The sequence below is a fragment of the Podarcis gaigeae genome (genome assembly GCF_964106915.1).
Source record: "Podarcis gaigeae genome assembly, chromosome: 10".
NCBI lineage: Eukaryota > Metazoa > Chordata > Lepidosauria > Squamata > Lacertidae > Podarcis > Podarcis gaigeae.
This window is the reverse complement of record NC_139686.1, coordinates 14,388,571-14,459,952: the sequence shown is the minus strand read 5'-3', so window position 1 is coordinate 14,459,952 and position 71,382 is coordinate 14,388,571. Positions and strand designations below refer to the sequence as shown.

The window sequence follows — 71,382 nt, the reverse complement described above, 5'->3', positions numbered from 1 at the left end:
AGATTGACTTGCTGGATTGCCACCATCCATCAAGTGCATGTTTTCCATAATGCCCACTGGGCTTCTGCATATTGTATATATGAGAACATCAACACCACCCTCTCACCCCCCTGGATCCTTGGCCAAATACACAGGGATATGAATGCCTTACCAAAAAGTGCAGCTGATTCATGATGAAATATGAAACTAGTCTTTAAATAGCACAGCACCTATCTCTTCCCCGCCTCCTCTCCCCAGTCACATTTATCTGCAGCATCATTGATAGGCAGTAGACAAAAACCAACTTGCCTAACAAAATAGAGTGCTTTCACTGCATCAGTGCAACCTCATTCTGTGAATCCAAGATGAGAGTTTGTTCAGCATTATTGTAGTTAGTTCTAGTTCCATAAGGCTATTGGCGAGTTTTTTTTACATGGTGCTCTTTGAATAGAGGCAGTGGTATTTTATGGAATTTATCACAGTGCAATGTATTCTGTGGATGGAAATCTTTAACATGGATTAAAAATTATAGATTCACATTCTGTGTAGTTAACCTTGTTGCTTCAAATCATGCCAGTTTCTGTGTATTGGGATTAGCATGGTATATCCCATTGCAACAGCAGAGTAAAGGTGTCCCTCAAACATTGCTTCATTTTTTAGAAGTGCTTTATTTTACCATACATTTCTTTCCTTTCAAGGAAAGGCCAAGAAGTGCAGTAGAGCAGCTATGCCTGGCAGAAAGTGCTCGTCCCCGGATGACAGTGGAAGAGCAGATGGAAAGAATAAAGAGACACCAGCAGGCTTGTCTAAGAGAGAAGAAGAAAGGACTGAATATTATTGGTGTCTCAGATCTGTCCCCATCACAAAGCCCATCCCTTGTCAGAGAGAATCCTTTTAAGTTGTCTCAGGTATGCCACACGTTCATCCCCCCACAACCCTCTCCTTGACAGACAGCAGCTCTTAGAGCCTCAGTTTATGGCTGAGGACTGACTTCGGTGCTGCCTCAAGAATCTGGATAAGGATGTGGAAACAGATATTGTGAAGGAAGTTCTTTTGTCCAGTCAGGTGGAGCTTTTGTTCCTGTTGTGAGGGTAAGGAAAATGTTGGCCTGGAGTGGAAACAGATAGTGTAATGCCAAAATATTTGTGTTTATATTAAGCCCCACTAATCTCAGAGGAATGAGGGACATTGGAGACTCCTCATGGTCTTAGAGCAATCTTTCTCCCCAAGAAGATTAGCAGCTTCCTTCCTGCTTTTTGGAATGGACAGTAGCATCACTAAAAGATAGAGGGGTCTACTCTTTGGTTTTAAAAAAGTGTTTTGAGCAATGTTAGTCCATTTGGACATGTTTGGTGCACAGGAAAGGTACAGGCAATTGCAAGGTCCTATGCTGCAGGTGTTTACTGACTACCCATTATATCGGTACCTATGTGTCGTGTACAGAAGGAGTCTCATGTAAGATGTTTTCTACAAGGAAGTTAACAATCTGTGGCTCCCTCCAGACTGACGTTATATTGCGGGCATATTCTGCAATATGTTTTTGACACAATAATGGTGCTTTAATAGTAGATGTGTTTGGCGATGCCACCACATGCTACCACATTACTGCTGTCTGGAGTGGGACAAAAATAACCAGAACATTTTTGGTATAAAAAGTTACAGTATTTCAGCAGGAAGTTACTGAGTGCAAGCAAAGGAGTGTGACCACTCCAAAACCTTTGAAGGCACAAACAGTATTGAAGGCACCCAGACAGCATCTTGAGCACAAATCTTAGGAATGTGCTTTAAAAATGATGTCCAGGGGGCCCCTGTTGTATCTTGTTTCCTAACTAACCAGTGTCTGTCTTTATCATTGTACTGCCAATTAGTTGCCTTGTTTGTTCACAATAAATCAAATATTCTCTGCAGAACCAAAGGAAGGATGATTTTGTATGCATTACCAAGGAATTAGAGTATGCCATTAGAGGGAGTGATGCAGGCCAGAGCCATCAAAATTGTGCAGAAGACTCCCCTTGGATTAAAGATAATGATCGTCCAGAGGATAAGAGCAATGATCATCCAAGTGAACATCATGCTGGTTTTATTACACAGGTACTGCTTTTTCCTGATCACAGAAATTTATTGGCATACAATCAGAAAATAAGGAACTGGAGTCAGAAAATATAGAACCAAAACCTTCCCCACAAAGGCACCTCTAGAACTTGCTTAATTAGTTAGCCTGGAGCTCTTATCTACATTTTTACCACTTTTCTATTCTTTCTCTTTTGCAGAGCATGCTTTCAAACTGAAATTATAGTTTGGGTTACTACAAATCACTGAGCAAATGTTGGGTAAACAATGCAGAGTTCAGATAGTCTACAATTAACTGCGAGAAAGAGGGATGTGAAATCTCAAGGGTACACAAAAATAAAGACATTGTTGGCCAAACATATTTCAAAATATATCTCTTCCTTAGAGGCACTTAGAAAGCACATCTCTGTGTTCTCTGCTCATGACACAGAGAACACAATGGCGTGCTTCTTAAATGCTCCTGAACAAAAGTGTTTTTAGCGTGTGTACCTTTGAAACTTTACCTCCCCATTTTTCTTTCCTTGGTGCCTCCTGGTTGTCCCAAGCATAACTCTGCTTGTTCATTAGATACAGCTTTAAAAAGTGCACCAACCTAAATGCAGGAGATTGAGTAACTGAAATTAAAAACAGAAAATAAAACTCTTCTATCTACACACCTCTTCAGCTTAGGTACTTCAAATATCTAACATTTATTATTCACTTTTATTTTTTACCCTCAGTTACCAAAAAATGAAGGTCAGCTGTCACCAGATGTCTTAGAGCCAAAGGAGGGGACTCCCTATGAGGCTTCTGAAAAGCTAAAAAAAGTAGAAGAGGCACAAGATGCTGACTTCAGGTAAAGCAAATCTAACTTACTAGTAACAGCAGCTGTGTGGGGCTTTGCAGTAAAACCAGAAGTCATTGCAGTGATTCCATATCTGCAAATTTAGGGGGTGACTTTACCCCCGCATTCTATTTCTTTTCACTTCATAGGAGGGGATTGACAAACTAACAGTTACCCCCTCCACATCAGCACTTGCTTTACCACTTCGGGTAGTTTTTTCTGGGACCTGAAAATAAAGTACTGAGTGCTAATTGGTTGAAGTTCCTGTCTTCCAAAGGCTCTGAAATAGATTTCCCCATTTTGAAAACGTTAGCATGATAAAGTGGGACGCGGTTGGCGCTGTGGGTTAAAACACAGAGCCTAGGACTTGCTGATCAGAAGGTCAGCAGTTTGAATCCCCGCGACGGGGTGAGCTCCTGTTGCTCGGTCCCTGCTCCTGCCAATTTAGCAGTTCGAAAGCACCTCAATGTGCAAGTAGATAAATAGCTGTGGTGAGAAGGTAAACGGCGTTTCCGTGCGCTGCTCTGGTTCGCCAGAAGCGGCTTAGTCATGCTGGCCACATGACCCGGAAGCTGTACGCCGGCTTCCTCTGCCAATAAAGTGAGATGAGCGCCGCAACCCCAGAGTTGGCCACGACTGCACCTAATGGTCAGGGGTCCCTTTAGCTTCACCTTTTAGCATTATAAAGGTGTCAAAATTCATTCCAAATTCATTCTACTTCCAGTTGGAAAACTACAAGGCTGGGATCGAAAGAAGCCCGTGCCTACTTGCAAAGCACTTTGGTGTATACCTAGGAGGCAGCCGCTCTTGGCACATTGCAATCCTTTCCACGAGAGCCCTGACCTTCAGAAATTATTTTGGGGTAGGAGGAGGGGATGCAAAGGGCTGAGTCAGGAAAGGAAAGCTTGAGAACCTTAGTGAGCCTTCAGTCTTTTGGATCCCTGTCCAAGTCTTTAATGACCCAAAACCAGAAACAGTATAGTCACTCACCATTCAGAAGGTGTGACTAGCAAGTTGATTTGGTTTAGGGGTTGCCTAGTCCCGTGAATCTGTGCTTTAAGATCATCTACAGAAGCTCCTCTAGGTGTCTTCACTGCAAAAATAAGTTTGCTGTGTTCGGGAAGACATAGCCCTCGTAGTGATCATACCCAAATTGTGAAATGCTCTTCTGAAGGACACCCATCAGGCACTCAGGATAAATAAAATGAAAAAATACGTAATCTGATTTCTTAGGTCTTATTTAAAAAATGCTATGTGTGCGTGAAGTAGAATGCAGTACTGATGTTTCCCCCCTACTCTTCTAGAAAAGCATAGATTCCGAGATTGGGTTACGTGATCTCATAATCCTATATACACCACAACTAGTATTTTTGTATTTTAGGCTTTTATTGAAGTGGTGTACAATATCAGTTAACCCAATTAGAAGTTAGAGGAAACTCTAAACTTAGATCATTCTCCCCCCCCCCCAGCCTGAAGAACGAGGCCCCAGTTGCAAACCACAAACCTGAAAGCAGCACAGAAGAGAGTGAAGAAACCAGCATTCATGAGCAGGAGGATACTATTTCTTCGTTTGAGATGCCAGCACAGACTTCAAGAGGAAACTCAACAGCAGCAGGTTTGATTTAGGATATGTAGATTGCCAAAATGTATTATAACAACATGCACTATAGTTTTGCTTCTATTTTTTAAAAAAAAAAATCAAAAGAAAACTTTGAAATAAAGCAAACATCTTAGATGTTTCTGTGGCCAGGCCAGAGATATCATAAGCATGCACTGGCAGAGGTTTCTAAGAGCTGCTGCAGTGTTACAGCAGGCATCTAAAACACCAGTTAAGGGTTGGTCTTGGTAAATAATTTGGAATGTCCAAATACTAACCTTGGGGATAACGCTGGAAGCTGCCTTTTGCCAATGCAAAGTATTTGTGTGTCAGGCTCAGTACAGTCTGTTCTGTCTGGCAGTGGCTTTCTCTCCAGGGTCTCTCCCATCATCTGCCACCTCGTCTCTCGAAGTGGAGATGATGGGGATAGAACTTGGGATCTCTGAAAAGCATGTCCTCTGCCACAGAGTGGAGTGCTCTTGAGTTTTATGCCTTTGTTCTCAGAATACAAGAAATGGCACCTTTCTGACCCAAACACAAGGCTTCCTACCACCTCTTAGAAAATAATGTCCAGGAATCATGTCTGTGTGGTTAGCATCAAACTCTTTCTCTCCTGTGCCCTCAAGCCCCCCCCCCATGTGCTGTCAAAATCAGTGTCTGTGTGTTGAGTGACACACACCCCAGATAATATTTTGCGGGTGCTAAAACCCAGTGAAAACTGATAGGCAGTTGATTCGGGACAGAGCCTAACTTTTAAAGAAAATTAGGGATTCATGGAGGATAATTCTGTCAATGGCAGACCATCAGGAAAGAAGATGGCTGAGCTAGATGGGGCTTTGATCTGATCCAGCTACAGGGTTGCTCTTCCATTAGGATTACTTCAGATTATGGATAATCACATTTTACAGAAGGTGGTCCCCATTATCTCTGTCCAGGTTCAAACAGAAAACCCCACATACTTCTCTTTCAGTGGCTTGTTTGCAATAAACCTCACTCAGCTTTTTTTTCCAGCTCTTCCAGCTTCTGCTGAAACGATTCACGGCTAACAAAGCAGACCTATGGAAAGAAGATACTGTACAGTCAATTTTATTAAATCTATGAAATTCATAGTTCTGATGCTTTTGGCCACAGAGCATCATTTTTTATCACTTCATGGAAAATGTTTATTCCAAGAGAGCTTTAAATGCCTCCCACGGTACCCTCAACAGTTTGGAGATTGTTCTTCTGACACCAGCCTGCTGCTACTATGACTTCCATCCACATCATTAAGGCTTCTTTTGCAAAATGTGCGGCCTACAATCGGAACCTTCACAAGTGGTTTTTCCCTGGTGTAAGGTTTTTTTATTTTAAAAAAGAATTGAATTTAATTAAGTTTGCTTCCTTTTTAGCCTTTTTCATGGGTTGCTTTTACAGATCACCACTTAAACCTCAGTTATGCTTATAAAAATGAATCATGTATTGGCTTTCACTTTTTGATTTGTAAATGTTTTATGCCCTATTTAAAATGTGCCATTTTTTATTATTATTATTGCCGAGTTAAGATGTGTTCTATTTCTGATCTGTAATTATTTCTCGGTCAAGTTGCAATGTCAGTTTCTCCCATACTGTCCTCAACATAGACATGAATGTTAGTGTTTACTTCTCTCTCTCTCTCTCTCTCTCTCTCTCTCTCTCTCTCTCTCTCTCTCTCTCTTACTTTAAACAAAAATGAAGGGTTAGGAATCTTGAGGTACTGGGCTCTTCCTCTTTTGGAATAGGGTATGTACAGCAATAAGCAGGTATTCAGTTCCCAGTTAAGTTTGTGTACAAATGTAATTATGTTCATTGTGTATATATTATACAATGAGCACAACCAATGTAAGTATAAGAAGCCACTTAACTATTGTTCAAATAAAAATGTTCATATCTCATTTCTTTTATATCATGTTATAAATAAATGTTCTTAAGTAATTGTGTGGATGTTATCTTCATCTGCAAGGAAACTTTTAACTAGAAGAAAGAGCTTCTGCCTCTTAGAGATGTGGGCGATCAGTTTCATGAAGTCCAAATGAAGAACACATGATATGGGGCAATTCCAGTCCACATTAGACTGAGAATAGAATCAGGATTACTTTGGAATTATTAAGAAGTGTGACAAGGCTCCATAACATGGTTTCCATGTCTAAAAGCAGAAGAGTAGCATTTATGGTATGGTTAAGCTCTATAGATTTAGAGATTTTGTGCATGACACTTAAATGGCTCAGTTAATCTTGATAAGGCCTTCGTTTACAGGTTGTATTATCACGGTCCCTCTCCCTCAAATTAATACATCCACAGTAAACATGACATTAATTATTTTGTTCTCACATTCTCATGTGGACTAAATCAAACTTTTATATTTTTTAATTATATTAAACAGTGGAAGTGTTTTATAAATCAGTACTGTATCTGCCACAGATATTCCCAGAACTAATAATTTCAGAATAGTTAGCCCTCTGTAGTGTTCTCGAAGCTACCAGCATGAGTTTGACCAAACTGCGGGAGGCAGTGGAAGACAGGAGTGCCTGGCATGCTCTGGTCCATGGGGTCACGAAGAGTCGAACACGACTAAATGACTAAACAACAACAACAAACATTGTAATGGGGAGTTTTATATGCTTCACTCTTCCCTTTAGTTTCCACTAATAGAGCACCATAAGTGCCAATCTTTTTGTTGAAAGTGGCAGCAATGGAAGTTTCTTTCCTAACATGACTTGTTGTGCCGAGACAGTTTTCGCCTGAATCTTGTTTGGGGCACAAAGGGTTTCTTCCCCCCTGTGTGCTGGGGTCCCAGTGAAAATCAGGACCACTTCCTCCACCAGTTGAGGACTACATTTTAAAAAGTTTGCTAATTGCACAATAAAAGTAACAGCTTTGGATTGGCCTTCAGTGTTAGTTCCGGTGGATATTTTATTGTCTCCTTTAATGTGTGACATTGTACCTTTATCAAGGACAGGAGGATGTCTTTCCAGAAGCATTTTTAAAAAATGTGTTTTATTTATAAGACACCAACTGAACTTTTTAAATAAAAATTGGTGGTGTGTAATAAGATAATTAAAGCATTATCAAATCATTAAATACAGAGCAAATGACCAGTACTGAATCAAACTAATTTTCTAAAAAAAATCGCAAAACCAAAACATTTTCAGCAGTTTGTGGGCAGAGCAAGAACACAGTCAAAAGGGTAAAATCAGTCTAGCTTTGAAAGTATAGTTTTCCATGAATATTTTTGGGACATTGGAAACAAAAGCATATGTCAAATTGACGCAATAGATATCAAGGCTGTAGTGAAAGGCAATAAATAAGCTGATTCATCAAATATAAATGCTTGATAAAGAGAACAGGAATTGCAGGTGTTGGACTTTATCCAGATGCTGGAGATACACACACACACACACACACACACACACACACAAACAACAAAAAAACCCTTTAAAACTCAAGGCCATTTCAGCCTGTGGTTTAAGCACATCTACAGTAAGTATGCACTGAATTGAAATCAATGGAATTTTCACTAGATTGTGCCCCTGATAAGTATACTGTTGCAATAAATACAAAAACAGGAATAATTAAGAGATTCTATTAAGCCTCCTATTAAAGAGCTGTTGGCTTCTCTCCCAGAACTGTCTTCGTTGGAGCATTTTTACCCGGCAGCACTAGAGGGCGAAGTGAAACAGCAAGGCTTCTGCCATTGGCTCAGCTGCCACAAACTGCCACCGGGAACTTCCAGTATCAGCTCCCTCTGGGACCTTCCCACCTAGCAAGAATTAGTATCTGAATTTGCTTATCTTCCTGTTCCCTCTCCATTCTTTCTTTTTAAAAATCATGTCTATTAAATTAGAAGTCTGCAGGCAGGGCCCCTCCATTTCTATTTTTGTATTATAATTTTAGGTATGTGCTTATAAACAAATAATGTAGTCTCTGGTGGCTAGTAATACTGTGTCATCCAAAGTGCTTCACTTATTATGTGAATTTTAACAGCCACCCTGTAATCCTTTTCCCATACAGTGGTACCTTGGGTTACAGACGCTTCAGGTTATAGTAGGGTTACCAGATGTTCCTGGTTCTCAGGGACACTCCCCGGATTTGCAAATCTGTCCCTGGACAAATTCCGTCCCCGGAATGTCCCCAGATTTACAAATCTGTCCCCGGGAAACGTGGCAGTGGCAGCCTCAGCAGCCCGGAGCCAGCCTGGTAGTGCAGTTGGCTCTGGCTGGCTTCAGGAGCTGCTTGCTGCCATGGCACCCGCCATTTTTCCTCGCCGGAAGTCCCCAAACGATGTATCTTGTGCGCAACACTGAGGGTGGTGAGGCTTGAAGAGAGAAGGCCATGAACAGAGATAGATCTTGATACAAAAGTAGAGAGATAGAGAACAGCTCAGGTGTTGCATAACTATTATATTGCATAACCTCCTGGGCAACGGCTGCCCGCCTGCGACTCCTGAGCCTCCCCCGATCTGTCAAAACAAAGGGGGAAGGGGGCAGGAGATATGGGAAGGCTTGGGAGTCACGGGCGGGCGGCATGCCATTGCCCAGGAGGGGTGCAAGGCACGTGGTTTCTCTGCCGGGCAAGGTGCAAAGCCCTTCTTTTGCACCCTGTGAAACAAAAATGCGCAGAGTTTTTTAAAAAACTGGGCAACTGTGGCTCCCGAGGCCCCCCCATCTCCTGCCCCTTTCCCCCTTTGTTTTGACTGTTTGGGGGGGGCTTGGGAGTCGCAGGGTGGGCGTTGCTCAGTTTTTTAAAAAACTGCGCATATATGTTTCACAGAGTGCGAAACATAAAGGTATTGCACCTTTATACAATATGCATATGTGCTTGGGCCCAGGGTCTTTTGGCTCACCATCCCCACTACTGACTCCCTGTTGCTACTCTGCTTCAAAAAAAAAAATGTGTATCCAGATTCATTGAAAAAAATCTGGTAAACATAAGTTACAGACTCCGCTAACCCAGAAATAGTTCCTCTGGTTAAGAACTTCAGGATGAGAACAGAAATTGTGCGGTGGCGGCGCTGCAGCAGTGGGAGGCCCCATTAGCTAAAGTGGTGCTTCAGGTTAAGAACAGCTTCAGGTTAAGAACAGACCTCCAGAATGAATTAAGTTCTTAACCCGAGGTACCACTGTATTTCAGAGGCTTGGAGGGCTGTGGATGAGAAATCGCAGCTTGTCCGAGATCATGCAATCATAGCTGGAAAGGGTTGAATAGGAGGCTCTGTAGTTCATGACTTCCACTCTTGGCTGCAGTCCTCTGGCCAACTCCTCCAATGGAAAAATGGTAAGTAATAGACAATGCATCACTGAATCGTCCAAATGAAGAAGTGAAGAATGATGACCGTTCCCTCTATTTCCAGGTTCTGAGTGCCATTGCTTCTGTGCCCATAAAGGCACCGGGCATGGAGAGGTATCATGCAAACTAATAAAATGAGTGGCAGGGAAGACTGCGTAGAAGCAAAATAGATGCACTCAGTGAGGCGGAGGTGTATCTGGCATCCCAAACGGAGCACTCCACACTGCAACATTTTGTTGCAGGTTGCATTTGTAGTTAATGAATTCCAAGAGCAGGGTGTGATTGATTTCACTTAGCCAATTTAAATGAGGTTCTGCTGATCCCTTGGTAGTTCACCTTGATATCAGTCATCAGTTAATCCCGAGAAAAGCCACTTTACTGGAATGAACTGTGGCCTTTTCTTGCAAAACTGCTGCCTTGGGTTCAGCATGGTTTGCGACTGTCTCTGTTTCTGTAAGCATTCTTAAAATTCCCATGCTGATGCTCTCAAAAACAATTTACAGTGAAAAATTGCTGGCTTGTTGCTTCTGCACAGAAGCTGTCCCCTCCGCTTATTTCACCCGCTTGAAATCCCTTTCCTTTTGAGTGTTCTTGAACATACCTACCGACTGTTGAGCCAGGCTTTGGAGAGTAAGAAAGCACTTACTCTTTGCCCCTCTGTGCATGCAAGTACAGGATTGTCTTTACTGTAAGGAAGTGACTGACTGTTTCCTTGGTTTCTGCACACCATCCACACAAGGAGAAGGGGGTTTTCTTTTCCAAATGAGCGACCCATTGGGATAGTGGGACACATGCTCTACAGATGTTCATGCTCTTCAAAATCAATTACATCTTCCATCTGGAGCCATTGTTCTGAGAAGGCTGGTGAACGTGCTCTTTTCATATCCCTCACACAAGCAAGGCCCCTTAATAAAAAGAAAGAAAGAAACCTCATTCCTTTTTTCTTTTTTTAATAATTCTTTATTTTATTTGCTCAACACATAGCGCATAACAACAATAATTTGCTCAACAACAAAAGACAAATTACATCATAATAAGAATATAATCAGTCACACCTTACATAAAGAATTAATATAAATTTCATAATCCATAAGCTGCAATGGTCTCTTCCTTTTAAGTCCGACTTCCCATCTAATCCATAAATCGAATTACACCATTCTTTGCTGTCAATACTTGTTATTGCTATTATCTCAAATCACTTCAGTTATATGTTATATCATATAACTAGTGAACGATATTGCTGGTGTTATTCAAATGCCGCTACGGATTTTAAGTCAGTCTTATTAATTTTCAAGTATATTTTAAATGCTTCCCATTTTGAAATAAATTCTTTCCTTGGTTTGTTCTTTTAATTTTTTTGGATAGGCTAATTCAGCATAGTCATTTTTTGAACCCTCTCTTGTCTTGAGGGAACTTTTCCACTTTTCCACATTGTGGCTATAAGAACCCTCAGTGCCACCATTGAATAGAGAAAAATATCCTTAAATTTATTAGAAAAGTCTGTATCAATAATACCCAATAAGTATGCCTCTGGTTTGAAGTTATTCTTAACATCTTTTTTTGGTCTAGTTTCTGAGGAGTTAGGTACCATCGGTGTTGCATTTTAAGGAAATTCTCCCTGAGGGCATAACAGGTAGTAAATTTCCAATTGTTCTTGTTATGACGTATCCAAAATCTTGTGACCACTTTATCATTGATGCTGTGACCTCCTCCTCTTGACTTCCCAGTCAAGGAGGAGTCTATGCCTTGGAGAGAGTTTTGCATTTTGAATTTAATACCTCGGATTCCAATCTGGAGATTTCGCTGGAAAAGCCCTTTTTTTCATCTAATTTAAATTTCTCAAACACTTGATAATACTGAAACCAGTCTGTAATCATCTCTCTAAGGCTCCCCAGCAGGTTCCTCCCACCATTCCACGTGGTCCAACCAATTCATGACAGAACCTGTGGCCCTCTGGATGGTGATGATAGACTACAGCTCCCATCATCCCTGACCACTGGCCTTGCTGGCTGGGACTGATGGGAGATGAAATTCAGCAATGTCTGGAAGGCCACAACTTCCCTACTCAGTTCTCCAGCAAGATCTGGGTGTTTTCTGTCTATCAAAAGCTAGCACTGCTTGGTGGCACTATATAAACAGTAGGTGTAGGAAGCATTTCTCCTGCAAAGCCTGTTTCACAAGATGCTGAGACCACCTTGTTTTAAAAGTATTAGGAAAAGAAGACAAACCAAACACACAGTGTTTCTTATTTATAAGTGTTATAAGCCACTTAAAATTTTAATTTTTTTAAACTGTTGTACAACCAGTGCCATTTTTATAGAAAAAGAGGTGCTGGAGCTCACCATGAACTTCTCCCTTGTTCTCTTCGAATGGCAATGGAGCCCACCTGAGAGGTGCCAGACCTGAGCTCCAACTGGAGGGTGGGAAAGCCCTGTGTACAACATGAGAACTATAAATGGTGTTATTTTTAAAATGCATAAAACCAGTAAAACAGATGTATAAAGGCATACCATAAAACATCTTAGTAAAGGTAAAGGGACCCCTGACCGTTAGGGCCAGTTGCGGACAACTCTAGGATTGCGGCACTCATCTCGCTTTATTGGCCGAGGGAGCCGGTGTACAGCTTCCAGGTCATGTGGCCAGCATGACTAAGCCGCTTCTGGCGAACCAGAGCAGCGCACGGAAACGCCGTTTACTTTCCCACCAGAGCGGTACCTATTTATCTACTTGCGCTTTGACGTGCTTTTCGAATTGCTAGGTTGGCAGGAGCAGGGACCGAGCAACGGGAGCTCACCCCATCGTGGGGATTCGAACCGCCGACCTTCTGTTCAGCAGGTCCTAGGCTTTGTGGTTTAACCCACAGCGCCATCCACGTCCCATAAAGCATCTTAATGGGGACTTAAATAAAAAAAAAGTTCTGATCTTAGGGGGCAAGCAAATCCTGAGCAAAAAGGCGTGTCTTTACAGAAGCGGGGGGGGGGGATGCTCTTTGATGTACGAAAAAGGAAAAGAAGGGGCCTGCACTCTTCTATCCACTTACCTGGGAGTAAGCCCCCCTTGACTTCTTACCTTCCTGTAGCCATGTATTGGATTGCACTGGGGGTGGGGGATAAGATACATTAGGTTGGGAAGGAATCCCCCATGTGAGCCAGAGACGAGTGGGCAAGAGAAGGCTGCCGTACTGTGCCATATTAAACTTTGCCACCTCTGGCAGGCACTGCAGAGCTGCCTTCTGTGAAAGATTCAAAAACCCAGCCTTTCATTTGCACAAGTTGAAGGTCCCTCATTCCCCCCTCCTGGACCTAACCAGGCTTGTTTAATTCCCTGCGTGCACACTCCTTAGGCTAGGAGGAAACTGAGCTGGATTTAGAGCCTCCGTTGCCCTAAATTTGCTACCCCATGACTTTTTATACGTATTATTCTTTGGCTTGCCTTGTCAGTCCTTGGAAACTGCTTTCCAGAAAGTTTTATTTGCAAGTTACGGTCTGCCGGTGACCCGTTGCACAGGAGAGACCTGTTTCCAGCTTGGGACACTAGGGAGATTAGCAACACCAGAACCAAAGGTGGGGAAGTGATGGGGCGTCTGGAGTTTTGGAAGTGAGGGGGAGAGGAGTTGATCCGTTAAAGAAATCGAAGCTGAAAGGGCCGTAAGGACGGAGGCTGGCTTTCAACAGCAATTGCAGCTGCTTCCTTCCAGCACTCGGCTTCCGCCCCCTTCTCCTCCTCCCTCCCCAACAGCTTTTTGTCCTCCCGCTGTTTGCTATTGTCCAGGAGTTTGAGAAATGAAAGCTGGTGATTGACAGGATGGCACCTTGCATAGGAATGGAGATTGGCTCCCAGGAGCTGCTCCAACAACAGCCTGAGGAGGCGGCACAATGGAACCCCAGAGGACTGTCAGCCAGGAACGCAAGCAGCTGACAAAAGAGGTTGTGTTTTGTCACTGCTCAGAAATAACCGTTTTGGAAGGAGGGCTGGGAAAGCGGGAACAGGGATTTCTTCCTGCCCTCCTTTGACCCATTTTTGAACATTTTCGCTGGGGGTTTTTTTAGAGGACATGTATCTGCCCAGGTTTTTTTTTATGGCAAGGTTTGTTGAGATAGGGACACCGGTGGCGCTGTGGGTTAAACCGCAGAGCCTAGGACTTGCCGATCAGAAGGTCGGCGGTTCGAATCCCCGTGACGGCGTGAGCTCCCGTTGCTCGGTCCCTGCTCCTGCCAACCTAGCAGTTCGAAAGCACGTCAAAGTGCAAGTAGATAAATAGGTACTGCTCCGGCGGGAAGGTAAACGGCGTTTCCATGCACTGCTCTGGTTCGCCAGAAGCAGCTTAGTCATGCTGGCCACATGACCCGGAAGCTGTACGCCGGCTCCCTTGGCCAATAAAGTGTGATAGGAATTTTATGGTCTTAGATATATGGCAACGTTCATAACCACACGTACATAGATCAGCACAGGAAAGCCAACCTGGAACCATTTTGATTCCTAAACTGAGCAAATGTTTCTCTGCATTGTCAAAATGGAAAAGTCTCCCCATTGTCTCTTTCCTCACAAATCCTGTCTTAAGGACACATTTAAGATACAAGGTGTGAGCCTGTGACCTGGCCCAGGAAATAAGTATTTTACCACTACAAAAGAATGGCCAGGCTCCCCAGGAAATCCAATCAAGTAACCTGCCAGACAGGAGATAAACAAGGACAAGAGAAAAACAACATTTAAATTTCTGTGATGTAGGTGGGATGTATCTGAGGGGTGGTCTTAGGTTACACCCCTTCTGTGATGTATGCATAATGTTTCTGGGGGTGGTCTTGATCTACAGGGTGGCAATTTCAATAGTCTTTATAAGGCCTTGCAGGCCATTGTTCTGGGTCCTCTTCCTCTCCTGCGTGTGAGGGGAGCACCCTGTTGCAACAGATCAATAAAGATCAAGCTTACTAGCTGCTTTGCTTCTCAATATTCTCTGGTTGGCCTCTGTTATTTTCTCCTACCAATAGGGAACCTATGTAAGGACTCTATATGGGCTCTTGGATACCCCATAAGGGAAAAGGGCATATTTTTATTTACAACAGATGGCGACCACGCACGAAGGGACTTTTGGTTACCCGGATTCTGGAAGCGAGGAAGGACTGGTTATCCAGCGCGCACCAGGCAATTTGCCAGGAGGAATAACCAGTCTTCCATCGATCCCAGGGTCTGGAAATAACTGGAGGTTCAGCGGGGCTAACCAGAGGAAGCAACGCTTGATCAGGCCGGCCTTAAACAACCAGTCAAGAGATCGTGGGATCACCAGGAACAGTGCATGCGGAAGTGAGTATTAAGTAGGAAACACGGGTAGTGGGTTGGGTTCTCTAAACCACAGCAACCAAAATTCTTTAACTCTTCCTTTTCCCTTCAAATCTAAACTTTCTATTTTTTTCCTCATCTAAAAATTGCCTTCTCCTCCTTTCTGTCCCCTTGATTTCAGCACCAGCCCTAGCCCTTCGGAGTATGCCCAGGCAAAAGTTGTGTGTGACTTCTTTCATTTCCCTTCTACAGTCTATATGCTGACCTATTCCTTCGGAGTTTTGCCCAGAAAAAAGGTCGTGCTTTTTCTTCTGTACTGAAAACTATAACTCCCAGGTGCAGCCGCACCTCTGCCATGGCGATCTTTGTTAGAGATGACCTGTGAGCAGAGAAAGCAAGGGCACCTGATTCCTTTCCTTCTTTGTCATTTCTGAGTCCCAGTCTGGCAGTGCGCTACGCAAGCGTCCAGTAGGGAACTCTCAGGTTAGATTGTAAGAGGCAGGAGGTTGCTGTGGGCTCCCTGGCTGAGAAATGACCAAAGGGGGGGTTTGAGATTGCTGACCGCACTGTTAGCTTAGTAGCCAGGAAAGGCCAACAGCTGTACCAGCCTAGTAAGTCAGGCCAGACGAACGGCGGTGTGTCACAGTACTAATTCTCGGAGTTGTCCAAATTGAGTCTACTGTGGGTTATTTATTGTGTTTCCTGAAAAGTGGGGATAAAACCCCGGCTGCAGTATAAAAGTAAAAGCTAGCGCTATTAAAATTCTTAAAATGGGTGCACCTCAATCAAAAGAAATGAACCTGCAGACTCCTGATGGGAAAGAAGCCCAGTTGGCGCTTATTTCCAACCTGGACTCTGACAGTCCCCTTCAATTTGTGTTTAAGAAACGTTTTTCCTGTGTTTAAATTGTACTTAGGTAACATCCAGCAGCTGCTTATCTTAAATGTGCCATCTAAAATAAAAATGCAAGCTTGCTCCAAAATTTTAAATCTAAGAAAGCCATGTTGGGCCTTATCAATCTTAAACAAGACAAAAATGAGAATGAAGTGTTTGTTATTTGTTATGTTTTATATATATATATATATATATATATATATATATATATATACCGTAAATGTTTGTTATTTGAGAGAGGCTCAAAAGAGTCTTCCTCCTTGTATATACTTCATTAAGCATATGCCTATGAAAGTATGGTCTTCCTTCTAAGAAAAATATCTGAGTCCAGTTTTAACTTTGATTTGGTTGGACAGAAGAGTTATTGTAAGGCTCCTGATATCAGTCTCTATAAGACTTCCTGGCCTCTTTCTTAGAAAATGCCCCCCCCCCCTATTTCATTCTGTCTCTTTCAGGGGTTTTTTCTTCTTACTTCTGTGCCAGGTAATTTTACACCCGAGTAAGCTTCCTTTAAAGGAAACTGCAAGGGGGGGGCATAGATTAGGCTTACTATTCCTCTGCAAGTTCAGTTAAAATTGTTACTTTTGTATTCCTTTTAAATCAAATCTATGGCTGTTTTAACTATGCTTTATAAGAAATCCTCTCCCTATCTTAGGAAAAAATGTTCACTTCAATCTTCCTTTAAAGATCATTTCTCTCACTCAAAGTATCTCAAGATCTACTAAAAGGGTTCTGTATAAAGTTGATAGGCGCATGGCTTGTGTTCTCTTCCCCAATTGTGTCTGTGTACATAAGTATGTGCATGTTTCTGGTAGTACAAATCTTGCTATGAACCCTGTATTTTAGGGTTGGACTAGATGACCCCAGGTCCCTTTCAACTTTCCCAATTTGTGGCTGATGAGTTGAAATTCAGCCCAGATTTGCTCTTTGTTTTTTAAAGGTGAGAGGTAAAAGCCGTGATGTTTTGAAGCAGAACTGGTGATATCAGGCATTTGAGTGATTACAGTGTTTATCATTTTGTCTATTATTTACAAAAATCAGACTCAAAGTTTAAGCACATACAAATTCATATAATCAAGTAGAATGAGCCTTGAAATATAATTGAGTAGCCTTGACCATCCTGTAAATAAAGGGCAGGAAAATTTTGTCTGCAAATGGTAAGGCTGAAATGACTGAGAATGTTAAAAATCTTATGAATTCTGACTCTCTGGCCATTTTTTCCCATATATAAGGGCGTGGCAGATTGTTCCGCGAATGGCCAGAGGAATATTAGCCCTTTCCTGTACATAAAGGAAGGAGTCCCTTTGTTTGGGCTGCAATTGCTAGCTTTGGTGAATACTTGAATTGCTGAGTTTCTCTTTTTTGTTTTGAAATCTAACCCTATTTTTAAAATCTACTCCATACCCTTCCCTTCCCTTATTCAAATGGTAATTTAGCCAAAAGATGCAACATTTTCAATAGTATAAAAGGTTTGCTGAGACATGAACTCTGTACATGCACAGAGGCTAGATCAGCTTTTAAAAAAAGAGAGAGAGAGAGGAAGGAGGGGGGAAAGAAGGGGGGAGAGGAGGTTTGCAGAGCCTGTGCTTGCAGGGAGAAACCTATCCAAATTTCCTTATGTAAAACTTGGAACCATTGAGGGAAATCACCCTTAATGTGTCTTTTGCTCCAAGGGCTACTTAATCAAGAGGTTGTCAAGTTTCAAATCTAACATGCCAAATTCTTTTTACAGGTAAATATCAAAGCACTCCCACTGCGAGTTCCTCTCTTGAGTAGTTTGCCTCCCCAATGGGATTTAAATTTTATAACAGTTTTGTGTGTGTGTGTGTGTGTGTATGCCTATGCATTTTAGGAACAGCATTTCCTGACTGACTTCTCACATGAAATAATTTTCCATTTTAACAGGATATGTGAACCCCATTAACAAAGTGTTTGTCCCTTCTTTTCTCCCACAGCACAAATGATAATGAGGGGATGCAAACAGTGATTTAAATACTCTATAAAAAGTAATTGCATTTGTATTTCTTTTCGTCTTTCTTCCCTTAAAGCCAAACAGTCACTCTCTTTCTGTTCAGCAAAACAAGTCTGAATCCCTGCTATATTAGTTGATTTCCCTCTATCTCTTTGTGGCTTTGACATTTTTTAGGTTACAAATAATCTGTTTTTCATTTATTAATCAGTTTTTCATTGGGTTGTTAGAATGCCAAAAACAGATTACTTCAGGTTACTTCAGGTTTCTTTAAAAATTGTGTGTCTTAGCATTTATTTATTTTTGGTTCCTCATAGGTCATTTTGTGTGTGTGTGTGTGTGTGTGTGTGTGTGTGTGTGTTTTACTTTGGGGACATGTTCATCACATGTTGAAAGTCAGTTTCATGAAGTTCTTTTATCAGATAGCACATGGTGAATTTTAAGTTATTTTCCCCATTGTTTTCCCATTTTTTCAGTCCAGTAGTAATCTGTGGTTTTGATAATATCTTTGTATTATTTAATAATAATTCTTTTCTAAATCTGATGTCTTTGGGTCAAAATCTGTTTTCATCTGACTGGTAATCTATTTTTTTTTTGCTTTCTTTTTTCTTTTTTAACCTTTGTTGTATTTTTTACAGTTCTCTTTCTATACATGTGGAGTAATTTTTATTTAATAACATGAAAAAAACAACAACAAAAACTAAGTGAAGGAAAACAAACAAACTTAGCAGATAATAACAGTAATTATATGAAAATGTGATAATAATATTAAATTGAGTAAAATGCTTAACATGCTAAGATTTTATTATTTGCAGCTAATAACTCAAGGAGATTTACTTGGGGAGGGGGCTTTTGATCCTTCCTTTTGTCTTTTAAGTCCCCCCAAAACCCTGCCCCCTTACAGGATATCACTTCTACAGATGTGCAATGATGAAAAAGCAGCAACAACCCCTCAACTCAGTTCTTCGCCATCACAAGACCTGCAACAGTTTTCAAAATGCCCACAGCTATCTCTTTCAAAGTATATAGACTGACGGAGGAGTGGGGCTGGCAAAGGGGAGAGGAGTTGAATTGCAAGGACATTTTGCCACTTTTGAACCTTAAAAACTGTGCTCCAGGATTGAGAAGATCACAATTGTCTCAAGATATGCAACTGATATTTAATTAGTTTTTTTGTATTATGTATTATTACGTAGGAATGTTGAAATGTGTCTGACAGTGTGTTATTTCCACAAAGGGGGGGGGCTATTTTTGTGTGTAATTGTTTTTATGTTTAATGTCTTATTCCTTACACCCCAGTGGAGGATTCTCATACATTTTATGCGTTCTAATAGACCAGGCTATTGTATAGTCCAATGTTTAGATTGTCCCACCTGGCACTATGCCAACCTTTCCTACCCATTTTAAAATGTGCTAAAACTCTCTTTACCAAGGAGAAGCTTCTAAGATACATGAAGGTGTATATTCTTTGGTTTAGCAGGAATGATCCCTTATAGAGTTAAATTGACTTATTTGGAGACGTGCCCTTTTAAAGAATGGTTTTCTTTTAACAGATTGGTTTGAAGAGTTGAGAACCATGGGGCAAGATAAATTCAAATTGGACTCAGTTTGAATTGGGCAAGTGTATCCAGGCTGCAATTAGCTTTTTGGTCCTTTAAGTGCAAGTGAGCAACTTCCCATGAGTGCAAGACCAACGCCAATAAAATAAAATCCCATAGAAAGGCCAAGGCAAAGACATCTCTCTCATGATATGTCCAAACCTGTGGCAGCTATGGTGAGTGCCAGGCGACATGGTTAAATGAAAGCCCCGAGGGGATTCAACAGACAGGATGTGTTGCTGTAGCACTATGCCAGTGTGAGACCACAGAAGAGCTAGCTTGACACCTGAGAAACACACAAAAATGGTGAAGGACAAAACACCAACTGCATTTTTCAGTCAGTAGTGGACCTTCCTGCTAAATGTAAAGCATAGCCACTATTGAGAAAATGTTTCTCCCAAGAGCTAGAATGCCACAAGTAATTTAGTAACAGAATGCAACATATGTTATTTTTATATGATATATTTATACAAAGGCATCCATTTACAACATACGATGTTATTATTTGTGGGGCAAAAATTTTTAAGAAAAATTCTAGCCCCAAAGGGGGGATAATGTGATAGGAATTTTATGGTCTTAGATATATGGCAACGTTCATAACCACACGTACATAGATCAGCACAGGAAAGCCAACCTGGAACCATTTTGATTCCTAAACTGAGCAAATGTTTCTCTGCATTGTCAAAATGGAAAAGTCTCCCCATTGTCTCTTTCCTCACAAATCCTGTCTTAAGGACACATTTAAGATACAAGGTGTGAGCCTGTGACCTGGCCCAGGAAATAAGTATTTTACCACTACAAAAGAATGGCCAGGCTCCCCAGGAAATCCAATCAAGTAACCTGCCAGACAGGAGATAAACAAGGACAAGAGAAAAACAACATTTAAATTTCTGTGATGTAGGTGGGATGTATCTGAGGGGTGGTCTTAGGTTACACCCCTTCTGTGATGTATGCATAATGTTTCTGGGGGTGGTCTTGATCTACAGGGTGGCAATTTCAATAGTCTTTATAAGGCCTTGCAGGCCATTGTTCTGGGTCCTCTTCCTCTCCTGCGTGTGAGGGGAGCACCCTGTTGCAACAGATCAATAAAGATCAAGCTTACTAGCTGCTTTGCCTCTCAATATTCTCTGGTTGGCCTCTGTTATTTTCTCCTACCAATAGGGAACCTATGTAAGGACTCTATATGGGCTCTTGGATACCCCATAAGGGAAAAGGGCATATTTTTATTTACAACAGATGGCGACCACGCACGAAGGGACTTTTGGTTACCCGGATTCTGGAAGCGAGGAAGGACTGGTTATCCAGCGCGCACCAGGCAATTTGCCAGGAGGAATAACCAGTCTTCCATCGATCCCAGGGTCTGGAAATAACTGGAGGTTCAGCGGGGCTAACCAGAGGAAGCAACGCTTGATCAGGCCGGCCTTAAACAACCAGTCAAGAGATCGTGGGATCACCAGGAACAGTGCATGCGGAAGTGAGTATTAAGTAGGAAACACGGGTAGTGGGTTGGGTTCTCTAAACCACAGCAACCAAAATTCTTTAACTCTTCCTTTTCCCTTCAAATCTAAACTTTCTATTTTTTTCCTCATCTAAAAATTGCCTTCTCCTCCTTTCTGTCCCCTTGATTTCAGCACCAGCCCTAGCCCTTCGGAGTATGCCCAGGCAAAAGTTGTGTGTGACTTCTTTCATTTCCCTTCTACAGTCTATATGCTGACCTATTCCTTCGGAGTTTTGCCCAGAAAAAAGGTCGTGCTTTTTCTTCTGTACTGAAAACTATAACTCCCAGGTGCAGCCGCACCTCTGCCATGGCGATCTTTGTTAGAGATGACCTGTGAGCAGAGAAAGCAAGGGCACCTGATTCCTTTCCTTCTTTGTCATTTCTGAGTCCCAATCTGGCAGTGCGCTACGCAAGCGTCCAGTAGGGAACTCTCAGGTTAGATTGTAAGAGGCAGGAGGTTGCTGTGGGCTCCCTGGCTGAGAAATGACCAAAGGGGGGGTTTGAGATTGCTGACCGCACTGTTAGCTTAGTAGCCAGGAAAGGCCAACAGCTGTACCAGCCTAGTAAGTCAGGCCAGACGAACGGCGGTGTGTCACAGTACTAATTCTCGGAGTTGTCCAAATTGAGTCTACTGTGGGTTATTTAATGTGTTTCCTACAGGGTGGCAATTTCAATAGTCTTTATAAGGCCTTGCAGGCCATTGTTCTGGGTCCTCTTCCTCTCCTGCGTGTGAGGGGAGCACCCTGTTGCAACAGATCAATAAAGATCAAGCTTACTAGCTGCTTTGCTTCTCAATATTCTCTGGTTGGCCTCTGTTATTTTCTCCTACCAATAGGGAACCTATGTAAGGACTCTATATGGGCTCTTGGATACCCCATAAGGGAAAAGGGCATATTTTTATTTACAACATAAAGCAAGATGAATGCTGCAATCCCAGAGTCGTCCGCGACTGGACCTAATGGTCAGGGGTCCCTTTACTTTGTTGAGATAGGGCTGCCCCAGGACATTTTGCTATTGGGGCAGGGCCATAGCTCAGCAGTGTGCCTGGCATGCAGAAGCTCCCATCTCCAGGTAAGACCTGGAAAAGCTCCCTAGTCTGAAACGCTGAGAGCTGCTGCCAGTCAGTGTGGACGCTACTGAGCTAGTTGGACCAATGGTCTGTCTCAGCCTAAGGAAGCTTCCTCTGTTCCTAGTTGAGGCAACGAACAAGATACACACCCAGAAGGGAAGTGAACTTAGCAGCCAAATCTTGCTGCCGTGAGCGCCAGAAGAGGCATGAAGTGAGAGGAGCAAAGACAGCCATGCAGGCGCAGTCTCTCATTGCTGGTGGGGGGGGGGAGCTGAAGAGAAGGAGACTTAGATAGCTGTGAGGAACTTCAGTCTCCACAACTGCATCATAGGGGCAAGACTTATCAAAGAAGAGGAGTTGCCGTGCTCATTACACCTGACACTCCTGTGCAGATCCTATTTTTTTCTAATAAAGAGTTAACGCCACTTCCTTCGTGTGACCTACTAGTGAGGTCTCACATAACAAACCGGCTTCCTCAAAAGATCGACAAGAAAAGTGATGGGGAGGTGCAGTGGAAAGTGTGAAGTAACACTTGCTTTGATGCAGTGTCATCTAGCCTCCCTACAAACAAGTCAGGATGAATTAAATAGTACAGTGGTACCTTGGTTTATGTACGCTTCAGGTTACAGACTCCGCTAACCCAGAAATATTACCTCAGGTTAAGAATTTTGCTTCAGGATGAGAACAGAAATTGCGTGGCGACTGCACGCCGGCAGCAGGAGGCCCCATTAGCTAAAGTGGTGCTTCAGGTTAAGAACAGTTTAAGGTTAAGAACGGACCTCTGGAATGAATTAAGTACTTAACCCGAGGTACCACTGTATACCTACCCACAAACAAATCTAGAGGGGTGGTTAATAAACTGGACACTTGGAAGTGCCTCACTTTTCAGCTATGCTCTTCAGCTGAGAACACACCATATACTAAAAGCACACAACTTTACTCAAATAATCCTGGGAGCTTTAGTTTGTTGAACTACAGCTGGGAATTGTAGATGTGTGGTGGGTAAACTACGGTTCCCAGGATTCTTGGGACGGGGCATGTGGTTTTAAATGTGTGGTGTTTATGTGGTGAGCAGCTCTTCAGGTGGAGAAACACTTCTAGAAAGGTGTTATGGAATAGCCCCACAATCCAGCTTTTGCAATAAGGATTGCACTCTGTTCCGGGGAAGGGTAGAGTTGGGCATGTTCAAGCAAGTTACAATACTTCCATTGACTGCTGCCTCATTGACTGTAAATCTTTGCCATCTTTTGTCCCTTGTAAATTTAAAGTTAAAATAACATAAAATTCCTTCCAGAAATGTTAACCCATTATATGGACAACAAAACCTCACTCCTCCCTTCCCCACAGTGACTAATCAAGAAGTTTTGATGACCTGAGGCTCCCACTAGAAAAATCTGTTAATCTCTTTCCCTTCCCTCTTTCTGGACAGCAGAATGAAGATGCATTTTTAGAAGCCATGTCTAGGAGATTTAGGACGAACTCCACTTTCCCGCCACCATTTATTATTTTTTTTAACATCCAACAGCTATCAGAAAGAAGCATACTAACAGGGTATTTTTAGGGCAATTTACCCTGCCTCAGACATCTTAAGCCATTTATCACACCGCCCAGATCCTGACAGCCATACAGGAGGAGGAGTATTTTGTCTTTCATTCTTAAGCCCATCTTGAGTCTACAGGATTATTCATTTCACTTTAGCAACTAGGAATCATCATAATAAGAAACCTCACTCCTTCCTTTTCTCTCTCTCTCTCTCTTTCTACCCTATGCTCTTTGTCGTTCTGGGATAGAAGAGTCTGAACACATCAAAACACAGCCTCAGAGAAATAAGACCAGTGTCATGGACTGGCTGGACACATAGGAAAGGTGGGGGGCAGCAGCTCACAGCTCAGGTCTTTCCCAAGCAATCTGAGACTACATAGCCACTTCCGCCCTTCGGAGGAGGTGGGGTTACGGGCTTCATGGCCCCATCACGCCGTGGCGGTTGGAACCCAGCCCCCGCATGATTGGGGGGATTCCTGGCTGCGTCACTTCCTGGCCAGCCAATTGGCTGGTTCTGGGGGTGTGCCCTGCCTTATTTAAAGCAGGAGGAAGGAGGCTGGGGATCTCCCTCTTTGCCGACTATCAGCTGTTCCTGCTTTCCCCACCCTCCCGCCCTATAAGGTTTTTGTTCCTTGACCTTGCTATGGACCGCGGTTGGTCTCCATTGAGGGGCCTGGTAGGAATTTTTCCACTTGGCAAATTGGCACCAGCCACTTGGTTTTCGCCTACCTTGTAGCAAATCATCACAACTCTCTTGGTGTTGGTGGTTAGGCATTGGTACAGTTCTGTAGATGGAAGAGGGGAGGTAGCGCCATCACCTACCCCACATATTAAAGGATTCTGGGGGTGTGGCCCTATCGGTGACCCCGGGGGAGTTTCTAGTTGATGTGCATCAGCAGGACTCCCCCTACTGGTGGTTAACCCTTTCCGGACTTCAAGCGGACAGGCTGAAGTCGGATATAGTCGGTTAGGACCAATGCCTAAGCCAATACAGCTCATCACCTGTAACCAATAAATTTGTGGCCTTGTTTAACAAGTATCAGCTACACAAAATGCCAGGAACTTTCACAGCAAACATAGTAAACGAATAAAAATATCCTGTGAACATCAGGAAGTCTCACTGGTCTACTGATGGTAGCGTCAAGGTAACAAGTGAGTTAGGCAGCAGACGAAGGAGACCAGCACCTTTCTGGAGGAGAATAGCCATTGTTCAGGTAGAAAGGCAGCAGGGATGTTGGGGCAATTCAGTGTGATGTACATATGAACATACATGTATGAATGAACATGCATGAATATCTGCCTCCTGGACAAAAGCTGCCAGGGTGGTGGAGACTTGCTGCAGAACATCTAGGCATGTACCTTGGCATCCCCATCCGAAAAAACAGTTGCAGCCTCTTGAGCAGCTGCCTAAAAGCATCAGCAGTTTAATAAGACTCCAAGACAGAGCATGGGGCAGAGCAGCTGGAAAAATTCAGAGTTCATTACTTTGCAACTCTTCCTGGCTTAGCTCCTGCTAACAGTTCCCTTGATTCTGAAGAGAGTATTTGCGGTAAAAGACTTTTAAAAAGATTGCTTTTACAATGTCAGAGCAAAATTATGGAAAGAAGAATAGCTGCTATTTTTGAAAGCAAAGCATAATAAGAATGAAATCTTATACACGCTTAGCTGGGAGTCAGTCCCATTGAAATCAGCAATGCTTATTCCTGAGCAGGCATGTCTAGCGATTGTGCTGTAAAGTATCTTGGCATTGTTATACAAAAATGTGCTCTGAGGTTTTCCCCCTTTTCTCTTCTCAGAAAGAAGATCCTTAACAATTGTCCTCCTTCCCTCACGCAGAGCACCTATTAGCATTCACTATTTTTTAGTGTTACTGAACATGATTGTACAGAAACGCTATTGTGCGAACTTTCCCTAGATTGCATGTGCATCTGCTAAGGTTGCACTGTAACTGATGCAGACTCCACATTTCCCTCCTTTACCAGAATATTTCGTTCTGTTCTTAACAGCTCCCAGATCTTCGAGGTTTAAGCTCTTGGGGCACTCCCGCTGCATTGGCCGACGTGGTGAATAAAATCCAAACCCGTCATGAGTTTTGCACAGTAATCTGTGTAGACAGAGCAAAGCTTCTGTGATGGAGGTCACGGGGAGTTCAAGGCTGCTGACAAGGGCCAATTTCAACAGGCTGGGGGGGGGGGGGAAACCTGACACCACTGAGACTCTGTACGGGATCCAATTAACGTGTAGGGGGTGATGGCTGCAGAACCACATGCAGCACAGAATACTCTAGAAGGCTCCACCGATATGGTGTAGAATGACCTATTTGTTGCACCAGCAAGAGACAGGAGAGTTGTCTGTAGGCGTTAGTATCAGTCTAGACAGGATATGTTCCATTTACCTGAGACCCTTTCAGCATAGAACGCCTCTGCTCAGAGACCTGTGCTGCTTCAAGGTCTTACTCTCAGTATATAAAGCCCTTAACAACTTGGGACCAGTTTACTTGCAGGATCGCCTTGCCCCCACATGTGCCGACGCAGCCACTCCGACCTATGGAACTGGCACTATCTAACGCAGGTGGCGCTGTGGGTTAAACCACAGAGCCTAGGACTTGCCAGTCAGAAGGTCGGCGGTTTGAATCCCCGCAACAGGGTGAGCTCCCGTTGTTTAGTCCCTGCTCCTGCTAACCTAGCAGTTTGAAAGCACCTCAAAGTGCAAGTAGATAAATAGGTACCGCTCCAGCGGGAAGGTAAACAGCATTTCCGTGCGCTGCTCTGGTTCGCCAGAAGTGGCTCAGTCATGCTGGCCACATAACCCGGAAGCTGTATGCCGGCTCCCTCAGCCAGTAAAGCGAGATGAGCGCTGCAACCCCAGAGTCGGCCACAACTGGACCTAATGGTCAGGGGTCCCTTTACCTTTAATGTGCCATGTAATACTTGTTCCACATTTGTAAGAAATTGATCTGGTCTTGCAGCACTCGCACTTTGGAACTGCCTATTGACACATACCCTCCAAGGGCCATGATTTTCCATGGACAACCCCGGAATTACAGAATTCATCCCAGTTTCTGACTTGATGCCAGAATGTTCCAGTTCTCCTTTTCACCCCCTCCCCTCCACATCTTGGAGAACAATTACAAGTAGTGGGTGTGTAAGTGCAAAAACAAGAGTCCTGTTTATACTGGAAATAAAATGCCTGCACCCAATGGAGGAAATGGTGAAGCTGGCATATGTTGTTGTTGTTGTTTAGTTGTTTAGTCGTGTCCGACTCTTCGTGACCCCATGGACCAGAGAACGCCAGGCACCTCTGTCCTCCACTGCCTCCCGCAGTTTGTTCAAACTCATGCTGGTAACCTCGAAAACACTATCCAACCATCTCGTCCTCTGTCGCCCCCTTCTCCTTGTGCCCTCCATCTTTCCCAACATCAGGGTCTTCTCCAGGGAGTCTTCTCTTCTCATGAGGTGGCCAAAGTATTGGAGCCTCAGCTTCACAATCTGTCCTTCCAGTGAGCACTCAGGGCTGATTTCCTTCAGAATGGAGAGGTTTGATCTTCTTGCAGTCCATGGGACTCTCAAGAGTCTCCTCCAGCACCATAATTCAAAAGCATCAATTCTTCGGCGATCAGCCTTCTTTATGGTCCAGCTCTCACTTCCATACATCACTACTGGGAAAACCATAGCTTTAACTATACGAACCTTTGTTGGCAAGGTGATGTCTCTACTTCTCAAGATGCTATCTAGGCCCGTCATTGCCCTTCTCCCAAGAAGCAGGCGTCTTTTAATTTCGTGGCTGCTGTCACCATCTGCAGTGATCATGGAGCCCAAGAAAGTAAAATCTCTCACTACCTCCATTTCTTCCCCTTCTATTTGCCAGGAGGTGATGGGACCAGTGGCCATGATCTTCGTTTTTTTGATGTTGAGCTTCAGACCATATTTTGCGCTCTCCTCTTTCACCCCCATTAAAAGGTTCTTTAATTCCTCCTCACTTTCTGCCATCAAGGTTGTGTCATCTGCATATCTGAGGTTGTTGATATTTCTTCCAGCAATCTTAATTCCGGCTTCAGATTCATCCAGCCCAGCCTTTCGCATGATGAATTCTGCATATAAGTTGAATAAGCAGGGAGACAATATACAGCCTTGTCGTACTCCTTTCCCAATTTTGAACCAATCAGTTGTTCCATATCCAGTTCTAACTGTAGCTTCTTGTCCCGCATAGAGATTTCTCAGGAGACAGATGAGGTGATCAGGCACTCCCAATTCTGAAGGAAAAGGTCACCAATCCACTTTAGATTCAGCAGCCGGCCATTTCTTAGGAAATGCGTGGAGTGCTTATTCCTTTAGTGTAGATGGAGCCTAACATTGTGCACTCTCAAGTACCATTAAGTCCCATTGTATTCAATGGAGGTTACTCCCAGGCAACTGGGTAGACTGTGCAGCCTCCTGATAATTCTCACTGTTGTTGTTCGTTACCCACCTTTTTCCCTGATAGGGTCTCAAGGCAGCATTTATCTGTTGAAGGTGTTCTACATGATCCCTTCCCTCACACATTTTTGATTTACAACAATATTGTGAGGTAGGTTAGGGCGAGAGGTTGTAATTGGCTCAAGGTGACAGATTTATATGTGTGTATTACTACAGGTTAGTGCCTCAGCCAGCATGGTGAATCGTGAGGGATGATGGGAGTTGTAGTCCAGCAACTTCTGGAGGGCAGCTGGTGCCCCCATCTCTGTTGTAGACAATACTGAGCTAGATGGATGGACCAATGGCCTGACTCATGTTAATGTTCCTGTGTTCAAATTTCATAGTTCTAAGGCCATCAGCTATTTCAAATCAGATTGTGCTGGCTTAGTTCTGCTCCACAGCTGCTGCTGCTGCTTGAAGTTTGTACAAGCAAAGTATCGGTTTCTAGCTTGTTTGTATTGAAACGCACAAACCAGCTTTTAGAACAGCAGCTGCACACTTTCTATCAGCCCCTCAGATGAGTGTAGCCAGTTGGTTTTAGGGCCGCTGATGTCTCTGCCGTCCTGGAGAAGGGATGAGTTTGCGACGTCAACTCATTTTTGGGAATGACTTCATCGTGGGCTGCATATATTTGCTCCTTTCCTTTCAAAACTGGAAAAAGTGTTTTTGAAAGCTGAGCACTTACTCGGATTCCCCAGCTTGAAGTTTTTTGCTAGGTTCACTTTTGCTGAGAACGTTTTTTAAGATGCCCCAGTTGTCCCCTTTTGCTGGTGGATGTGGGAGAGAGGGAGCAATAAAGTATGATTTCTCCCTCGCCTCCAGTTAAACCCATGGAAGTGTATTACCAGGGAGGTTACCTTCCCATTCCAAATCTCTTCTTGTCAGGATGTTAATGATTAATTGCCTGTGGTTCCACTTTCTTCCTTAACCTCCTCCTCCTCCACCAGCTGCTGCTCCCTTTCCTAGGAAGAGTGCTGTTGGCTGGGTCAGGCCAAAGGCACATGGAAGCCCTCTACAGTGGTACCTCGGGTTAAGTACTTAATTCATTCTGGAGGTCCATACTTAACCTGAAACTGTACTTAACCTGAAGCACCACTTTTAGCTAATGGGGCCTCCTGCTGCTGCCGCGCCGCTGGAGCATGATTTCTGTTCTCATCCTGAAGCAAAGTTCTTAACCTGAAGCACAATTTCTGGGTTAGCGGAGTCTGTAACCTGAAGCGTATGTAACCTGAAGAAGAAGAAGAAGAGTTTGGATTTGATATCCCACCTTTCACTCCCCTTTAAGGAGTCTCAAAGCGGCTAACATTCTCCTTTCCCTTCCTCCCCCACAACAAACACTCTGTGAGGTGAGTGAGGCTGAGAGACTTCAGAGAAGTGTGACTGGCCCAAGGTCACCCAGCAGCTGCATGTGGAGGAGCGGAGACGCGAACCCGGTTCCCCAGATAATGAGACTACCGCTCTTAACCACTACACCATACTGGCTCTCTGAAGCGTATGTAACCTGAAGCGTATGTAACCCGAGGTACCACAGTACTTCAGGATCCTGCAGCCACAACGGCCAAGCAGATGCCTAGAGGAAACCCACAAGAAAGACCCTCAGCGCAACAGCACTGACCCCGTTCCTAAGTCCCAGCAACTACAGTCCCTATGATTCTTTATTTAAAGTGGTATGGTGCTGCTTCAAATGTATAGATGCCGCCCTCCCAAATGGGTGAGACTTTTCCTCTGCTGTCCCAATGGGCATGAGATCTAATGGGTTTGAGTGAAAGCAGAGCAGATTTTAGCCAAACATTAGGAAGAACCTCTTTACAGTAAGGGCAGTTCAACAATTAACCAGACTCTGTGTGTGCAGATGGCTTTCCCTCACTGGAAGTCTTCAAGCTGCGCCTGGAGAACCCCGTTGGAAACGGCTTGGGCTGGCCCTGTGGAGGAGTGAGATGGGTTGCCTAACCCAACTTGCTGCTTTCTGCAAGAAATTCAGTCTAGAGCATTCATCCTGTTAGGAGACACCCCACCCCGAAGCTGAAATTCTCAGAGAACTAGAACCAATCCCTCTTCCCAGGGAACTCAAGTGAAGACGGTTGGAATATCATTATTTTTATAGCAAATGTAAGATTATGATGATTCTTCCCATCACCACACCTGTTACATTTGCAAGAATAAAGTGCATTAAAATAAAATAAAATCGAGGCGATCTTAAGCTTAGTATTTTAACTTTTGTATGTTTTTAAGTAGGGCCATGAATTCCCCCCATTTTAGCATTACCATTATTATTTATTACATTTCTTAGTTGCTTTACTCGCAACCAAAGAAACATACAGACAATAACCTCCCCGACCCAATACGGTACATTACAACCAAGAGGAAAGAGATATGCACTTATTTATCATTTTAGAGCGTGACCTTTCAGGTCTCTCTCTCTCTCTGTAGTTTTTTTTTAAAACAAACAAACAAACAACCAACCAACCGAGCCGGGTATTAAATTGCATGAAATAAATAAATAATATACGAAACGAAAAACAACAACAACAACTGCCTTGCGAGGTAGGCTGGGGCTCACACAGATACCCATATCCAGCTTCCCGGGGATTAAAGGCAAGGATTTGAACCTGGCTCCCTGCGTACCCTCACTCTGAAGAGAGGGACCATTAAGGGTCCCCCCCCACCCCGTTCCATCTCAGCTAATCCCTTGGCCCGCCCGCCCCGTCCTCCTGCGGTTGCGTCCTCGGAGCCCGCTTCGCGCTTTTGTCCGCAGGCGGCTGCCGTAGCGAGCGGAGCGCGCGCGTGCCTGGCGCCGCCACCACCACCGCCGCAGCGGAAGCTCCTCCCACTTCCCTTCCTCCTCCTCCCTCTCCCTCCCCTCGCCCGCGGCGGCATCTGGCCGGTGAGTCGGTCCGTCAGTCCCGTCAGTGAGCGAGCGAGCGAGCGAGCGAGCGTCGGGTTGCGTAGGCGCGAGAGGAGAGCGGAGGGCCGAACGACGCCGAGACTCCCGACGCGCCATGGCGGCCGAGCTGAGCGACATGGCGGAGCCTCCCCCGCTGGGGGTGCCGCCGCCGCCTCCTCCTCCTTCTTCATCGGGCGCTGAGGAGGCCGAGAGCGAAGCCTCCCCTTCGGCCGAGATGGAGGCCGAGCCGTCTCCGTCGCCACCGCTGCTGCTGCCGCCGCCTCAGCCCCTCCTGAGCGGCGGCGGCGAAGGCACGGAGAGCATGTCGGAGCCGAGCCCTCAGAGCGCCAGCCAGGCGGGCGACGGCGACGACGAGGACGAGGGCGACGACGAGGAGGAGGACGACGACGACGACGAGGAGGCCGAGGCCGGCAGCAGCGCCGGGTCCTCCTCCAGCGGCTGCTGCAGCGACGAGACCCGCTCGCTCAGCCCCGGAGGCAGCGAGGCCGACGCCAAGGCCGGCCCGGGAGGAGGAGGAGCAGGAGGCGGAGGGAGCGCGGGCAGCGGCGGCGGCGACGGGCCCGGGGGCAGCGGAGGAGGCGGAGGCCCGACAGCGGCCGGAGCGGCCGCGGGAGGTGGAGGCCCGAGCGGCGGCGGCGGCGGGTGCAACAGCAGCTCCAGTGCGGGCGGAGGAGACGAAGGTTACAGCACCGGGAGCGGTGGAGGAGGAGGGAGCGGCGGCAGCAGCACCTGCAGCGCCTCGTCGGCAGGCCGGAGGGGCAGCCTCGAGATCTCCTCCGACGGGGAGCCGCTCAGCCGCATGGACTCCGAAGACAGGTCTGTTGGCGGGGGGGGGGGGGAGAGGGTGCGCCCGTTCTTCTCTCTCTCAAGTTTAGGGGGCCCTGCGGTGCAAGTTATCACAGTGGGGACTGCTGGGGCAGGGTGTTGGTCTGTGCCCCAGCCCCTTGAAATGTTAATTTAGCCTTTAAAAATCAGGACTCTCTTAAAAGCAGATTACGCCCCCGGCCCAACGCCAACCCTCAGCATCTTTTCGCTTCCATCCCACTCCGCTCCATTTTTTTGCAATGCCCCCTTCTAATCTGCATCGTCTCCCATCTTTGTTCCAGGTTCAAAAGTTCCAGAAGTTAAGCTGCTGCTGCTTCACTTGGCAGGACTTGCCCTTGGCCTGAGCATGGCTCCTCCATCTTGGACAGGGATGGGGCTTTTCACCCCCCTCTTTTTCTTCCTAGGCATGTACAGCAGTGTTGCCCAAAGTTGGATCTCTAGCTGTTTTAGGACCACAGTTCCCATCATCCCTGACCACTGCTTGCTAGGCATGATGAGAGTTGTAATCCAAAAACAGCTGGAGACCCAAGTTTGGGAAACACTGATGTAGAGTAATTCCTACAAAAGAATTGCTACTTGCTGCCCCAGGTGTGTCAAAAGTATTAAAAGGTTTCATGTGTGCCCATAGTAAGGTAGCACCAACAAGACCCTAAAACGCCTTATCCTGTTCTTCCAAGGCAACTGGGCCTTTATGTATTGCATATCCTCATCTGTCAGTGAGAGGAACTTTCTTTGGTTTTTCTGTTTGTTGGGATGGTTGTGGCCTGTTACTACACAAATCCTCCTTTCCCCCATCTGGCTAGAAGCCAGGCCCCATTGCTGGTTTGGGAGGAGTTGGTTTAGAGAGTCTTAGATGCTCATCTTGTTGTAATCTCTCCCTTCATTCCCCCCCCCCCCCCAACTCCTACCTTTTTTACCACACCCTGTTCTAGCAAACATGGCTGTCTTAGCTCTGGAGCTTTTTACGTTTTTTTACACTCCTCTCTAAAGTCCTCAAAAGGCAGCTTAGCTTGGGAAGTGGGGAATGGTTTGCACTGGTTCCTCTTCTCCTTTACTCACCCTTTAAGGGAGCAGCGAACACCTAATTGTGTGTATCAGCCGTGTAACTAACAAGCATATCTTGTAAAATTTACTAACACAAGTGGGTTTATGCAGCTTATTAAAACCCAGTTGTGCTTCTGAACAAAAGGGTATGTGAGTAAGAAATGCTTATATTGGCACAACAAGCTTCTGCATGACCAATGGTTCTTAGTTGTGTTCTCACAAGCGTATGCAGTAGATAGTTACAATTTGTTGGGATTCTGGGCATTTCTTAGTAGGTAAGTTTTTTTTTATGATACTTGTCTATTAGTATATAGTTTGACATGGTTAAAAATAAGTTGTTAAACTAGTTCTAGTGACTATACTATTTTAACTTGCACCTGTTTTTTATTTAGTCACTCTATTAAATGAATAGTAACTGAAGGCAGATCGATTTCATGCAAACATGCAAGTTGCAGTGTTGAGCCAGTATTTAAATTCTTAAGACTAGTTCAGTTCCTAGGAGACAGTTGCTGACTAGAAGAAAACTTGAAGCTTATCAGATGCAAAATAGTTTGCATTTTTTAAAAAATATAGTCCTGAAATATTAAAGTTCCTTAAAAAAAGATTACTTGGCCCAAGTCCCTGCAAGGCAGAATTTGCTAGCCTCTAGACTCCATCTATCACATATAAAATCACATTGAATTGTTGAGTAAAGGAGGAATTTATTATGAGATACTAAAGCTTATCTTAGATAATGCTGAAAAAGTATAATGCCATAATCATTTTTTAAAGTTTCCCCTGTTTCCCCAATCAATTAATACATAGAAATTAAGTTAAGAGTGTCTTCTGTGAGTACAGGGATAGGTGCTTTGGCTCATCACTGTGGGTGCCTGCAACAGGAACCCCCCTTTTTGTTGGGCTACATGGAGTTGGGGACATGGAAATCCTTGGGGGAAGTTGAAGTGTAAGCAAATTTTCCTTTTAATACTTTTACAATATAAAATGAAAACTTACTTAGTGCATAGCTGTGTACTTACTGTTTTCAGTATTTATGAATTTTGCGGAGAAATCCTATTCATATTTACTCAGAAGTAAAGCCCACTCTATTTAATGGTGAATATACGCCCTGGTTAGCTTGCATAGGACTGCTGCTTCAAAGCACAACTGCTTCAATGACATTGGTTTGTAAATTCCAAATTGTGGATATACCCAATAGTAGAGAGAAAGAGCACTACAAACTGCTGAGAACACACATCTTAGTTCTTGCTGTTTTGCACATTTCTTTACACATTTGTCACTTGACATGTATATTTTTTAGGACCTACTTTATTTCTGTGATGTAGGTTGTTTTAAACCATTTCCCACACTACGTTTCGGTTGTTGTATCCCACCCTGGAACCCTTGGATGAAAGGTGGGTAATAAAATATAGTAGTAATACATAGAGCACATTTTGAATAAGTAAAACTGTGTCTCAAAAGCATTTTGCTATTCAAAAGGAAAAGTATTTAATATTTCCCCCCAAATTTCCAGTTTTACCATTTGAAAATATTGAAAGAAAAAGCCCTTGGGGAGGGGGTGGGGTGATACTAGTGATGGTGATTTATTAAATTTATATATACACCCTTCATCTGAAGATCTCAGGGCAGTTCACAAGATGGTTCCCCCCTCCCTTGAATTTTTCCCACCTTCACATTTCTGTAAGTCAGAAATCTTTCAACATTTACTCTTCTCTACTTCAGATCTCTCTGATATAATGCATGATATGCCCTCACTTGGTCTAAATAAGAGTGGGTGGTAGCAGCTCTTTTGGGGCATTGATGACTTACTGCTCAATACTGTATTTGGGAACACTTGTCTCTTGGCACATTTGTGTGATAGCTTAGGGCGGCTGAGGCACAACACCTGGCCATTGCCAGTAGTGGAGGCAATTTCCAGTATTTCCCAGGAATGGAGTTGCTGAAAGCAGAAGAGCATGTCCTATTCTGTTAAAATTAACAATACCTCATCTTAAATACAGAACTTTAATATTGATCCCAAATACTAAAAAAATTGAGCCAAGTTAAATGCCATCATTATTTTTTCTATTTTCATTTCGGTTAATGTTGTGATTATAAATGTTGCATTCTTCCCTGGGTGATATGGAGTCAGCAATTGCCTTTGGAAGTTTTTAATGCTGCATTTATCTAAAGTCAGCAATCAGTTTTAAGGTATAAATTTTTGTTTATAAGAAGCAGCTACTAAGTGGGCACTAAAATCTGCTAAAACAGCTTGCTTGTTGAATGTGCTTTAAACACACATTTATGACTTCATAAAAGCCCCATAGGGCAACAAATCACATAATGAATGTTCAGCAGATTAAATATGCTTGGTGTACTCATCCCATGCTTGGTGTTCCTCATATCCCTGTGCCTTTATACATGAGCCATTTTTGATGCAGCTGACAGCTAGGTGGGTTTTGCTTTATAAATGTGAGGAACCGCAACATCAAAACAGACAACCAAGATTGAATTCTTTAATGGTCTTCTTCAAGTATGATGCATTTAAAGGTGCAAACACTTGATATTTATATTTGTGTCAGCTTTATTGGCATTCAGCAGCTCATCTTTATCCTGCGCATATTCCATTCTTCATTGAACATTTGTTGTGATAAAATTAAAAGACTCCATGTGCTGTTCCATCCGTTTTTCCTCATCTGTCTTTAACTTCTTAAAGTTTTCATAATGTTCTACAGTATGACAGTCGTACAGTCTGTTCGACTTCCAAAAACGTTGGACAACCAAGGCGCGGCTTCCGATTGACTGCAGGAGCTTCCTGCAGTCAATCGGAAGCCGCGTCGGATGTTTGGGTTCCAAAGAACTTTTGCAAACCAGAGTGCCCACTTGCAGGTTTGCGGCATTCAGGAGTCAAAACGTTCAAGTCACAAGACATTCGAGATCCAAGGTACGAATGTACAATGGTTACAGACCAGCAGATGGAGATGGCTGTAAAAATGAAGGCTTCTTTGTGTGTTTTATGTATACTTCAAGTGCATGTGCATGCATGTGCCTTTAAAAAAACCATTAAACTCTTTTGAAACTACAAATTAAAAACAACAAACCCAGATGCAGAGGGTACGTTATTAATGTAAGTAGCTTACACACATGCCTTCTGAGCTTCACTTGCTCTCCATTAATAATCTAATTTCCACTTATAGATCTTAATGAAAGTTAACTTTATTATAGACCTTGAAAGCTCTGATGTGTGGCAGCTTGGTGTCTCAGTATTTCAGATAAAAGTGGTATACATGGCTCTGAATCTTTTAGCCTTTATATGTGCCACAACCCCATCAAAAACAGCTTACTAAGTTTTGGGGAAACTTAGGTTATGCTGCAGTATAGCATGGAGTTCCCTGCTTGAATAAGAATCAGAATCATTGGTTTGTATTCTCTGAACTAATCTTCCCTGTAGGCCCAATTTACCTCTGGGCCTCCCTGAAACTTTTTGGTTTGAGCTGAATGTTTTCCTGTAAGTGAGCTGATCCCAAATACAAAAACATAACTTGGCACAACTGAACCTAAAATGATTGAGTTACCATAATCATTTGCAGAGGCTACTGTACTGTCATTTCTCTATCTGTGGTTAAAATGGCGTAGAATCCTTATCCATTGCATCTTCACAGTAATAAATGGCAATCGTTGCCCCAGTGCATTCATGGAAGAACTGGGAATGGATTTATACTTTAGTCATTCTAAGGGCCTCTAGAGATGGTGCTGTTGCTCTCAGACCTTGTATGTAGCAAGAGTGGTCAAAGGTTCATGTTCTCCCTTAGAAAAGACATTGACTACATGAGTGGTGTCACATTTATTTTAAATAACTGTTTTCCTGATGCTACTGTTATTTTCTCTGTGAGTGAGGGAGTTGGGGAATCTACCATTTGGGGACCAGTGTTAGTCATGCAGCAAAAACTTATTTATTCTTAACAGTGAACAATGAATAAATTGCCTATAAAATGTCAGGAATATAGATAATGAAGCAAGATACTTAAATAACGTACTTTTCCATGTATTAGACAAGGTTTTTCTTTACTCTAAATAAAGTTTAAAATGGGTGGGATTCGTCTTATACATGGGTAGTACAGAGGGGGAACAGGCGATTGGTTGTATCCGCCAGCAGGATCTAGCGATTGGGTGGGTGAATGGTGTCTGCTGCAAGGGCTGCTTTGTATTGGCGGCTGCTATGTCAGTTGGGTGGATTATTTGTGGATGTGGCAAGGGCTGCTTTGCATTGGCTGCTGCTTTGGCAATTTGGCTTGCATTGCTTGCGATAGTGTTTGCCAGTTGGGTGAGTGATAGTTGATTCGGCATTCCCCCCCCCCCCCTTGCTCATTTTCTTAAATTTGAGGCCTCCCTAAATAAGGGGCACCTTATACATGGGGGCCTCTTATAGATAGAAAAGTATGGTATACTGAAGTAGAAAGTGATTTTTTTATATTTTAACTTCCATTATTAGTACCGGCTTAGTGTTCAATGAAAATATATACAGATTGGCCTAACATTTTCTACACCAAAGTATCTTTCTTGTGCTTCAAAATGGCCCATTTGAAGAATCGGAACCTTAATTCATTTGACAATGAAGATTTAGCAAGGGAAGATAACTCATGTTTTATGTAGTTTTTGAATGCTTTTTCTTGTATGTTCAACAGTACTCTTTTAAAGCAAATGATTCTGTCATATGTATTAATCCAAAAAACCCAAAGACCAGTTAGCTAAGAGGAGCTAAGTATATACAGGAGCATAAAATAGATTTAAGACCAGAAGAACCTTGTCTCTTCGGTTTGTAAACCTGTGATTTTCACAGTTGTGTTCATTACCGCATGATAATGAATGATTAGAATCATGGAATTTTAGAGTTGGAAGGGACCACGAGGGCCATCTAGTTCAACTCTCTGCAATGCAAGAATCTTTTGCCCAATGTGGGGTTCGAACCCTTGACCCTGAGATTGAGTCTTACGATCTGCAAAACTGAGCTATCTGAGGATATGTAACAGCAGTATGAGGGAAATTTGAGTGTTCTGAGATGTACACATTTGTGATGAATATGTCTATGCATATGACCAGGTGGGGAAAAGTTTTGGGGGTTTTTTTTGATGACACATATGTGAAATGTACTTATATGTAAGAATCAGAACTGTCTAGTGAGTCAAACCCTCTGCAGTGCAGGAATCTTTCACCTACCATGGGGCTCAAACCCACGAACCTAAGAGTTTCATGCTCTACCAGCTAAGAAGTAATGTTCATCCTTTTTGAATCTACATTTGAGTGCTTGAGCAGAGTGACATGAATGTAAGTTGCTGTCTTAACAACCTTAATCCTTTTGGCTAACTGGTTTAGAGACCACAGAGTGCAAAGAAGTTCTGGTGCCATCAGCTTGCAGCAATCAGATGTCTTCAGCAGAGGCTGCTATCTCCGCAAACCTTGTTCCTTTCTTTTTTATATATATAAATATTTATTGAAAGTTTTTTTTATAAATTACAATACAAATAAAGAAACAAGGTAACACATATCATAACATATTTTCTTAACTTCTTTGGACTCCCTCGCATCTCCCGCTCCTGCGTTCCTAATTTATAAATATCTAACCAGCAATTTATCACCTTATTTCCATTCTTGTTATCTAATTTTCCAATGCTGTGTCTCTAATTTTAGATATCATTTATTCAAACCTTAAAAGTTTAAATTTAGCCTAATAATTATCCAAAATTTGTCTTTTCTTAAATTTAACTTATCTTCATATATCACTTCACCTAGCTTAATGGTGCCAAGTTATTTATAATCTAGCATCCTTCTTAACATTCATACAATTTACAATGTTTCTGTAGGTAGGTCTTGAATTTCTTCCAGTCTTCTTCTACCGTCTCCTCTCCCAGGTGTCGGATTCTGCTGGTCATCTCGGCCAGTTCCATGTAGTCTATCAGTTGCATCTGCCATTCTTCCAGTGTGGGTAAATCTTGGGTTTTCCAGTGCTTGGCGACGAGCATCCTTGCTGCTGTTGTTGCAAACAAACCTTGTTCCTTTCTCAATAACATTTACATTTAGCTTCACACTGTAAAAGCATCAACATAGACGCACAGTTTCTGGAAAAGACCAGTGTGAAGTGAATTAAACATGTGCCGCTCCTATAAATTATGTGGCATGTATAGGAGAGGACAGAACGTTTTCTATAATTTTGCACTCTGCTTTGGAGAAGGGGGACATTGGTTGGAATTCTTCTTGCTGTTTTCTCCAATTCCTAAGAGCAAAGGGAGAACTGAAGGGAGAGCAGTGGTTGTCACTGGCCATGAATAAGCAAAATCCAAATTCATAGAGGCCTGCAAATACTGCCAACAATGTGGAGATGGTGGGAGGACAAATTCTTTGCTTCCCTTCAAAGGGAACATTCAAAGGAACGCAGAGAGGATTGGCTGTTACCAAGGGAGGAGATAACTTTCTTCATTAGTGTACAAGTCAAGCTCCAACATTTTCTTAACTCACTATCTGATTGTGTACATTATATCAGAAAAGACAAGTGGTTGGAAACTTCACTCAGTTCAAACCCCAGCTAGGACTGGCTAATAGGATCTCTAATCTTTACCCTGTCCTTGAACAGCTATCCTGAACTATTTGTCTGTTTCTGGGAACAGCTGAAACCAGAAATTTGGTGCTCACCTCTGAAGTCTTAAATGGCTTGTGCCCTACATATCTATTGTGCTTCCTCCTTCCACATGAACCTGCACAGGTCGTCTTCAAAGGCATTAATTCGAGACCCACATATCTTCTGAAGTTTGTTAGGTTGACTGGAGTTGTGGTGATCCTGATTGTACTGTTGATTTTCTCCATTTGTTTTCTTATATCAGGTTGAGTTTAATTGTATGCATTTTATGAGTTTTATTTGTTTACTGCCTTGGAAGTCTTAGAGCTGAAGGGTTGCAGACGAGTTTGTCAATTGCTGTTTGGAGAGCTTTACTTAAAATGCAGTTAAATCTTAAAGTGGGACCAAATGGGGATGGAATCCTGGAGTTAGATCTAATGCAGCTCTAAAACTTGCTAGTAATTGCTAGTAATAATGATGAAATCTCATCCCTTGAAGTAATGAACTGCAGATATTGAGTGCAGTGTGTTTCTTTCCTTTAATAGAATAAAATACCGTAGTTGTAGCAATACTGTTTCTTATTTCTTATGTGTCCAAAATAAAGCAAGGTGTTATGTGACATAAAGCATAAAAGCAACAATCACCAAAACATGCCCAAAAGCTTTTACAGTCTTGCATAAGAGGGTTGGGGGTGGGGAGAAGGTGCACAAGGAGGCACCTGCAGTGCAGTCCTGTTTCTTCGTACTTGGAAGTAAGCTCCATGGTGATAGTAGTGTTTACTCTCTGTTAAGTGTTTCTGCAATTTTAACCCAGCCTAAGTTAATTTAATACTATTTCTGAAGTGCCTGGAATGGTATTTGGTTGCTTAGAGATACCTGTTGATGCAGCCTAGGAGAGCATTAGCTTTCCCCTCCTGCTGCATCAACTGTTGACTCATGCTAAGCTACTGAGAACTCATAGATCCATTTCACATGTAGTACTGGCCATCTAGGTGTCCCCCCATCTAATATTTGTGCACCTAGTTCTTCCTTCCTGAGTGTAGAACTTTACATTTGTCTCTAGTGAAATTAATTTTGTTAGTTGGGGAGCAGTTCTCCAATCTGCTACGGTCATTTTGAATCCTGATTCTGTCTTCAATGGCATTAGCTATCTCTCCCAGTTTGGTGTCACCTGCAAATTTAACAAGGTTCCCCTCAATACCTCCATCCAAGTCATTTATAAAGATGTTGAACAAAAATGGGCACGGGATAAAACCCTGCAACACTCCACTTTTTACTTATTTCCCAGATGACAATGAACTGTTAGCGAGCACTCTTTGGGTTCAGTCAGTCAACCAGCTACAAATCCACCTAATAGTTATCTCGTCCAGTCCACATTTTACTAGCTTCTTACAAGAATATCATTGGCAAATTTGTCAAAGCCTTACTTTGATACACTAAGTCCACAGCATTCCCATGATTCACCAAGCTTGTAACTAAAAATAAAAAATAAAAAAATTAAGAGATCTGTCTGGCTTGACTTCTTTTTCAGAAACCGATGCTGGGTCTTAGTACAGGTGGTGAACATTTTAGGCAAGTTCAAATGTTGTGTGATAACTGACATGTGGGTCCTTTCGGACCCAGAAGAGGGAAGAACGGGGAAATGGCCATTGCCTGCAATCACAGTCATTCTTTTCTATGTGCTTAAAGACTGAGGCAATGTGCAGTTGTTTACATATTTCCATAAATAGCTGTGATGTATATTATGGGTACATCAGTTTTGTAAAGAATCCCAACAGTTTTTAGTAGCCTGTTGGAGACCGGCAGAGAAAGGGCAAAAAAAATCTCATTTTCTGTGTTCAGAGGAGGGCTCCCTTCCTCCGGCAGCCCATTCTGTTTCTATGCTGGGCACAGTGGAGGGGTAGACTACTCCATCCCTTCTCTGCCAACCCACCCATTTGCATGGAGTTCCTTTGTTACACTCCTGGCCTGTGTGAAGCAAAACAAGCCATGATCGTGGGTTTGCATGTAATGACAAGCCAAGGTTTGTGGTTTGCTAACTCCTGACATGGAGCCAGGGAGTAGAAAAATGGGGACTTTTGAGCAGTTTTAATGAATCACAACTAGTTTTGGCCCATATTGAGTCAGAACCAACATTTGCCTCATATATTTGTGTATTGAGATTTGTTAATTTGCGTGCTGGGATGTAGAGTGTTGCCGTTTATGATGAAATATAAATTTGCTTGAAAACATGAGAAAGTTCATAATTAACTCATTTCTCTCCCCCCTCTTCCTGTAGCATCAGCAGTACCATAATGGATGTAGACAGCACCATTTCTAGTGGACGCTCAACTCCAGTTATGATGAATGGACAAGGAGTTACAGCTTCATCAGCAAAAAGTATTGCTTATAACTGCTGTTGGGACCAGTGCCATTCCTGCTTCAACTCAAGCCCAGATCTGGCAGACCACATTCGCTCCATACATGTAGACGGCCAGCGAGGAGGGGTTGGTTTACTTTTTCATTGCTCTTCCATGATATTTGTACTGTGTGCATTGAGAGTTAATAACTGCTGCTGCTAAATAAAATTCCAATTGTTGTTGGAAGCCACCTGGTCCTCTAGTGACAATGCTGGATCCAGGAGCACCCCCAGCTGACAGACCTCTTCCTTCAGAGGGAGTGCCATTTTGTTTAGAGCAGGCTGAATTCCCAATTCCTGGAAATGCCAGCCGTCCATCAGCATTGCCTACATCTTGCCTTTATTCAGCTTCCTGTCTTTTTGAGAGAGGTGGGGATTTTTCTCACTCTCACTTTGGTGTGTGGAAAGTTAAGAGTTATCTAATTTGGAATTTTGCAGCTTGATAAAGAGAAGGCAGGGAACAGTGTCTAGGACTGGTTCACTTTCAAGTTAGTTTGTGTTCCTTAATGTAGCTTTTCTTCTTCTGCATCAGCATTTGAGATTTTGGTTTTGTAACTTGGAGTTTGGAGACTAGGCAACCTGTTTTTAACATAGCATATATAGAAGTGGAAGAATAAATGAAAAGTAAAATACTCGCTTTAAAAGAGGAAAAACAGCTGTCTTCATAACATAATTAAAACATAGAATCCTTTTCTAGTGTAAGGCTGTTGGACTTCAGCTGCACCAATGGCAGGGGTCTCCACACAGACAAAAGGGTAGCTATCTGCAGTTTCTGTGATGGAACAAGGAGACTGTTATCAAATAGAAAAGAACGTTTCTCCCTAAATACTCCCCAAGTATCCCATAGTTCTATGAAATATACTGTAGCCCTTTCTCAGGACTGCTGTTAAGAATGTAAGTGATGCCATTCTTCGCCAGATCAGCAGTCTTACCTAACTGAAGCTGAATCCTGGTAAGTCTGAGAAGTTGTAGCTTGATGGTTTCTGGGTCTAGGAATTGTGTGTTCTTGGTGGAGTTATGCCCCCACCTCAGGATCATCTTATAGCTATCAAGGTACTTCCTAAATATGGGCATACAGGTTTGTTCAGTATCCTTCATGGTAATTATCAACAGACCTATGGCCTCCCAAAATTTGTCATACATATACATGTACACACACACACACTTGTGTGTGAATTTTTGACAGACCTCTCCTGCAAGTCCCCTGCTGTTGATTCTGTGATGCTAAAAGGCTTTTGTGCTCTCTAAGGACCCCCCTCCCCCAGTTTCCTTTTTTAAAAGGGGAGGCACATTCAGTTTGATGTGGCCCTGAGAGTCTTGATGCCCTTGGCTCAAAAAAAGGGGTGATGATTATTACCTACCCTTCACTCCAGGGTTAGCCACCCATGATTTATATCTTTTTAAAGTTGTCCGTAATCCCATGATTTTTCACATAATTGCTAATTGAATTTTAGAGGTAATGGCCATCACACATTTTTGCTTCCTCTAATAATGAATATTTAGGGTCCCGATGTTAATTTCTTGATTTTGATTTTTATATTATTCCCATTTTTAAGGAGTTCATTCCATTTATCATGATTTAGCCATGTGGCTGACACAAGTATTAGTCTCTTGCAACAAAAACCATCAATCCTGTGACACCTTAAATACTAATGATTTATTACAGCATCAATTTTCATGAACTCAAGTTACCAAACTTCCTCAAAAGCCTTTCATAAGGAACTGAGTTGTATGCTGGAACAGACTTAGCTTGTGCAGTGGGTCTCTGTCTTCCTTTTGTCCCCCATGCAGCCCTTTGTGCACCCTCAAAATCAGCTCTAGAGGGTTTTACATGTCTTTTTAATAAAGCTGTTGATAGTGTACTGTGTCAGTTCCTTGGATTGTGATTGTCCAAGCCTCAAACTAGAAATTTACCAGCATTCTTAGTCTTTATAACCTGCTGGTGGTTCTCCTCTGTTTGCATGTTTTCTGTTCTCTTAGCTCAAAAGTGTTTTTTTTTTTAAATGCACGTTCTTTCCCAACAGAAATCTGTCATGTTTTCTAACACCAAATTGAATTACAGCTGTAGAAATCATTAGAGGAAACAATTTCACACTTCACTTGAGAGTTTTAACAGTTGAACTGAGAGTGTACTTGAGTTTGGATATCAAAATCATGCAACATTCACCCTACCTTAATGGCTGTGTTTTCTTTTACTAGGTATTTGTCTGTTTATGGAAAGGCTGCAAAGTATATAACACCCCATCAACAAGTCAGAGCTGGTTGCAGCGGCATATGCTGACGCACAGTGGTGACAAACCATTTAAGGTAAGATATCTTTTGGAATATTGTGGATAACTCCTAATCATCCTAACTAGTTTAAATTTGGTGGCTGTCCATTGCCTGTGTCCTCATCAACTTCTGACCTCATTTTGAGGGCAATCAGCATCTGAATCCTCACCCCAGCCCATGTTATTCTGAACCAGATCCTTCCGTCCATTTGATTCCATGAAAAGTTTCTGTTTTGGTTCTGTTTTGGTTTGGTTCAAGTAGAACCAATATCTCTTCTACAGTCTTAATTTCTCTTAAATTTAATTGCCCAGTTTCTCCCTACGTAGTCCTATGCATGCAGTCCTGCCTGTGCAGATAGCCCTGAGGGTGGAAAAGACACATTTCTGAAGATCTTTATCCTTTTTTATTTCATGACTACATTTCCCAGTAGCTGTGTGTATCACTACCATGGGCACCACATGCAGCCACTCATTTGCAGCCTATCTAATCAGGCCACTTAGCTCATGTGATTTTGCAGTTTGGGGATTATTCAGTCAGACTAGATTACTCAGATGCCATTTCTAGAATGAATTGAACCCACTTTCAGACTTACTCTCGTTCTCATTTAGATTAAGTGTGCAATTTAGGATAAGCGTACAATGGTGGTTTTTTTTTTTACAAAAATGTTCTAAGAATGTAAAGATGTTTGTGTTTAGCTGTCTAACTTAAAGCAAGAGCTTTGTAAAAGATAAGTCTTAAATGCAGACACTCATCTTCACAAGCGACCATGTTTGGATGATCACATATTGGCTTGATAAGCAAAGATACAAACAAGTTTTTTGGCCACAGCCCATTTCCTCTTCTGTTCACATGAGCAAGTGAGCAAACCAAGAAGTCTTCTGTTAAGTACTACTTCCTGTTTAATTTGAACTGGGCAACTATGGTTAAGGGTTTTGGATATGAAGTCATGGTTTGAAGTTGTCTTAATAGTTTGGCTTGATGTACAGCTGTTAAATACAGTTTTCTGATTCAAATTAAATGAGAAAGTATTCTTGAACTTCCTGATAGTTCTACTTTTTTTGGAATGCTTTTAATGTATATTTTTTCAAATATTGAAACTCTTCAAGGTTTTCTTAATAGTGAAGTGGTACGAAAATGTGGTTGATGAAATTGTTGGCTTCCTCCACAAAGGGAGCAGTGAAGGAGCTATGTGCATGCCCACATGATTCATTCATATTTGTGTTTTAAGCCAAAAGATTATTGTCCAAACCAATTTGGGGTGGTGTTTTGTTAACCTTCAGGTCTAAAAACATCAATATCAAGTTTGGGAGGAGCAAAAATATGCTACTGTAGGCTAAGGGCAGTATCCAGCTAAACAGTTTTGCTATTTCAAGCACTTTGGGATGTACAATGGTACTTCCCCTCCTCCTCCCCACATGCCCCCTGAATCTGTTCTGAAGGGTTGTTGGGAAACCCATAACAGATTTTGGGGGAGGGGAAGTTCCTTTGCGCAGCTGAAAATGCTTGTGCTAGGAAATCTGTAAGGTTGGATGATACCCCAAAACTTTAACTAAGCTACAGGAAAATTCGGCTTAGCAAAACCTTCAGCCTTGATTTAGTTTTCAGTATAAAATGATTTTCAGTTAGTAGGTAGATAGCACATGCTATTGTGGCTTTCATTTTCTATCGTTGGGGTCCTCTGCTCAGGTTAAATAAACTTAGCTTGTGTGTGAGATGGTATATTAAACGCATATAAAGTTATGAGCAGGTTAGGGTGTAGGGGCTGGTATAATACTAAGTATGATGCTAGATTTGAAGTTCTCCTAACAATGTCACTTTTGGAACCCAAGCAGACAAAATTATATTTTGATAAACTGGGTTACAAAGTACATGCTTCTATCCAAAGAAAACATTTCAGCACAGACGAGAATTCAAAATATCCCTTACTGAGAAACCTTCAGGGAGTAGTAAGGATATGCATAGCAGCTTTTACTTATCTACTGTATTGACGTTTTTTCTCAGCAGCTTGATGCTATTCAAGGGCAACATGCCCTCAATATCCTTGAACAGCTGACTGCTTGACGTAGTCTGTTCGCTCATACTGGTCTTTGTAATGTCTGCAATTTTTGATGCATATGGTTGGGGCTGGCTCATGTTGCTTGTTTAGAACATTGCCACCTAATCCACTTTAACCACAGTACTCAAGGAAATGTGTAGAAAGGAGCCTTAAATTGATTGTAATAAAATTTTCTATAATAGTTTTCTTTAAGGTTTCTTTCTTGGTCAGGAGAACAAGTATTTTACCCATGTGAAATACTCATAGGAATGGGTGGTGGTTGTGTAGCATGCAAGAAAATTGTCCCTTGCATGTGATGTGATTTCAGGATTTTTAAAATTATAACAAGGCATATGCTTGCATGGTATAATTGGAATGGATTGAGTGCTCGAGTATTTGAAGGTCAGCTTTGATTCAACTATCGTTCCTTGTTAACACACACAGATCTGCATTAGGGACATCCAGGGAAGAGGAAATTCTTTTTGAAATAAGCATTTTTAAATGTGTTGCCTGAATTTGTTGTTCCTTTGTTAAAAGAGCAGCAGTGCAAAGTGAGAATGAATCGGTACCTTCCTTATGATGTCTTAATTGAGCATTTCTGATTTTGTATTTCTTAGTGTGTCGTTGGAGGGTGCAATGCGAGCTTTGCGTCTCAGAGTGGGTTGGCTCGTCACGTGCCAACACACTTCAGCCAGCAGAATTCTTCAAAAGTTACCAACCAGCCAAAGGCTAAAGAAGAATCTCCTTCTAAAGCTGGAATGAACAAAAGAAGGAAGTTAAAGAACAAGCGGAGGCGCTCTTTACGTAAGCACATGAAACCTCTACAGTAATAAGCAGCATAAACTTAAAAAACTGCCTTTCTTGACTACTTGTCCACTTTTTAGTTATTGATTTTTTGCTAGCCTATAAATTCCATTGTTTTCAACTTTTGATTTAAGAACTTTTATGTAAGGTACAGGGTGATAGAGATGCTTATATGATCTGGTCCATTTCCACAACTCTGCCAGCCAGAATAGATGCAAGTACTTCACAGTAGAGGGGAACATTCTGTGGGCCTCCTGAAAAACAGAAGGGATCTGTTCTTTTCTGGACTCGGAGCAGTTATCTAAACTAATGTGTGTCTATAATCATAATATTGTCTAAGTCCAGAAACTGGGTGCACCACAGTTTCATAATGGTATGAAAGCTGTACCGTACTTTATGTGCTACTGACTTCACAGTAATTTGTTAGGTTTAAGGAGGTTGGATGTATGAAGGTTTTGGACCCTGCTCTCTTATAGGGCTGATGCCACATTATGTGGGGGAACATTTAACCACTGCAAAAAGACTGAGCCGCAAATAGATAAGGCCAGTGCTGATGTAAAGTTTAAGCATGGTTAAAACTAGCAAGAAAGGGGCATGGGGAATTCATTCTGGACAGGGAGCTGATGGTAGGGAGCACAATACTGTGCCTCCATGCTCTTTCTGTCTTAGCCATAGACAAAACAAGTTCACCATTGTGCCTGTACTAATCCATATTGTCAGTGATCTTCAAGGCATGTAAAACTCAACGGGAGGTGGGGAGAGCACTCCCAGACTCATGCACCTGAAGCCCAGTTTAAATACATTAACTGGTGGAAACCCTTCTGATTCACAATAACCCAGCCTTCTGTCTTCTCACGCTCCCACTGTTATTCCTGTCTCCCAGTAACCGTTCACCCTTAGCTGAGAGTGGCAAAACGAGAATCCTTGTGTTCTTGTGCCAAGGTGCAAGCCATACATAACCCGGGAAGGGAGGGAGATGAAGCAGCCTCAATCAGGAGTGCCATTGCATCCAAACACCTTCCAATCAGCTCCATCCATTCTTGTTTGGTTCATCTTCCTTTAAAAAACGAAAACAGAACTAAGCTTGAATAAATGTTCTTATGGGCTCCTCCTTTATTCAGAATCCCAACATGGTTAATCTACTGCTTCAGAAATTAAAAACTAAAATGGCCCTTCTTCCTATTTGTCCTCATTTCAACTTTTCCAATTCTTCTGCCCTCCAGGCATTTTTGAACTACAACTCCCATTAGCGCAAGCCACAAACATGGCTGCACTGGCTAGAGTTGATGGGGGTCATGCTCAGTGACACCTGAAGGGCACCCAGTTGGGGAAAGCTAGACCTCAATAATTGTAACATGGTCTCTGTCAAACTGTCAGGCTGTGGGGCCGGTTCATATGGGCTTGTTCGGCATTCTTCACCTGCAGCTTCAAGTGATGATTTGCATGCATTAGTTGACCATCGCAAATCAGTGCCACAAGTAGAGTTTTCCTATCCCCTAATGTCAACGTAATTAATATATGTCAGCATTGGAACTGAGTTTGCACACTTGACTGAAAGCAGTGTATATGTATATGCGATCAAACTCGTTAAATCAAGCATTTTTAAAAAGAAAAAGTATATGTCATCCACTTTTACCAGCTGAATGTGATCCACAATCAACTGCACCACTACATCGTGTTCCATTTTTTCCTTTACAGTGTATTTTATTTATTGAAGGCATATCCTGCTCTTTCTCCCATAGCAGCCCAGGGTGGCAAGCAACAATAAATACCCCTTGAAACAGTGTTTCTCAAACTAGGGTCTCAAGCTGTTGTTGGACTAAACATCCCATCATTCCTAGCTAGATGGGAGTTGCAGTCCAGCAACAGCTGGGCACAGAAGTTTGAGAATCACTGCCTTAAAAAACAATTCCAATATAAGATGCAGACTGGGAAAGAGATCAACTTAAAAGTCTTGTCTTCAGTAGGCACTGAAAAGACCGAGACGGCGCCTGTCTAGTATTTAAGGGGAGGGAATTCCAAGGGGTGTGTGCCACAACACTAAAGGCCGGATTCCTACATTGTGTGGAACAGACCTCCTGATGAGATGGTATTGGCAGGAGGTCGTCGCCTGCAGTGTGCAGTGATCAGTTGGGTATATAAGGGGTGAGATGATCTTTCAGGTATCCTGGTCCCAAGCCATATAGGGTTTTATACGCCAAAAAGCAGCACCAGTGGCTAATCGGCAGCCAGTGCAATTCTTCAACTGTGGGGTAACTTGTCAGCGATATCTTGCTCCAGTGGACAGCTGAGCCACTGCATTTTGCACCAGCTGCAGCTTCTGGGCCAATCTCTAGCCCAAGTTTGGAGGCCACCGGAGGTATCCAGCCTTCTTTCCTTTCCTTTTTTTTTTTTTTTGCATTTGACTTTAGATGAAACTTGATAGTGATGAATCAAACACCCTGACTAAGACTTAAAAATTTAGGTTTACAAACATAGTAAAGTGCAGTTCTGTCCTCCTTTGCAGAAGAATTTTACCATTTTTTTCTGCTAGAATTTTAGTAATATTGAAACTACTATAGCTTATTTGCCGAAATGGAAGGTACTTTAAAAAAATATATATGGGAAATACAATTGCAGCACTTCCTTTTACTCCAGAACCTATTAATTTCTTGTTAATTATAATTTCAAGTGTTGCTTCTGTTGCAAACAAAACTGCAGAGTAAAGTTTGTTCCTATAGTTTCGATTAATTTCATTATACCAGTTTTGACTTACTGGCATTGAACTATTGCATAGTTATGTTATATAAACCAGCAGTACTTGATGTGCAACACGGTTGAGAAAGCAAGCTTGCCACTCTTGCAGTTGTTGAAAATAAGAGAGAAGCTTGCTAAACAACAAGCTGTAGCTTGCTTTAAAAAAAAACCACAAGGTGATGAAAAAAAATCAAGGCTATCTCAAGCAAAAGGTTTAGAATTAGTTTCCAGTGTTTACATTAGTAGTATCCAGAGAATTGAAACTTGATTCCCCAGTTTTGCGTCTTTGTTTCCCTTACTGTTGCAGTAAATGAGTCAGTAAATATATTTATGTCTTCGCTTGTATAGTGAATGTATAAAGTTGAATCAAATGTATTTTTTCCTTTTTCTTGCTGTAGATACCTTCATAACCCAATTACATAAGCAGTCACATGGATGTTTGCTTCCCTGAAAGTTTTTAAGCATATTTGCTCAGTCTTACTTCTGTCCTCAGATTCTCTTGTTCTCAGTACTAAGATTCAATTCAGAGGCCTGCTCTACCCCCTTCACACAATCTTCTTCACTTTCTTTTTGCAGTTTAGCACTGAGCATAATTGTAGTGCCTAAAATTGCTTGTCCTACTTCCAAACCAGAAGATAAAACTTCAGTTTGAATTGTGGTTTCTAATTGTCTGGGTGGTAAGCACTAATTATGGTTTACCGGTTTTGATGTCACAGCAAACTATGGTTGGAGCTAAACTTAAAAGTGGAGGGAAGAAGAGAAGTGTGTGATTCCAGTTTCTGATTTCCCAGACCATGGTTTGGAGAACTGTTTTAATTGAGCTAAGACATTGGTACAGTCTGTTGAAGTAGAATATCAGTAGCAGTTGAACAGTGCTGAAGTAGTCATCTGCAATTTTTATTCCATCTATTCAGAATATTTTCAGTTTCTAGCATTTTAAGCAAACTAGCATAATGTGAGTGGAAGGTATTTTAGGCAGAACTTGCATAATTAAAAACACTTCTAGTGATGTATAATTTTTATACATCTAAAATGAAATGTTCCGAAGATTTGGCAGTTAACATTATATATAGGTAAGAACTCATCTAAGTTTAATCTTAAACTGTTCTAAATTGCTTGTTTTTGAGGTATGTATATTTAAAGATTTGTCTAGATCTTTTAAGATTTCATTTCCCAAGGTTGCTCAAAAGTTTTCTCTTAGTCAGTGGAACACAATTATATGGTCCATAATAATAACTTTTAGTACAAAATGAATGAAAGCAAATTACACTGATTCGTATAGACTGCCAACTAATGATTTCGTAGGCCTAGAAGGATGTTGATTCTTCCTCAGCTAAAACTGTAAGTTTAAGGCTTGTTTTTATGAAAAGAACTGGCACATCCCGTATTTTTCCATGTATAAGCCTAGGTTTTTTAACCAAAAACTCAGGTTTAAAATTGGGGCTCCTCTGATACACTGGTAGTGCTGAGGGGTGTTTTCCTTAATTTAGAGTACACAAAAATAGGGGGTGTCTTATACATGGGGGCATCTTATACACGGAAAAATATGGTACTTATTTTGCTTTTGTTTATGTGCATCATGTGATGTAGAAGACTTAGTTCACAGTATTCTGTTTTGTAAATTGTAAGATGCTTTAGGGGGGTGTTCTGTTTAAGCAACTATAATTTTCTTGGATGAATCTGCCGGTTTGTTGGTCACCTTTTTATTACAATATCATCTGAAATATATTATAAGGCTCATTGCTAAGTTTGCCCCCGAAGCAGAGAGAATACTGGAATGTTACGCAAATCAGAATGTTGCTGGTTGTATATGTGATAAACCTGTTTTTTGTTACTTTTGTTTTTGTTTTGCTTTGCTTTAAGTGGAATTTGGGATATGAATGACTTGTATATCTCTGCTGATGTCTCTTTATTGTGGAAATTACAACTCTTCTGAGATTGGTCGATAACTTTTTCTTTCTCTTCTTTAAGAACTGATGCTGATTAGATATTAATAAGATTCCACCAGGTGTAAATGATTAAGAATTTTTCCCCATCATAATGCTCATAAAATACATTGATTTTGCCTACTTTGCTTTCCTGCTTTTTAAGTTTATAATTCAAAAGGGCAGCCACCATATTAATTTTAATAGAGAAATTTAAATTTATATAATGCCCTGCAGGCAAGGCTTGCATGTGAATAAAAACCTTTTGTACTGAGTATTTGGTTATTATTGCTCTTTTGAGTTAATATAGTTGAAGCAATTCTAGTATGATTTTGTTCTTCTGTAACCTTCTGAAAGAGTCTGTATATAAGACAGAACCTTCAGTTGAATGTACTATCCTGAAGAAATTGCTCATTTCCAAAGGCTGTCTCACTGCTACTTAAGTGCAGTTACAGGGACTGCTTGTCTTCAGTTTATAAGCACCATTTTTCTTAGCATTGGTTGTGTTAAGTTTGGACAGAGTAGATTTAGAGAGAAGCACAGTTCAAATAGGATGACATCTATAAGATGCTTGCCCATCCTAAAAGCAAGTGCATTGAACATTTCAGTTAGTTTAGGGAGTTGTTGCAAAGCTGATCAGAATTTATTTTTAACCAGTAAATTTTGCTTCATGATAGAATACGACCCTTGTAGCTTGAATATTTGAATACTTAACATACTCTTCCATTAGTTCTGAAGGCTTTTTTCCTTTTTTTAGCAAGACCACATGACTTCTTTGATGCACAGACTCTGGACGCCATACGACATCGAGCTATCTGCTTCAACCTTTCTGCTCACATAGAAAGTTTAGGAAAAGGCCACAGTGTCGTATTTCACAGTACTGTAAGTATTCTTCCGTACTTACCGGTACCTTAATAAGATGTTCAGCTTTTAAACACTGCTTAGATATATGCATGTCCACATGTTCATGGCAGATTTCATTCTCACAGCATTTTGATTGCTCAAAAGGTTCCTTATACAGGAATGGTAGTAAGACACTTTGTAGGAGGTTATATTTTGCACTTCTTGACAGCAATCCTGTGAAATAGGTTAGGCTGAGAGGAACTGACTTGGACCCAAAGTCACTAAATGGGAGTCATGACTAAACGAGATTCTGAACTTTGCTTTCTCAGGTCTCTAGGTTTCCTTCAAACCCAGTTGCCTGTGATGTCTCAATTGGGCATACAGTGGTGCTCCACAAGACGAATGCCTCGCAAAACGAAAAACGCGCAAGACGAAAGGGTTTTTCGGTTTTTGCGTCGCTTCGCTAGACGATTTTCCCTATGGGCTTGCTTCGCAAGACGAAATGTCTTGCAAGTTCTTGCGAGTTTTTTCCCTTTTTCTTAAAGCCGCTAAGCCGCTAATAGCCGTGCTTCGCAAGGCACCACTGTACTATGGTTAATGCTAACCTCAGTTTGCCAAACTTGGACATCACAGAAACTATAGTCTTCTGTCATTGCTTGCATTTGAAGAGGGAAAGAAATTACAAAGTAGCAGTGGGACAAAGCTTTAGCTCTGTTCCCTGTGTTGCACTGCTCCTGCTGGATGCTTATGAGTTCAGCTGTAACTTCTGCAGGGGGGAGCCTTTTTCTATTTGCCGAGGCTCCTCTGCACCACACAGAATCTGATCTTACATTGCTCTAAATCACTCAGGAGTCTTCATGACTAGAAAAGGCTCCCATCACAGAAATTGCAGCTGAGTCATGAGCGAGCAGCCTGCATGAACCAGCCGAAGCATTGCAACCAGTGGGGCTGTGGCTTCAATTACAGCAGTGCAGTCCTTTGTACCTCCTTTCCCTCTTCATGTGAGTTATTACTGAAGAGTGCTTGAGGTTAGAGGACATCTGGGAATGGAGGAGTTAAGTATGTGAGCCCTCAGCACGTTCCAAGCCTTCAGAATATGGAATAGAGCAGAGGCAAGGAATCATTTTCATTGAGGTCCTCATTCCTTTGTTGACAAATTTATAGGGATTGCATGGCATTGGTGCATGGAGCACTGATCTCCATCCTGGCAAACGACAGGTGTTTAGGCCAGGCATCCCCAACCTTTGGCCCTCCAGATGTTTTGGACTACAGTTCCCATCATCCCTGACCACTGGTCCTGTTAGCTAGGGATCATGGGAGTTGTAGGCCAAAACATCTGGAGGGCCGCAGGTTGGGGGTGCCTGGTTTAGGCAGTGAAGGCACCAAACGCACCTGCCTTGCACTGGACATCATATGTTTTCATTAAAAACCTGGCTTATCTGAAAGGGATTTGCCGACACTGCAAGTCACATGATTTGTGTTTTTTGAGAAGCCCTGTGCAAAAGGCTTTGTAAAACTATGATCAGTTTGGGACTTGCGGAGCACTTTGAAACACGCTTTGTGGGCTCTGCATTTCAGACTGTTCAGGGGAAAAGGGGATCACTTGGTGACATTATGACGGCAAGTGATTGACCAGTCTAGCTACCTGTCATACTTGGTCCAAGTGAGGGTTGGGGAGATAATGATGGGGCCCACTAGCCAGGTTCCATTAACCAATGGTAAGGACACATTCCAGGCAGGCAAAAGTACTTGAGGATGGTGCAGAGCATGGCTGGTGAGATGTGTGGGATGGGGAGACACATTTCCTGGGGAGAGTCTGGAGGGACACATTGAAAGGCTTTTAGAATGGCTGCATTTGACTCCTGGGTCTGAGGCTCCCTTCCCCTGATCAGAGCAGTAGCAGTTGCAAAGGAAACGTGGAGGTGCACCATGACAAACTTGGGGGAAGGAATTATGTCAACCCCACTGCTGTTCAGCAGGGGCAGCAAGGATAACTGGGTCTAAGCCATATAACATACAGAATGACAGACTTCAAATTAAAAATTAAAATGCCAGCTCTCTTATAGTTTCTGCATTTGCATTTCTGCTCTTCTCCAGAAGAGGTCAGCAGAATTCCATTTACTTAGGTCTAACCTTAATTCCCAGCTGGAGCTGACCTTTTATAGATCTGTGCTTTAAAATTGAACAGTTTCTTTTGCATAGGAGAACTCCAGTTCTTCTTCATGATGTTTGCAGTCCCACCTCCCCCTTGAGCCAGTTCAGAGTCAGTTCCAGGAACATTCTAGAACTTCATTAAAGGAGGTGATTCTTCTTCCACAAGAGTTTTGTGGCTGTCTCCCCATGCTTCTAGAGATGAGACAAAGACCTTCCCTCTCAATTCTGCACTCGTGCATCCCTTACAACCAGCAAGCTTTTGGACAGAAATTTAAAAGGCAAACTGCATAAAAACATTGGGGATAAAAGCACACGGTCTTGTGTTACCATTTCCTTGGTGCAGCAGTAGGAAAGCAAATGCAATACTGACATGTTACACGTCTTTTCAACTATTATTTTTCTGAGGAGATGCTGTCTAGCAGTGTCCCCATAGAGTAATAGAACTGTAGTGCTAGTAGGGACCACAAAGGTCATGTTCCTCTGTACTGTCTCATTTGTGTCTAAGACTCCCATACATATATCGTATACAAACACACCGCATTGTGTTAATATTGTAATGCATTAGACTGGAGGCAGAAGCTAGTAGTGGTCCCCAGCACCACCACATGCACCCAGGAATTGGCTGCAATAATGTAATAAATAACTTCCTTGCCATTTTCAAGTTTGTAGTTAACATTAATTATAAAGAATATTTTCTGGTAAAAGGTTATAGAATTGTAGAGTTGGAAGGGACCCCTAGAGGAATCTAGTCCAACCCCACTGCAGTGCAGGAATCTCAGCTAAAGCATCCATGGCAGCTGGACATCCAGCCTCTGCTTAAAATCCTCCAAGGAAGTCCGCAACCTCATGAGGGAGTCTGTTCCACTGTTGAACAGTTCTTACAGTTAGAAAGTTCTTTCTGATGTTTAGTCAGAATTTCCTTTCTTGTAACATGAAGCCATTGGTTCTAGTGCTTACCCTCTGGAGCAGGAGAAAACAAGCTTGTTCCCTCTTCCATGTGTCAGCTCTTAAGATAATTTGAAAATGGCTAGCATATCTCCTCTTAGTCTCCTCTTTCCCATGCTAAACGTACTCAGTTCCCTCAACTGTTGCTCATGAGGTTTGATTTCCTGACACAGCTCCATTCTCCCTTCCCTTTACCTATGTATTCCCTCCTGCAAGTATCTCACACGATGAAGAGACTTGAAAACAATACCAGGCCTCCAGATATTAAAAGTGTGTGCGAAGTCTATACATCGATTCAATTTGCCTAATTTATTCCAGTGGTACAGTGTTGTTTGCAGAGTGATAAGACACTTTCCATGCATGGTTATGAGTGCCAGCCAACAAATTTTAGCCCAATAATTTTGACTGTTCTTTTTAGGTAATAGCTAAGAGAAAAGAGGAGTCTGGAAAGATAAAGCTGCTACTTCACTGGACACCAGAGGATATGTGAGTATGGGAGCAAGCCTATGCACAAGAAATGCCGCAAAGCAAGCTGGTGTAAGCTACACCAGATTCAAACTCCATTTAGTAGTGGGCTGGCTGCTGCTGCACTACTTAAGCTTGGCAGAGGGGGAAAAGAGTTCTATGCCATATTGCCAGTTCACGTGAACAGGCTTAGTTAGGATCCAGTCTGGTCCCTGAAACACCCCTTTTTGGGGACTGAAAACTGGAAGCAGTTTAGAAATTAGCAAGCTATGCCAATGTCTCTTCAGCTGAGCTGAGGTTGGGGATGCCAACTTGAGCCAGAAATCTGCTGCATCCTAAGTCCATCATCCCAGCAGATTTTGCTGTGGGATTGCTCATGCATGCATGCACTGAAGAGTCAACTGTATATTAGTGCATCTTCGTCCTTTGCTGTTTCACGTGTTTTGCTATCATTATGAAAAACACTGGCCTGGGGAGATTGCAATTTCCTTATAATTCTCTGACTTCTTGAAACTGCAATTCATTTTATCTGCCATATTCTAAGCTATTTGTGCTTATTGGATGCAGGACAGCTTTTATTTCAGTTTAAAGCTAGTTTTTTGTGGTGTGCAAATGGAAGTATGGCCACTATGAGGAAGAGGCACTTCTTAAACCAAGAGTAGTTGCATTGGTTGTCTCATCATGATACACCGGTAAGTGAATTATAATGGATGCTGATGGTTGAATCCATGCTCTTGCACAGGCTAGGATTTTCATTGCCAAAAGAAGTTAAAACATTTCTACTGCCTTATGGCTTAGCATCTCAAAAACCTATGAGAGTCATGTGCAGGATCTAGCCTCATCTTTCGGATGACAAGGAGAACAGGAAAGCCCTATACTCTGATCCTTTTGGTAATTTCTAATGGTCCATGGCTGTTTCATCAGGTATAGACAGTGCCTCCTCGTGTGCAATGCTGCCATCACTTTGCATTAAGTAGAATCCTGAGAATACGCATGTTGTCATTGTCATTGAGTGGTTAGGGTTCCCTTCGTTCTTGTGTAAGCTAAGCAAGGCTATTACTACTGAAAACCATTCCACTCATAGACCATGTTCATTGTCTAATCTGATGGTAGTTCACATTCATTGGTGAGAATTTTGTTTTTAAATGTCATTTAGAACATCTATGGTTGGGGGAAAAGGTTGACATTTTTTTTAATTTTTTGTAATTCATAGTCTTCCTGATGTGTGGGTAAATGAAAGTGAGCGACATCAATTAAAAACTAAAGTAGTTCATTTATCAAAACTACCAAAAGATGCTGCCTTGCTTCTGGACCCAAACATATACAGGTAACTTCTAAATTTTTGATTGTTCTCTTCTCATTATGACCTTAAGCCTCGCTTGACTTTTTGAAGCTGATGCCAAAAATAGTAATGCTGGTAGCTTAAGTTTTATTTATCATTTGATTAATTTGATTTATATCCTCACTTTCCTACTGAAGGAGCCATGGGTGGAAGACCCAGCGGTGATAAAACATAAAAGAACACACAACTAAAAAGAGTTGAAAAATATTCTAACAGTTAATGCCTAGATATGTCTTCAGTTTCTTTTTAGTCAGTCAAGTAGACGGAGGTATTCTTAATTAAGTATTCTTAATTTCACCTTAGTTTTATTGCCAGAAGTTAGAGAAAGTAAATAGCATTTGATACACCAATACATCAACGTCCAACAAAAACAGCATCAAAAAGTTAAGTTTTGAGGTTTGAGATCATTTTAACAGTTCTTAAACTATAGTGAGAGGAAAAGGGAATGTGTATATTTACCAAGTGTATTTTACTTTTTTGTGCTTGGTGTACAGAAAGTCTAGTAAAGGAGGTACACACAGTGGAATCCTGAAAGATCACTTCTGTTAAGATCATGCTGGTTTGTATACCAATTTTTGTATACCAACTTTTAAAAGTCCAAATTTATCTTCTCATATATATTTAAATAAATATATGCTAATTACTCTTGGCCTGTAATACACGTGGTATTACTCTGAAATCTGTGCTCAGTGCAATTTTTAAATTTGAAAATAACTTTCTTTCCACTTTGGGGAGAGGGGGTGGTCAGCTCTTGTAACCCGTTTTTGAGCATCAGGTGCCGCTTGAGATTTGATTCTTAAAAGCAGATTTGCTTCGTTTATATTAATGCCTAAAGGTGCCCGCCACTAAATCTTCTGTACATTTCCCCCCCAAAGATACTCTGAAATGTTTTAAAAGAAAACTGTTGTATTGAATATATGGTGCATATTCAAAACAAAACTTTCTCCTGTCATAGGAAACCTCTGTGTTCCTGCACTTTTTAAACTGCTGTTGTCAATCAAAGATTAAGAGCAGGAACTGCTTAACAGAAGAGCATACCTTCTTCCCTTTCTTCTTCTTTTTCTTCTTTTGAATACTGGAAGCCCTTGCTTCAACCCCCAGTGAGTCAGTTAGTAGGCATGGGAAGAACGCCATCCTTAAAGAACTCCATCAAGCCCAGCATTAGCTTAAGGGTAGCTTGATGCTATATCAGGAAGCTTCATGTGTTTACGTATCATAATACCACACCTTTTCCCCTGACGCAATTCAATATATGTGGCTATATACTTTTATGAACATTTGTATGGGATCCCAAGCCAGGTGGGGAACACTGAGTTGGGGTGTTGATGTCCAGTAAGCCTTTCCACTTACCTTTTATTTCTCATATTTTCGATTAATCAGCTTCAGTTTTGCCTTGGGAAAGTGCACGCTGCTATCAAATATGCAATACAAGTAATCGTGACTGGTATAAACACAAAGCAGTCAGTCACGAGTGTTTTACCCTGTTACACTCGCCCTTTGAGTTTTCAGATGTACATGATGCAGTAGTGAAATGTGTTCCGGCTGTTTTGAGGAGATTTAAACTGCAATCCAAACCACACTTGCTTTGAAATAAATGGCGTTACAATAAATGGTTAGGATCCAAGCCCCCACCCTCCCGGTATGAGTTTCTTAAAATTCCAGAAGAGCTTCCCAGCAGCTTGGAGGGCCCTTTTGCATCAGCACCCCATGTGGTATAGGGCTGCCATTGAATTGGAAAACTCACCCAAACCCAACGTAGCACTGAAACACTGTGTGCACTAGACCAGGCATAGGCAAACTCTGCTCTCCAGATGTTTTGGACTACAACTCCAATGATTCCTAGCTAACAGGACCAGTGGTCATGGATGATGGGAGTTGTAGTCTCAAAACATCTGGAGGGCTGATTTTGCCTATGCCTGCACTAGACTCTCTGGATTCTTGCCATTAAGATTTCCAAGTTAATGTACTCACTCTTGGACAATGAAACTTTTTGTTGTTGTTGCCAGCTTTTTCAGTCTTCATAAAATACATTTACTAATATTTTTTTGAAAAGTTTACAGTGTTTTCTTAACTAGATATAATTTACATGTTGTGACATTTTGGCTCCTGCAACCAAGGTAAAGTTTGCTTTTGGTAAAAATAAAAATAAAAAAATGGTGAGCGTCAGAAATAAAACGGGAACACACATGACCGAAGAAATGTACTGGAGATTCTGCGCTGGCCATGAATTGTTGCCACGTGAAAAAGGAAAAACAGAATCCTGTTGCAAAATTGAGGTTGTGACTCCTGATCTTTATTTGGGTAGTGTGCACATTTTCTAAGGGGCCACTGCTCATAATTTCTGAACCACACAAGAACATTTTCACAAGACACATCCATGTCTGAAGAGCAGTCTAGTACCAGACTGCAACATTTCTGCATAGCTGGAGAAAGGACTGTGGAGCCTTTTTGCTGTTCTGGGTTTCCCTTAAACTTGGCTGCTTGTCCAAACTTGGGAATGTGGTTTATCACGAACTGTGGTTGGCTGCAAAACGACCCACAATAATTAGTGATGAAACCACAAGCCCCAATTCATACGTTAGGGCAAGCTGAGTTGAAGGGGAAGCAAAATGAAGATTTCTGAAGCCTTTTTCCTGGTTGCATATAGGACCAAGAGAAAAGGATATGGGCCTTTCATGGATGATTCCAGCTTGCACACATCAGGCTGAATCACGATTTAACGTGGCGCGCAGACACAGCCATTGAAGAGTGTCATTTGTGAACCCGTTAACCAGCGCATGTTAAGTTTCCTTGACGTTTTTTGGGGGAAGCCACCAATGCAATGTTTCCTTTTTCCTCCCTAGAACAATGCCACAGAAGAGGTTGAAGAGGTAAAAACGAGCTCAGCGCGGGCACCTCATCTATCATCTTATTCACTGACGGTGGAATTAGAATTGAAAATGCACATTAGTCAAGCCCCTCCACCTTACGCTCTTCCCCTGCGCCCGGCTGCCACCAACTATTTACGCTTGGCAAACCATTCTGTGAATGAATTCGGTGCATCTATGGAATATATCATATACATGGAACAGATCCTATATATCTGTACGATGGGAGATGAGGAAAGCAAAATATATCGGCAGTATAGTGGGTGTTCTCAAAGGCTTTGCATGCTTGCGGCTTTTGTTTTAGCAACCTCTCCCCCCCCCACCCCCCCGGCGTAGCCTGTATCGGATGAACTGGCAATTAATACATTGCCCTGTACAACCCTCCCTGTGGGGGTTGTTGGGTTTTATTGTAAGCAAGCTTCTTGGGATCTTGTCATTTGGTAAATGAAATAAATACACACTAGAGAGGGAACTCTTCTCTCAAGAGTATGGTGCGGAGTAATCCATTGTCACTTTCGTGAACTTGTCGTCGCATAACAAGTGGTGGGTATCATGTTTAAGCAAAATGGTGGTGGCATATTTTCATTTCTGGTGGAATATACGTTCAAGAGGAACAGGTCGGTGTTAAGTGTTGCTGTATATCTGATCCTCTCCATAAGGACTATTACTGTATGTTAGTAAGACTTAATAACCTCTACAGAAGAAGGTAGCAATGTTGTTTTGTTTACTACTTGGCCTTTAAAACTCCTCTTTGCTACTAAAGAAATCTCCCTTCTCCTTCCCCCCTCCTTTTGGCCTAAATTTTTCTAGTTGTAAAAAAATTGTATTTTTTAAAAAAAGAAGCATTTAAAAATACAATCGTTTATGCACCAAAGTTGGCTATGAAAAGAAAATTAAATTGCTTCCTGGCTTTACTAAGCAAGAAATTATGGATTTCTTTTAACCTACAGGAATAGAAAAATATGTGTTACCATGTTCGTCTTATATGGAGACAAAAGAGAGAGAGAAATAGATAGATAATGGGACATTGCTTGTAAAATAATTTTGCAGATTTGTAATATATTTTTATATTATGAAATGTATTGTAGATGTTTTTTCTAGAGGCATGGAAGTTGAGATGTATATATTATGGTAGAAATAATATGGAAGGATATTGTAATTCATTAGTGCTGCCAGAAGAATTTGTTTAAAAGCAAGCACCTTTCCTAACAATAAAAAAAAAGTCTCTTGGATTTCTAAGAGCCTATATACTACTGTTGTAAAAACAAAAAACACATTGAACATCCTTCCAGAAATCCTTCGGATTTTTACAGCGCTCATTGCTGGTAAGGGATATGAAATCATTCTTTTCCTTGCTTGTTGGAAGGAACAAATGTAAAAAAAAATATTATATGGTGGCTATATGCAGTCAAACTGCATGATTAACCCTCCATGTTTAGGAGGATTTTTTTTTTTTTTTTTGCATTACTACAGTGAATATAAATACCAGCTGTTTTTACACTAATTTTTTTATTATTAAATAGCAAAAAACAAAACTCTAGACTCTCTGCTTGGAGAACTTAGCTTTTCCAATACCATAAATTGGGGTCTACCTTAATGAAGATGAGATGCTTGCTTGGGTCCCATTGAGTCTAGAATGGTCTATATACATTTGAATTCTTTATCAATGTGTGGATTATAAGCACCACTAACATGGAATGGTTCTGGAATAGTCATTTAATAATGGTATTTCATAAAGATCTGTAGCAATGTTACTATTTAAAAAAATGCAGTTCATTATTTTTATTTCTTATTTTTTAAATTTTGCTTGAGCACTTCAGTTACCGCTTAAACTTATATGGTCATCTGCAATTACTTTGATTCTTTTTTTTAAAAAAAGTTATAAAATTGCCAAATAGGTGTTTTCAGATATAGTTTGTATTTGTATTTTTTAATTTTATTTCTTTTTGCATTCATTGTATACCATTCTTAATTGACAGATGATTGTAGACCCTGCCTGAGTATTTTTTCTAATAAAACAACGCAAATATAAGTATGTCTCAAGCGTCTAAATGTTAGCTGCTGTAACAGGCTTTTTATAACTGGCGTCAAAGATACAAATTAAATACTAGCTTTCATCTGATTAAGTGTTCTGTGCACTAGGATAGCGCCGTTTGTGTATTATTAATAATAATTATAAAAAGAGGAAGGTTTTGATGGCAGCTATCCATGCATAGAGAGGGACGCGGGTGGCTCTGTGGTCTAAACCACTGAATCTTGGGCTGACCAATTGGAAGGTTGGCGGTTCAAATCCGCGCGATGGGGTGAGCTCCTGTTGCTCGGTCCCAGTTCCTGCCAACCTAGCAGTTCTAAAGCAGGCCAAAGTACAAGTAGATTAATAGTTGCCGCTCTGGCAAGAAGGTAAACGGTGTTTCCATGCACTGCTCTGGTTCACCAGAAGCGGCTTAGTCATGCTGGCCACATGACCCGGAAAAACTTCAAACAAACGTCGGCTCCCTCAGCCAGTAAAGCTAGATGAGCGCCGCAACCCTAGAGTCGTCTGTGACTGGACTGAACTGCCAGGGGTCCCTTTACCTTTTTTATCCATGCATAGAGATGTGCAGCCAAGGAATTGAGAATAATCAAGGCTCAGCTTCCTATTGGCTTGTTCAGCTCCACACCTATTTCGGCAGATCAATCCTACTATACTTAGAAATGTGTACTTCCTGGGTAGCAGAAGGAAAGGTGCAGAGTTTGTGTAAAAACAGCAGAAAAGAGGAAAAAGTAAATTTCCCATCAAGGCAGGGGATAGGAACCTGTGGTGTTCCAGATGTTGGATTCCCAACCTCAAGTCAGCCCCAGCTAGCATAGCCAGGTTGTAGGGAAGGGTTGACACCTCTCTTAGGGGTGGGGTAAAGGGTGCCTCTCCCCTCTTCTTTAGAATTCTCCTCTCCTAAAATGTAGGATGCTTGAGGGTCCTTAGTAGTTTTCTGTTGCTTTTCCTATTTGTTTCAGGGCCTTGGCTCTACATGTCGTAACCCCTCCAGACAGGACACACATCTCTCTGCTGCCCCTTTGGTATTTATTGACGGGTCAGGAAAACTTGCTTCTGTGCTTGCTTTGGCAGCACATATACTAGAAAAACTTGCTTCAAGGCCAGGCAGCTCCTCGGTGGAGGTCACCCCACAGGGACCCTCCGTTTGGGTCAGTTGAGCCAGTTTACAGTTAAGAATGGATGCGGGTGGGGCTGTGGGTTAAACCACAGAGCCTAGGACTTGCCGATCAGAAGGTCGGCGGTTTGAATCCCTGCGACGGGGTGAGCTCCCGTTGCTCGGTCCCTGCTTCTGCCAACCTAGCAGTTCAAAAGCACTTCAAAGTGCAAGTAGTTAAATAGGTACCACTCCGGTGGGAAGGTAAACGGCGTTTCCGTGTGCTGCTCTGGTTCGCCAGAAGCGGCTTAGTCATGCTGGCCACATGAACTGGAAGCTGTGCGCCGGCTCCCTCGGCCAATAAATCGAGATGAGCGCCGCAACCCCAGAGTCGGCCACTACTGGACCTAATGGTCAAGGGTCCCTTTACTTTACTTTTACCTTTACAGTTAAGAAAAGTAAAACATTGAATGCCTGAAGGGATCATATTGGCTAACTCCACCCAGCCTATTGCCATATTATCAAAGAGTTACTGACTTTCCACTTTATGCAAAGACAAGAGAGCCCAGTTGTTCAAAAGTTAAGGCAAAGGCATAGAATAAAATGAGAAACTAGGCATTACATCAGGGTTTTCGAAACTTGGGTGTGCAGCTGCTTCTGGACTATAATTCCCATCATCCCTGACCACTGGACCTGCTAGCTAGGGATGATGGGAGTTGTAGTCCAAAAACAGTTGCAGTAGGGTAGGCTGGGTAGGAACAATACCCAGCATGTGGGGGGGGGGGGAGATCGGGGACTATACAAGTGACCAGCCCTGTAGAAAGATGCTTCCTTTTGCACTCAGGTAGTAGGAAGATTCCAGGAGTGAGTATAGGAACCTACGAAACTGCCTTATTCCAAGTCAGACGAATGGTCCATTGAGTTCTGAATTATCTATATTGTCTCAGTATTGTTCCTCAGCTTGATGGTCAGATTGGGTGGGCATTGGAGGCAGGGCTTGTATGAGTGCCCCTATTTCCCTCTCCAATTTAAACCCTTAAAATTCTAGGGGACATTTGAATGGGGCTAGATCGTTGGTGGAAAAGATCTCCACATTGACTGACAAAATAAAATATGGTGTTGCACTGCAAGTACACACAAAAAAAATTCCTTCCAGTAGCACCTTAAAGACCAACTAAGTCAGTTCTTGGTATGAGCTTTCGTGTGCATGCACACTTCTTCAGATACACTGAAACAGAAGTTTCCAGACCCTTCTATATAGTGAGAAGGTGGGGAGGGGTATTACTCAGAAGGCTGGTGGGAATGGGTGATTGGCAGATAGCTGTGATAAGCCTGTTGACGACTCTTAACGACTGCAATAGGTCTTACAGGAAGAAGCAAGGGGTGAAAAGGTGAAAAATGGCTTTGTCATGTATAATGAGATAAGAATCCAAGGTCTTTGTTCAGGCCAGGTTTCTCCATGGTTTTAAGTTTGGTGATAAATTGTAATTCAGCAGCTTCTCTTTCCAGTCTATTTCTGAAATTCCTTTGTAGTAAAACAGCTACTTTGAGATCTTGTATAGAATGTCCTGGGAGATTGAAGTGTTCTCCTACTGGTTTCTCTGTCTTGTGATTCCTGATGTCCGATTTATGTCCGTTTATTCTTTGGCGTAAGGTCTGGCCTGTTTGTCCAATATAGAGAGCTGAAGTTGGTCTTTAAGGTGCTACTGGAAGGAATTTTTTTTGCAAGTACACAGGCAGACTAAATGGGCTTACTCTCGAATGAATGATCAGGTACACATTTTTCATCAGTCTTCTGTCTGATGATTCTGCTGAGTTTTTAATCTTTAATAATAACCAACCCTCAAAAGAATGGCTGATTGCTCTTAACCTTTTTTTTTTATGGGAGTGGGGAGGGTTAATTTGAAGTTCCAACATGCAGGCAAGATTCACCATAGCCTTTTTTCCCATCCCTTAAGTGAAAGGAGTAGATAGCAGGAAGCAAGTGTCACTCGACTTGTATGCATTAATAATAGGTTGTCTCTGCGGGAAGGTTCCCAAATGATGGGCAAGTCACTCGGAAAGCTGATGTACAACAGAGCAACATGTTCACATAAGCAGAGCCACAAGAGGGTGCACTTCACCTTTGCTAGGATCCTTCCATTCGCCAGAGGTGCCTTGTGGGGGGGGGCGCTTCCTGACTCTCCCCCACCCTTTCTCCAGCCATTGCTTAGAGCATAAAGCCCTATCTAGCAGTCACAAGAGGACCCCTTTTATTTTAAAGAAGTATTTGTATACTGCCAATATTTTATATCAAGGTGGTATACAAAATTATGTATCCAATAAAACATGAAACACCATTTTAAAAGTACAAAATAATCATTAAAATGACTGGCTAGTCAAGAACATTTTTTAAAAAACAGCTGCCTAGGCCTGTTAGCATAAGAAGGTCTTTAGGAGATGCCTGGAAGTCGAAAGTGAGGAAGCCTGTCAAATCTCTACTGGAATTGTGTTGGGACCAGCAACACTCAGTGCCCAACTTGCAGCGGAGTGCATCTCTGGGTGATCTCTGTGATGAAGCTAGGATAGAAAGGCTCGGGTGGGACTTAAGGTATCCTGGACCCCAAGTGGTCTATCAACACAAGAGCCTTGAACTTGGCAGCATCTGGGAAGCCAGTGTAGATTTTTTAACAGAGGCACCGCATGCAGTCTAGCTGCTGCATTCTGCAATAGTTGGAGTTTCTGGACCAGGCTCCAGGGCAGCCCCATATCTCGAGTTTACCAGTGCATGGAGTAAAGTGGTGAAGTGGCTTATGGTGGCAAGTTATCCCAGTTACAGCTCGCGTATCAAACATACCAGCCACAGAGATCACTTGTGTCTCCAATGACAAAGATGTATCTAGGAGTCTCCCAAGTTATGCACGAGTTCCTTTAGAGCAGCCTTTCTCAACCTGTGGGTCCCCAGATGTTGTTGAACTACAACTCCCATCACCCCTAGCTAGCAAGGCCAGAGCTCAGGGATGATGGGAGTTGTAGTCCAACAACATCTGGGGATCCACAGGTTGAGAACCGCTGCTTTAGAGGGAGTGCAGCCCCATCCACAACAGGCAGCTGGACTGTATTCCAGAGGTGGGAACTACCTAACCATCAGTGGCCACCAGCATCAGAGAAGGACATCATCCCTTCACCAGTGCTGAAGTAGAATTCAACTTGTTAAATTGGTGGCATTTCAGTGGTTTCACGGTGGGGTTTTTTTGTGGTACATTAGTGTTTTAAGTCACTTCAGCGACTTTTCCTTTGGAGGCAGAAATGAATAAATTTAATAAATAATGCTAAAAGACCCTGATGTTGGGAAAGATGGAGAGCACAAGGAGAAGGGGGCGACAGAGGATGAGATGGTTGGACAGTGTTCTCGAAGCTACCAGCATAAGTTTGACCAAACTGTGGGAGGCAGTGGAAGACAGGAGTGCCTGGCGTGCTCTGGTCCAGGGGGTCACGAAGAGTCGGACACGACTAAACAACAACAACAACAAAGTTTTCAGGCTGCCTTTCTGAGCAGATCTCTCTCAAGGGCAGCTTACATTAGGGGTTGGGAGAAATTAAAAACAAAACAATAGCAATTCAAAAATAGAAAATAGGAAGCAGTTTCTGCAAAACACAACCCCCAAATGAACCAGCAATGATGAAACATTTTCCTCCCCGCTCAAAATATCAAAATAGTGCTGAAACAGCAACAATAACAATAGTAGTAGCAATAGTAATCGTGTTCAGTCCAGTGGACTTCTGGTTTTGGAATATGTGTGAGGAACTACAAGAGAGAGGTGCTCAGCATATCTACAGCAGAGAATCCTTGTTAGACAAGCCTCCCTTCCAGTTGAACTTCAGGTGCAAGACAAAGGCGAAGTCCTCTCTATTTCAGCAGGCATTCTAAGAAGGTTTTCCTGTTCTTACAATTATTTTTGATTGATCTTATCTATTGTATGCTTTTAAAATACACACTCTCTCTCTTTGTAGAAACTTTGGCTTTTATATGGTAAATAAACAGCACAAATAAACAGAACATTCACTGTTTGCAGCTCTAGGGAGTTTCTGAAAATAAGCAAGGAAATATGACCAGTAACATATCTACTGCAAAAGCTTCGCTCCTGCCACACAGACCATCTCTCTTATTAATATCCGGAGGCTGAGGTGCTGGTGGAGACTGAACTCCCTTTACATGGGCTTTTTCGTTCGGTCTGTGTCAGTCAGCCTTTAAAAGACTCGGAGCAATGTCCCACTGTGCCTTTGGCTGGGCTGTGTGTACCTGTGATCCATTCCTAGAGAATGCTTTCCTGGGAAATCTGTGCTCAGTCTTTTTCTGAGAAATAGCTCCTTCTAGGGAATGACCTTTCTCGGAGAGCTCTTGCACCTGAGGGAAGGAAGAACCACAATTGATATGCTTCGTAACTTTGCCACTGTCCTCCAAATGAACACGGGACCTTCACTGACTTAATACCACTTAATCTGACAGCTGCCTAGGCAAGCTCCATTCCTTGACAGAATCGCGCGCCCCCCCCCCCAAAGACAGGACTGCAGGAACTGAACTTTAGAAGAGGAACAGGCTGTAATCATTAGGGTTAAGGCTGCTATACAAGTACTACTGGTGCAGGTGGAAGGAAAGAAAGTGAATAGTCCCACTCTATTCTGCCTTGGTCAGACCACACCTGGAATACTGTGTACATTTATGGGCACCACAATTTAAGAAGGATGTTGAGAAGCTGGAATGTGTACAGAGGAGGGTGACCAAGATGATCCAGGGTCTGGAAAGCAAGCCTTATGAGGAATGGTTGAAGGAGCTGGGTATGTTTAGCCTGGAAAAGAGGAGACTGAGAGGAGATATGATAGCCATCTTCAAATATCTCACATGGAAGAGGGAGCAAGCTTGTTTTCTCCTGCTCCGGAGGGTAGGACTCGAACCAACGTCTTTAAGTTACAAGAAAGGAGATTCCGACTAAACATCAGGAAGAGCTTTCTGAGAGTCAGAGCTGTTTGACAGTGGAACGGACTCCCAAGGAGGTTGTGGACTCTCCTTTTTTTAAGCAGCTGCAGCTGATGGGAGTTGTATTCCCAAACATCTAAGCACATAAGAAGAGCCTGTTGGATCAGGCCAATGGCCCGTCTAGTCCAGCATCCTCTTCTCACTGACCAACCAGGTGCCCGTGGGAAGCATGCAAGCAGGACTTGAACACAACAGCACTACCCCCCCCCCCGCCCAACTTTCCAGTCACTGTCTGCAATGGTGGGTATAGAGCAGGGGTCAGCAAATGTTTTCTGCAGGGGGCTAGTCTACTGTCCCTCAGACCTTGTGGGGGGCCAAACTATATTTTTTTTGGGGTGTGTGTGAATGAATTACTATGCCCCACAAATAACCCAGAGATGCATTTTAAATAAAATGACACATTCTACTCATGTGCTAACATGCTGATTCCCGGACCGTCTGCAGGCCGGATTTAGAAGGCGATTGGGCCAGATCTGGCCCCCGGGCCTTAGTTTGCCTACCCATGATGTAGAGCATAGCCATCAGGGTTGGTAGCCATTGATAGCTTTATCCTCTACAAGTCGGAGAAGACTGATTGAGCTAGAAAATATAATTTTAATCAGTAGTATTGCAGGAAGGCAGTGCTGAATTAGAAGTGCTCAGAGAAGAATTTGCCAAATGATAGGTGCAGATCATTTATTTAGCAGACATTATTGTATGCAATTTTGCCCTACATGAATATTTCCCCACGTCCATTGTTATCTTCACAAACATGCAGTTTCACGCACGCTTTGCCTTAGTATATTGCATTTCTGCACATATTAGTTGAGCGGGGCAGCTGCCTTACGAAACTGGTGGAAGTACGAATCGGAAGGATGGCTGCATGTTGCTGTGCATATTAATTTGGAACGTGTGGGGTTGCCTTTCCACACAAACGGAGTAGAATTTCTCCCTCCTCTCTACTGGAGGGCAAGACCTGTTTGCCTTTGGCATATTGTCTCCTTCCCGATTCCATCACACATCTCTTCCCCTCGTTTTTTTCTTTGAAAGGATCCAAGTCTGTCCTTTCTGGAATCGCCGTACAAGCAGCGAGTGTGTGTGAGGTGAGGACCACCCACCCTGGGGGCAATTGGTGCCGGCAAGAATGATGTGGGAGGTCTATGCTGGCTCAACAGAGTTATTTATTTGAGTTTTTGTGCTCTCTGTCCCTAGAGCAAGCCAAGGCACTTTGGAGCAGCGATCGCTGGCAGACCCCTTTCAGGTAATAGATGGCAGTTAAGGGAGGATGTTAAACTGCAAATGCTTTTGACCCAAACGGAGCTCCACTTTTTTTACTTTGGAAACAAGGAAACGGCGGCATGACAATGGCGTCTCTGTTTCATTTCGAACCGAAATGTGCTAGCAATTGGCTGTCTTCAGAGCCACGGAAGGTCTTTTCAAGAAAAACACTTCTTCTCCAGACGCGTTAGGTAGCTTGTAATAGAAGCTTTTAAAAATTAAAACTGGAGTAAGGATTACATTATTTAAAATCCAGACTCGAATGTAAACAGAAGAGCACACATTTTTATCCATTAGCAGAAGAGAGCAAACACACATGAAAGTTAAACGGAGAGAAATCAACCACTCTTGGCATTTGTAGCAATAAATTAACTGGCCCAATAGGACGAAGGTCAACTGAACTTAACCAAGCTAAGCAGATTAATCCTAGCTCTTCAGGTCAACTGAATATTATGCACTCACCATAATTTTAGCTACCATGGCATTAGCTGAGGATCTGTGACACACACATAATATAAACTCTCTGTAGCTTTCAATAGTCTTCAGGTAATAATAATAATAATAATAATAATAAATTAAATAAATAAATAAATAAATAAATAAATAATTTTTTAAAATTTATATCCCGCCCTCCCCAGCTGAAACCAGGCTCAGAGCAGCTAACAACAATAAAAGTAACACACAGTTACTGTCAAACTGCTTCATGTGTGCAGGAGCTTCCTTTTGTCTTCTGTGCAGAGCAATGCTGCAGTGTGTTTGCCAGTTCTCTACAGCACACACGGAGCGCTCCCTTACTCTTCAGAGAATAACAGGACTTGCGCAGAACTCCATGAATGAGTTGACCTGCAGGCATTCAATGGAAGCAAGTGCTGCTGAAATCAAAGGGTCTGACTTCAGCAATCAGACACATGCATTAAGCCCATTTTGATGGGATTTAAGTGTGCATAAACTGAACATAGGATGGTGGCCTTTGTGTTTACCACCTCTGTGTTAGTGTTAAAGCAGAAGCAGTTCACTCAAGGGATTTAGCACAAAGAAGCAAGCGGCCTACAGCTAATGCCGTGTTGCCTAAGGAGGGGACAAAATCAACCAACCACCACTACTGTTTCCTACAGAATCCCACCCTACAGATATAGAACAGGCTAAGAGGGGACCCCAAAGACGTTCAGACCAATCCCCTCAACTGACAAATCAGGGGTGGGGAACCTGTGGCCCTCCACACATTGCTGGACTACAGATCCCATCATCCCTGATGATTGGTTGTGTTGGCTGGAGCTGATGGAAGGAGTAACATCTGGAAGGCGGCTCCTTGCCTGCCTCCTGATCTTCAGTATGACATTGGAACTCTGTTTATGGTGGGCAGAAACCGGGCACGATGGTGGTTTCCACCCTCTCTTTGCAACTAGTGTCCGGAGGCCAAAATGCTGACAAATACTATATGTGCACCACCCTAAAAGTCATTGGAGGAAGATTGGGCCAGAAATATGTCAATGACGGCAGATCTGGGCCTTTTCCACCCATGAGCTTTGGAAGATCAGCGTCCGATCGAATATCAAAAGTGGCATAAAATTGCTTAGTGCTCTTGACATTCTCATCCTCTCCCACTAGCCTTGGAGGAAATATATTGTTTCTTACAAACACTGACTAATATGATTACTTCACTTGCCTTCAGGCCTATTACTCTACTTATAATCATCACGGTCGTTCAGTTTCAGTTTGACATTTTCCTTGCCGCGTTCCAGATCTAGTGGCCTGCAACTACTTG

General features: G+C 42.5%; 2 protein-coding genes and 1 long non-coding RNA gene across 41 annotated transcripts in view; 2 read left to right on the top strand and 1 right to left on the bottom strand.

Moving 5' to 3' along the window:
• PLEKHA5 (pleckstrin homology domain containing A5) overlaps nt 1–6,419 on the top strand; it is a 166,412-nt gene extending 159,993 nt beyond the window's left edge. For all 36 annotated transcript variants that reach the window (XR_014555559.1, XR_014555560.1, XR_014555561.1 and 33 more), the window contains 5 exons: nt 678–887; nt 1,888–2,070; nt 2,769–2,884; nt 4,342–4,487; nt 5,481–6,419. Coding sequence is in view for 33 of the 36 variants with exons in the window: in XM_083699933.1 (XP_083556059.1) it covers nt 678–887; nt 1,888–2,070; nt 2,769–2,884; nt 4,342–4,487; nt 5,481–5,515 (690 nt within the window). In the remaining 3 variants the exon portion in view is untranslated. The remainder of the gene's footprint in view (nt 1–677; nt 888–1,887; nt 2,071–2,768; nt 2,885–4,341; nt 4,488–5,480) is intronic.
• On the bottom strand, nt 5,821–6,789 carry LOC310826320. Its single transcript, XR_014555739.1, has 2 exons — nt 6,173–6,789; nt 5,821–6,134 (listed from the first exon to the last, which is right to left on the bottom strand). It is a non-coding gene; the product is annotated as an uncharacterized lncRNA (long non-coding RNA).
• Nucleotides 6,790–30,882: 24,093 nt separating this feature from the next.
• AEBP2 (AE binding protein 2) lies at nt 30,883–62,247 on the top strand. Of its 4 annotated transcripts, none has more exons than XR_014555609.1 (9): nt 30,883–31,792; nt 41,709–41,916; nt 44,028–44,135; nt 46,752–46,938; nt 50,073–52,481; nt 55,960–56,027; nt 57,220–57,333; nt 57,843–57,907; nt 60,192–62,247. XR_014555609.1 is itself a non-coding variant. In XM_083700535.1 (9 exons), the coding sequence occupies exons 1-8, from the start codon at nt 31,071–31,073 to the stop codon at nt 57,895–57,897; spliced, it is 1,587 nt and encodes a 528-aa protein (XP_083556661.1). In that variant the 5' UTR covers nt 30,891–31,070; the 3' UTR covers nt 57,898–57,907; nt 60,192–62,247. The 4 variants fall into 4 exon arrangements, 2 of the variants coding, with proteins under 2 accessions (XP_083556661.1, XP_083556662.1); XM_083700535.1 differs by having other exon boundaries at nt 30,891–31,792; nt 52,357–52,481; XR_014555608.1 differs by lacking the exon at nt 57,843–57,907.
• The last annotated feature ends 9,135 nt before the right edge of the window (nt 62,248–71,382 follow it).

What these genes read in the sequence shown, in the direction of transcription:
- AEBP2 (XM_083700535.1), top strand. Translation starts at nt 31,071, where the DNA reads ATGGCGGCCGAGCTGAGCGACATGGCGGAGCCTCCCCCGCTGGGGGTG. An exon ending in GTGGTGACAAACCATTTAAG is followed by an intron (nt 44,136 to 46,751) that starts GTAAGATATCTT and finishes TGTATTTCTTAG; the next exon opens with TGTGTCGTTGGAGGGTGCAA. An exon ending in CAAGCGGAGGCGCTCTTTAC is followed by an intron (nt 46,939 to 52,356) that starts GTAAGCACATGA and finishes TCCTTTTTTTAG; the next exon opens with CAAGACCACATGACTTCTTT.